The sequence below is a fragment of the Dioscorea cayenensis genome, chromosome 14 (assembly GCF_009730915.1).
Source record: "Dioscorea cayenensis subsp. rotundata cultivar TDr96_F1 chromosome 14, TDr96_F1_v2_PseudoChromosome.rev07_lg8_w22 25.fasta, whole genome shotgun sequence".
Classification (NCBI taxonomy): domain Eukaryota; kingdom Viridiplantae; phylum Streptophyta; class Magnoliopsida; order Dioscoreales; family Dioscoreaceae; genus Dioscorea; species Dioscorea cayenensis.
Genome location: NC_052484.1, coordinates 11,277,939 through 11,350,027, shown reverse-complemented (window position 1 = coordinate 11,350,027; position 72,089 = coordinate 11,277,939). Strand labels below are relative to the sequence as shown.

Here is a 72,089-nt window from a genome sequence, read left to right as displayed (position 1 = left end):
TTGGAGGGGGAACAGGAGAAGGAAATTTATCCCGAGGGCTTCAGAAGTAGGAATGTCAATATCCAAATGAGATACATTCTCAACTTTTAGCTGAGATACATCCGAGTGTGAAGAAAATTCATCCCGGGGGGCTTCAAAAGCAAGATGTCAACTTATGGTTTAGGTGGGATAGCTAGTGTGGGTGGAACATCAACATCTGAGCCAGATATATCTCCTTCAGTTGCAAGGATTTCATCATTTCCAGTTGTCTACTTATTGTGCTGGCCAAAACGGCCTTTCCAAGGTCACACTGTCCATTTAAACTTTATACGTGAAGTAGGAGAATGACCTGAAGAAGGAGTACGAGAGAGACCCGTTGGAACCCCAGGGGTGTTAGATTCTGGAGTCTATGACACTGAGTTATCCATCTGTCGCCTTGCATCCTTTGCGTCATGCTCGTCTATACGAGCTCGCTGTTCACAAAACTCAACTAGCACTTATTGCAATAACTGGCACATATCATCGTCACCTGTTGGACATCATCTAATCTCTCAACCGACAACTAATAGCGGCTGATTTTCTCAGGGTTGATTGTGGGGGAATGATCTTGACATCACTTTCTCGTCGGCTCAGTGCTTGTTTTTTTCCTAGAGTCGGTAGAAACATTATTTTGTTTCACTGGCCTGTCGAGTCAACCTGGTTATCGGGCCTTTCTTTGTGTCACCCACTTCGGATGATCTCCAAGAGGTTTGCTTCGGATGTTATTGCCTGATACTACCAAGTAATGCATTCGTTTCATCATTATTGGGCACAAGTTCGAAGAATTGCAAAGCAAGCACGCAAAAATTATAAAATCGTTAGCATATCGTACATAGATTCTAAAACATATACATAAAATGGGACCATACACAAGAATTAAGTGTTATACACATGAAACTATTCTAATACACAAAAACAATTTAGCTTACACATAAACGCAATGTGATATTGATAACTGCTTGTGCAATAAGAATACAAAGTGTTCTTTCCTTGTGTTGAGCATTACTTTTCTCAGGTTTTAAAGCTAATATGTGTGTATTTATGTTACTTTAATACAGGTAGGGTTGTCAGACCGAATATGAGAGAAAGAAGCCAATGTGGGTCGTAATACACTAATTTAGAGGAAATCTTGCTAAGTTTCAAATGCGAAGACATAGGTCGGGTTCGAGATGCGGGAATGTGTGTTAACCTCCTCGTATTCGAGTTAGCACAACTATTTGGAGGGGCATAAGGGCAGTCACATTCAAGCATTCCGACTTGTGCATATAGAACAAGATCTCCACCAACATGTTCGTTATTGAAGAAGCAAAGCGATCCACGACGTAAACGTGTGCCCGTTTACGTTACCTCGATGAAAGCATGGATTCGAGAATATTTTGAACTGGTTCTGTAGTAGGGTACTGCAGCAAAAACTGTAGCAAGAATACTGTACCAGCACTGTTTACAGCGACCCGAGAAAACATGAAAACAGAGAATCCACACGGGCGTGTGGAAATTTCACACTCCCGTGTGAAAAATCCACAGGGGCGCTCACACCGGCATGTGGATTCCCGATTCTAGCCCTTTAAAAGCCGATTTCAGCCCCGATTTCAGAATTCTTTTCTCCATCTTTTCCACAACTTGAGAGAGGGCGGCGGCTAGGGTTTTGAGAGGTATTGGCTAGGGCTTTACAGAGGTTCTATGGCTCTGACATCACGAGCCGTTTGGAAGAAGGTTAGTGGGAGAGCTTTCATCAACACTGATCCAGCGAGGTGTATCATAGGCCGGACAAATGGACCCTTGCGACGAGTAAAGGACTCTCCATAAGACTATCGCCACAACTAATGACGGGGTTTTCTATGGATGCTTTGTTTTTACATTCGATTTCATTGATTGTATCTAGCTCCATGGAGAGTTAAACCCCTAGTGGGTACTTGGGTATTTGTGAACCTTATGATGTATTCGTTTCATTGAACCTCTTTATTATGCTTTCAATTAATTGATGTTTATTGTGAATTCCAATCTTGGAGACTTGATTGTATGAATGCTCTCTTAGAGTGACACTAGCGTTGAGAGTTCTTCTTTGCAACTCTTGTGAGTGAGTGCCACACCATGAGAGTTAGACAAAGCTAGATTGGAGAGGGTTGAGAGGGTGAGTCGAGAGATAGCGGAGCGTCCCTTTTCCTCTCCGGTGTGATCTATCCTACCTCCACGTTCCAAGAGTTCTTTGCGGCCATAGTAGAGTGAATAGGCTAAGGGATGACCTTCCGCTGGGCTTAGTTGCGAGTGTAACGAAGTGAAGCGTTGAAGTGATTTTAGCATTTAGGGCTTAATTGTAGCTAGGGATCTCTCACCTGGACCAAAGGGTTAGGTCTATACATAGGAATAGGGTTTATCACTTGGAATTCCTAGAGCTCATTGCAATTCTATACGAGTGCGAGGTTGAGAGATTATTCAATCTTTCCTCCAGGACATGTATAGAGTTAGGCATGGTTGACCTTAGATTTGGGATCATGTAATTAAGGATTTCCACGACTCATTGTTGCATCAATTAGGAAGTATAATAGAGGTTCTTGCACTTGAAATGATTTTTCCTAGGCGGATCAATATCCGGGTACCACATCTTTATCGATTGCCTTACCTTCTCCTTTACTTGTGCCTTCTATCTTGTTGTTTTTATTTTCATTATTTCATATTTTGTCACACTTATCAGAATTCATCTTCCACATTAGTTAAGAAACAACTCAAGTGTCTTTATTCCCTACTCTCTGTGGATACGATACCCACTCATCTGGGATTATTACTTCGACACCCGTGCACTTGCAGTTTACACGCATATTTGGCGCCGTTGCCGGGGAGTAGGCGTTTAGAGATACTTTGCACTTTGTTTTCTTAGCTATTCATTTATTCATTCTATTTCATATTTTGTTATTCTATCATCATTCTGATTTCTTTTTCTTTCTTTTTGGGTGCAGCTCCAGGTTATGACCCCGAGGGAACCCCTCCATACTGATTGAAGGATATCCCGAGCTTGTACGTACACTGAGAAGAAAAGGGAAAGAACCTGTGCAAGAACAGTCTAATCTAGCTGATTTGGAAGTAGAAGAATCTAAAAACATGGTAGAACAGAATGAGCAGCAGCGGACATTATCCGATTATGCCAAACCTTCAGTATTGGGGACATAATCGAGCATTGTGCGTCCCCCGATCACAGCTCAAAACTTTGAGCTGAAGCCGGCATTCATCCACATGTTGCAGCAATCCGCACAGTTCAATAGTTTGGCCGATGAGGATCCAAACAGTCAAATAGAGAACTTTCTGGAGGTGTGTGATATGCTGAAGATAAATGGGGTAACAGATGATGCCATCAAGTTGAGAGCCTTCCCATTTTTCTTGAAAGGGAGAGCGAAGTAGTGGCTACACTCATTACCTAGAGCATCAATTACCACATGGGAGGAGATGGTAGAAGCTTTTCTTGGCCGTTATTTCCCTCCCAAAAAATCTGCAAAGCTTAGGAATAAGATCTCATCCTTTGTACAATTGGAATTGGAGTCTTTATTTGAGACGTGGGAAAGGTTCAAGGAGCTCCTGAGAAAGTGCCCGCAACATGGATTCCCAGAGTGGATGATTGTTCAGACATTTTACAACATTCTGAATATGAGTACAAAGCAACTCTTGGATGTGGCAGCAGGAGGTACCTTAGGTAGCAAGACCCCCGGTGAGGCTCATCAATTAATTGAAGAAATAGATTTAAACAGCTACCAGTGGAATGCTAGGGAGAATAAAAGGTGGCCGGTCTCCATGAGATAGATGCAGTGACTTCGTTGGCGGCTCAAGTGGAATCATTGAGTAAGAAGTTAGATCCTCTAACTTCGAACAGAGTAGCGGCCGTGACTACTTGCACAGGGTGTGGTGGAGGACATGCTCCCTCCAATTGCCCAATATCTATTGGTGATGCATCTTCGGTTGAGAACGTCGATTTTGTGGGTAATGGCATGAGCTATCAAGGAAATCCATACGGCAATACCTACAATCCGGGTTGGAAGAGTCATCTCAATTTCTCTTGGAGCAACCAAGGTCCACAAAAGGATATAGGGCCACCAGGTTTCCAACAATAACAGCAAGCCCCAAACATGGAATACAAAGTTTCAGGTTTGGAGACCCGAATGAACGATTTGGAGAAGGCCTTAACTAGGTTTGTGCAATCGTCAGATACAAGGTTCCAATCAGTTGAGGCTACACTTCGCAACCACACCGCCTCTTTGCATAATGTTGAAAATCAAGTAGGGCAGATTGCGAAGTCCTTATCGGAAAGGCCACAAGGAAGCTTGCCGAGTAACACCGAGACCATCCCTAGAGAGCATGTGAAGGCGATCACTTTGAGAAGTGGTCATGAGGTTGAGGATAAGTTTCCAAGTGAGAAGCCAAATGAACACGCACCCGAGGTTATAGAGGTTGAGAAGGGAGCAATCAAAGAGAAAGAGGTGGCACCCCTACCTTTGAAGCCAAGAATCCCTTATCCCTCTAGATTGAAGAATGACCAAGGGGATAAATAGTACAAGAAGTTCCTGAGTTTGTTCAAACAACTCCACATTAATATTCTTTTTGTTGAGGCATTGGCTCAAATGCCTAAGTATGCAAAATTCTTGAAAGACTTGTTGACAACCAAAAGAAAGTTAGAGGAGAGTGCTTCAGTGATTTTAGATGCATCTTGCTCGGCGGTTTTGCAAAAGAACATACCGAACTAGAAGAAAGACCCAGGAAGCTTCATCATTCCGTGTAATATTGGCAATATAGGTGAAGAAATGGCATTGGCGGACTCAGGGGCCAGTATCAATGTCATTCCATACACCTTCTTTCAAAAGCTAGGCTTGGGCGAGCCTAGGCCTACTCGGATGACTTTGCAATTGCCAAATCGAACGGTGAGACATCCGAGGGGTATCATCGAAGATGTGCTTGTTAAGGTGGACAAGTATATATTTCCTGTAGACTTCGTAGTGCTAGACGTCGATGAGGATACGGATGTACCCTTGATACTTGGGAAGCCGTTTTTGCGGACTTCAAAGGCGTTAATTGACATGGACGGCGGAAAGCTAACTTTGAGAGTTGGAGATGACAAGCTCACATACCGCCTTGCTGAAGCCATGTGGTATTCTCTTGATTTCGATGATACTTTGTATTTTCTAGACGCTACTGATGAGATTGTTGATGAATACATGCAGGAAATGTTCAATCCGGATCCATACGAAGGCTTGTTCGACCAAGAGGAGGACAATGAAGAAGTAATGATGCTTGGGTCGACGGAAGAAGTACCATCTACCTCAGGGATCTTGAATAAGGTGCTCCAGAAATTGAAGAGGGCTAGGAGACGCCACCGGAAACGCTCCAAGGCTGTTGGAGACGTGCATGTACCGAACAAACTGGGTGAATCATTGCTAGCCGGTCCCAAGCCCGATAATTCACCCTCTACCCTCAAGAGATTTTGCTCATCATGTTTCCAAACCATGGGTAAGAGTGCAACTTTCATCTATGAGCCCCCGTGAGGCAAGACAAGGTACGTGAAGCTAAGTGACGTTTTGTATTGCTTGAATAAATTGTTGCTTGAATAAATTGTTGAGTGTTGCTTGAATAAATTGTTGAGTGTTGCTTGAATAAATTGTTGCGTGTTGGTGTCTTGATGTTTTGTATTTCTGCTATGATTTTATCGTGGGTTTTCAAGTTCATCGTGTGTTTTCATGTGAATTTGGCGAAGTTTTGGTCGTTTGAGCTATTTCTCATGTTTTTCACTGACATAAATTGCATATTGGGGTAGGCTCTAAGTGTGTAAACATGTTCAGACATTTTCTGCAGAGCCTGCAGAATTTTATAAGGCATCCAGAGAAAACACACGGGCATGTGGAATTAACATACGCCCGTGGTTTTGTATTGCGAGCTTATCCAGAAAAGGCACAGGGGCGTGGACTCGCCCCTGTGAATGACCATGTAATTCTCGCACGCCCGTGGGTAATTTCTGCATGGGCGTGTGAATTCCTGCAGAGATTGGCAGATTTTCTTGAAAGCACACAGGGCGTGGACTCGCCCCTGTGGGTGACCTTCTGAAACTCGCACGGGCGTGGTTAATTTCAGCACGCCCGTGTGAATCTCTGCAGAGGAGCTCTCTCCATCCTGAGAAGACACAGGGGCGTGCGGCAACTCTTGTGATTTGGGCTTGTGAATGCCCACTCCCGTGCGGAATTTCCACACGAGCGTGTGAAACACTTAGCAATTTTTCTCGGATGTCCAGAGCAACCACAGGGGCGTGCAGCTGCCCCTGCGGATCGGGCGTACGGGCGTGGGTATTTCTCACACGGCCATGTATTTGCATTTAGAGGCAGTGAGTGTTTTCCTGAGAGCACGCAGGGGCGTGCATATGCCACTATGAAGCTTTCCTGTGGAGGCGCACGGGCGTGGGTAATTTCCGCACGCCAGTGTGGATGCGCAGAATTCCAAGAGACGCGAGTTTTTCTTTAAAATCTTTGTGGATCCTCTTCTTCTTCATCTCCAATCACTCGAAAACTACTCCTGATCAACTTCACGGCCCTTCACCGTTGTTTTGGAGGATTTTTCTTCACATTTTGTCGCTATTTTCAAAGTATTATCATCGATTCCATCGGTAACCATTTTTATCCTCTTTTCTTCCCAAATCCTGGGTTTTTATTGGATTAAAGATCTTGAGTTGTGCCAATTTTCATAATATAATGTCTTGTGCATGTTTAGGAAGCCCTTAGGGCGGTTTTAAGTTGAATTTTTGGAGAATTGGTGCACAACCATGAGGTTTTCACACCCCGCAGATCCACACGGGCGTGGGTAATTTCCACAGGCCAGTGTGGAATTCTGCAGTATGTTGTTTCTTAGTTTATTTGATCATTTCTTCCTCATTAATAGCAGGAATGGCACCTCACTCGAGGAGGCAAGAAGGGAAGCACCCTAGAGAACCTTCACCGCAGTTGGCACATATTGAGTTCTCGAATCCCGAGCATCGGGCTCATTTCGAACAGTTATCGGGACTTAGGTTTGGTCAATTCTGGTTCATGGACTTGAGCATGCTGTTTGGGGTCCAGCGGGGTGATGAGTTAGTCAGAGAACTTGACACGCTGACGGCCGTAGGAAGCCGGCGAAGATTATTGTCTATACGGGAGCCAGTTTTCCGGCCACTGACACTGGAGATGCTGGCATCTTTTGAGTTTGCACAGTAGTATGGGAGTTTTGACATCACTGATGGCATACAGTTTAGAGGGTTTAGACGTCAATTTGCCATGAGTGTCACGGAATTTTGGGTTCGCATGGGCTTGTACGACGAGACATACACAAAAACCAAGGAGTATAGTCACTTGCCAACAGATTACCTTGGCACCTTGAACCCACAACAGGCTTAAATTTTAGTCCCTCTCCGCTTGGACTTGATACTCTCAAGATGATGGGAGTGGTGCACAAATTTGGGCCTAGAGCTTACATTTTAGCCACTTCCATAACTGAGAGCGCCGGGGGCGGCAGGGATGCAGCGGAGGGTTCCGCACCGACAGCGACCGAGACCTCAGGATGCCCAGGTACCCTTTCAGGAGCCTATGATCATATAGATAGGCTTAAGAGCACTGTGAGTGTATTGTGGTCTGAGATCATCGAGATGCGATCGATACAGTCAGCACAGTATGTCGATATGATGGCTCATTTCGACTTCTTACGACAGCTATTGAGAAGCAGACCCCCAGCCCCTCCAGCATCTCCTTCACCACCTCCACCAGCACCCCGTGATCTAGCACCAGCACCAGCAGAAGATCCAGAGCGTGGCATCGACACTTGATTTTATTTTCCTCGTCTTTTGTTTTTGCATTTTATTTTGGACTTGTTTACTCAGAAAGGACTTTCCTTCTAAGTTTATTTTGTATCTCGAGTGGTATTCATTGTCTTATCTTTTATATACTCGAGTTGTATTTGTTTTTATTGAGCTTCACTGAACCCCCTCATGTATGCGTGCAGATGGTCTTGTAATCATGGGAATTGAGACTTTGTCATGGGCACAGCCAAGGTGTTTCGGCACTTGGCCGTGTGAGCTTCACAACCCGTTGGAACAACACTCCCAAGGACTTAACTCCATCAAATGCAACACTAGGAGTCAGGGGAGTATTGTTTTGATTGCTTCTCCCACATCTGAATTTAATTGATTTACATTATGAATGAGCTTGCATGTGTACATTGGGGACATAGTGTTGGGGGGCGGGGGGGAGTTTCATAGTGCACGCATCTCTTTTATACTAGTTTCGATTAATATACATGCTCACATAGGAAATGGCGGTTCACCTTAGTTGCATTGATTATATTCTTGAGTTTAGGAGAATTTTTAATATTGAAAGTTTTCATGCTCTAGTTTTTGCTTGAATTTATAGGAATTTTTGCCCGATTGACACTTGTTGCACTACTCACTCTTTGAACTCTTTTGGAAACTCATGTTTGATGTATAAGGGACTATTTATAGTTGTTTCTTGTGTTAATTCTGAAAAAAAAAATGGAAAAATGAAAAGAAAGAACAAAATAGTTTTGTTGTTTAGTTGTGCTTTTTGGGTGGAAAGAGCTACCACCTATGATGTATGAAGCTACTCTCATAAGTCAGATACTAGTTATGCCCTAATGATAGAAAGAGCTATCTCATGGGATGTGTGAAAGCTACCACCCCGGTAGAAAGAGCGACCATCTTGAAAGTGTGAAAGCCACCTTAGCGGCCGCTTTGGAAAGGGCTACCTTAGAGGATGTGTGAAGCTACTACCCTTTTTGAATTTGTCACCTTTTGTAGATAAATAAGTCCCTTGTACGTAGAACTTTGAGGAGTATACTTTGGGTTGACTTGAGTGAGTTCACACACTTACACGATTTCGGGTTGTCGCCCTTTTTTATTCAAGTTTTTAGCTAGAGCATTGATTTTTTCGTATTTAGTGTTAAAATTTCCCTTACTTGTAGAATGCTCTCTTTGTATGCTTTGGTGAACCTAAGGCCAAGCACTTCCAATATTTCCTTCATCTATGCTTTAATGTTTTAATTTTTGCTTGAGGACAAGAAAAAGCTTAAGTGTAGGGGAGTTTGATAAGTGCTTGTGCGATAAGAATAAGAAGTGTTCTTTCCTTGTGTTGAGCATTACTTTTCTCGGATTTTAACGCTAATATGTGTGTATTTATGTTACTTTCATGCAGGTAGTGTGGTCAGACCGAATATGAGAAAAAGAAGCCAATGTGGGTCGTAATGCACTAATTTGGAGAAAATCTTGCTAAGGTTCAAACGCGAAGACATAGGTCGGGCTCGAGATGTGGGAATGTGTGCCAACCTCCTCGTATTCGAGTTAGCACAACTATTTGGAGGCGCATAAGGGCAGTCACATTCAAGCATTTTGACTTGTGCATATAGAACAAGATCTCCACCAACATGTCCGTTATTGAAGAAGCAAAGCGATCCACGACGTAAACATGTGCCCGTTTGTGTTACCTCGATGAAAGAATGGATTTGGGAGTATTTCGGGCTGGTACTTGACAAGATCCCCTTGCGTATATCCCGCAAGTGCACAGGTTTGTCGAAGTAATAATACAAGGTGAACTGGTATCGAATCCACAGGAAGTAGGGAATAAAAATACTTAATTCGGTTCTTAGCTATGTAAAAGATCAATGATGATGAGTGTGATAATGATTCAATTCTCAACAATAAAAGCAACAAGTAAGAGAGCAAAAGTAAAGAAGGGGATAAGGCAATCGATAAAGATGGGGTACCCGGATAATGCTCCGCCTAGGATAATTGTTTCAAGTGCAAGAACCCTCTATTATGATTCCTAATCAATGCAATGGTGAGTCATGGAAATTCTTAATTACATAGTCCCAAATCTAAGGTCAACTATGCCTAACTCTATACATGTCCCGGAGGAGAAATCGAACAATTTCAACACCTCGCACTCACATAGAGTTGCAATGAGCTCCAGGGATTCTAAGTGATAAATCTCTTCCTTAATATAGGCCGAACCCTTTGGTCCAGGTGGAAGGTCCCTAACCACAATTGAGCCTTAGATACTAAGATCACCTCAACGCTTCACTCCGTTGCACGCGCAACTAAGCCCCAGCGGAAGTTCATCCCTTAGACCATTCACTCTATTATGGCCGCAAAGAACTCGAGGAACAGAGGTAGAATTTATCACGCTGGAGGGGAAAGGGGACGCTCCTGTACCTCTCGACTCATCCTCTCAACCCTCTCCAACCTAGCTTTGTCTAACGCTCGTGGTGTGTCACTCACTCACAAGGTTACCAACAAGAACTCTCAATCCTAGTGTCACTCTAGGGGAAATGTTCATACAATCAAGCATTCAAGGTTGGAACTCACAATAAACATCAATTTATTGAAAGCATAATAAAGAGGTTCAAAGAAACAAATACATCCTAGGGTTCACAATACCCGAGTACCCACTAGTGGTTTAGCTCTTCATGGAGCTAAGTACAATCAAAGAAATAGAATGTAAAAGCAATGAATCCATAAAGAAACCCCCTCGATGGTCGTGTCGATGGTCTGGTGGAAAGTCCTCTACTCGTCATCCAAGGATTCCTTCGTCCGGTATAGGATACGCCTCGACGGAAGCTCCCCTACCAACCTTCTTCCTAAGGAATGACGATGTCGGAGCCATAGAACCTCTCCAAAACCTTGGCCAATACCCCTCGAAACCCTAGCCAAAGCCCTCTCTCAAGTTGGGGAAAAGATGGAGAAAAGAATGCTGAAATCGGGGCTGAATCGGCTTTAAATAAGGCTGGAATCGGGCGACTACACGGGCCTGTAGATTTTTCACACACCCATGTGGAATTTCCACACGCCCGTGTGGATTCTCTACTTCTCTGGTTTCTCGGCCGGCTGTGAACAGTGATGCTACAGTATATGCTGCAATGTTGCTGCAGTACTCTCCTACAGTATTCGACCTGAATAGCTTCCCAATTCCATACTTTCATCGGGGTAATGCAAACAGGCACACATTCACGTCGTGGATCACTTGCTTCTTCAATGGTGTACATGTTGGTGGAGCTCTTGTTCTATGTGCATAAGTCGGAATGCTCAAGTGTGACTGCTTTTGTGCCCCTCCAAATGGATGTGCCCACTCGAATACGAGGAGGTTGGCACACACTCTAGCATCTCACACCTGACCTATGTCTTCGCGTTTGAACCTTAGCAAGATTTCCTCCAAAATTGGTGCATTATGATCCACATTAACCTATTTCCTTCACACTCGGCCTCACAACCATACCTGCATAAAAATAACATAAAAACACACATATTAGTGTAAAAACCCAAGAAAAGTAATGCTCAACAAAAGGAAAGAATGCTTCGCATTCTTATCACACAAGCACTTATCAATATCACACAAGCACTTATCAGTACTGTAGTAGGTACTGTAGTAGAAACTGTAGCAAGAATACTGTACCAGCATTATTCATGGACGGTCGAGAAAATAGGAAAACAGAGAATCCATATGGGCATGTGGAAATTCCACACACCCGTGTGAAAAATCCACAGGGGCGCTCACACTGGCGTGTGGATTGCCGATTCCAGCCCTTTAAAAGCCGATTTCAGCCATGATTTCAGGATTCTTTTCTCCATCTTTTCCCAAACTTGAGAGAGGGCGGCGGTTAGGGTTTTGAGAGGTATTGGCTAGGGCTTTGGAGGGGTTCTATGGCTCCGACATCGTGCGCCGTTTGGAAGAAGGTTAGTGGGAGAGCTTTCGTCGGCACCGATCCGGTGAGGTGTATCCTAGGCCGGACAAAGGGACCCTTGCGACGAGTAGAGGACTCTCCACAAGACCATCGCCATGACTAACGAGGGGGTTTTCTATGGATGCTTTGTTTTTACATTCAATTTCATTGATTGTATCAAGCTCCATGGATAGCTAAACCCCTAGTGGGTACTTGGGGATTTGTGAACCTATGATGTATTCGTTTCATTGAACATCTTTATTATGCTTTCAATTAATTGATGTTTATTGTGAGTTCCAATCTTGGAGACTTGATTGTATGAATGCTCTCCTAGAGTGACACTAGGGTTGAGAGTTCTTCTTGGCAACTCTTGTGAGTGAGTGACACACCATAAGAGTTAGAAAAAGCTAGATTGGAGAGGGTTGAGAGGTCAGTCGAGAGATAGCGGAGCGTCCCTTTTCCCCTCCGGTGTGATCTATCCTACCTCCACGTTCCAAGAGTTCTTTGCGGCCATAGTAGAGTGAATATGCTAAGGGATGACCTTCCGCTGGGCTTAGTTGCGAGTGTAACGAAGTGAAGCGTTGAAGTGATTTTAGCATTTAGGGCTTAATTGTAGCTAGGGATCTTTCACCTGGACCAAAGGGTTAGGTCTATACATAGGAATAGGGTTTATCACTTGGAATCCCTAGAGCTCATTGCAATTCTATGCGAGTGCGAGGTTAAGAGATTATTCAATCTTTCCTCCGGGACATGTATAGAGTTAGGCATGGTTGATCTTAGATTTGGGATCATGTAATTAAGGATTTCCACGACTCATTGTTGCATCAATTAGGAAGTATAATAGAGGGTTCTTGCACTTGAAACGATTGTCCTAGGCGGATCAATATCCGGGTACCCCATCTTTATCGATTGCCTTACCTTCTCCTTTACTTGTGCCTTCTATCTTGTTGTTTTTATTTTCATTATTTCATATTTTGTCACACTTATCACTATTTATTTTCCACATTAGTTAAGAAACAACTCAAGTGTTTTTATTCCTTACTCTCTGTGGATACGATACCCACTCATCTGGGATTATTACTTCGAAACCCGTGCACTTGTGGTTTACACGCATATACGAACGTGTCAGATACACATAAAATGATAATAATACATAAGAAGCACTCATTACACAAAATTAGCAAGCATTTCACACAAAAGTATAACAAAGTTACTTATTTCCTTTTGAGTCATTTCAATAGCGAGCTGATGGATGCCCCCTTTATGAAACTCTTCTCTCTGTAACACAATATGCGCGGTGTCCATCCTAGGTGCAATTTTTTCACACTTCCAGTTACCTCGTAGGACCAGATGATTAGGGTAATGGAGCACCCTTTTAAATAGCCTGTTGTGGTGTACTTTCCTTTATATTGAAGCTACACAAGACCGACCGTCAAAGGGACATTGCCATCAACCACATGTGAGTAGCATGCTCCTAGGCATAACAACCGAGCGAGACCAAATTGTCAGCTTACCTTACCATGAATATTGACGCATTCAGAGATGTATTTGGGAAAAAGATGGTTTTCATGAAGTACACCACGAGGAGGTTTACAAATGTCTCTTCCTCACTATTTTTACTGCGTACGAGCCTCAATAAGTTGTCCTTAATTGCATCAAAGTGCTAGGTATGCATTTAATAGAGAAAAGCCTATTCAAATATGGATTGGGTCATCTCATGCTTGAAGGATATGATATCTTCATCACAGCGGAGGCCTACAATGACTGTGATATCTTCTGCCCTGAATGGCAGCATGCTTTCTCCTATCTTAGATCGCTAGTTGCAGTCATCATAAACCTCCAGCAACACGTCAAGAACTCCTCTCTCTTGTATCATGGGTGCCACATCAATAAAATGGGCAAAAGGTGTCCCGCGAAGGATCTCCCAGTGTCGCCTGTTCATTTTCTTCTTAAACTCCGAGATTGTTTCCAAAAAGGGGCTAGATAACACCTTGCATTTACTAGAGTGGTTGCCATCTTCTACACAGGAAGATATACAGCAAGCAACTAATTATATACAGAAAATGAACTAAATGAAAAAAAAAGTGCCAACTATACAACGCAGAATGTTGAATTCTACACAAGAACTAACAAATTCTACACAGAAAAAACACAACCTGATTGCAAAAATTAAATCTCTCACCTACACAACATCAAATGATCTCTTAATGCCTGAACAGCAGCCCAGGCTCGTATTCTCACCTTTCATCTTGGTTTTTCAAACTAAAGCCCTTGAATGAGAAACAAAATCTCTAGAGCACTCGAAGCAGGTGTTTCGTGAGGAAGATGAGTAATGGAAAGGGGATCTCCATAGGCTTCAACGAAATAAAAGGAAGATAAAATGGTGTTGCGTCGGTGAGGGTTTTCGGCTCGCATCAGAATGTTTCGGGCCAAGAAACTGTCCAACCGCTCGTAACCGATTCCCAATGGGTTTTGTAGGGTATTATTGTCATTTCTCTCGATTGGAATTGTGTTTAAAGGATTAGGGGTAGTCTGGTAAATTCCCCCGCCAGATAACTATGTTAAAGCCTTTGTTTGAAGCATCTAGACTGAAAAGTCAAGAAACATAAAAGGAGGGACCTTTTAGGGAAACTAAAACTTTAAGGGATTTATTGGGATTATGCAAACTGTAGAGTGATTATTAGTTACTTTCCAGTCGATTGATTTAACTTGAGTATTGCTTTGAATTCTATATATTTTAATTGGTTATTCTCATAAATTGATTATTTTTATAAATATTAAATTCAGTGTCTTTTAATTAATTTTCTTGAATTCTGTGTATTTAAATTCCTCCATTCACTTGACTAATTTATTGTTGTATTTAATTTCTATTTGTGTAATTAATTTTCTTGTAAATATCTTCAATTATTTGGTGTATTTACCCATCAAATTTCAAAATGTGTGATTAATTTTCTTGTAAATCTCTTTATTCACTTGACACATTAGTTGCCCTTCACCCTCGATTAACACAGTACTACACCATGCCGAACACACAATTGTATACTTTCAATAGGTTTACAAAATTTGACAATAAGTTTAACTTTATGAGGTGGAAAAGTCAAATAAAATTCTGGCTCTTTATTTTAGGACTGCACACAGCCCTTGCTCTAAACCTAGACTCTAATTCTTCTGATCCTTGTCCAGATGGACCACTTTAATTATCCATATTAACTATAGATCAATCCTCTAATTCTTGAACCTCTAGCAAACATTCTCAAGAGATTGATTTTCATTTTTTTGATAGAATCCTTAGTATTCAATCTAATCATCTCTATGATAAATACTTCAATTTTAAAATTGCTAAGGATATTTAGCTTCCCTTAAAGGATTATGGTCCTCATAATGCTACTAGAATTAGCCATCTTAGTGTAGAGTTTAAGAACTATAAGATGGTAGATCGCGTGAACATAGGAGAGCAAATTCACACCTTACATGATTCCCTTAGTGCAAAAGAGAAGTATGACACATTAATTTACAATGAGAACCACATTATATCTATTCTCTTGAACAAGCTCCCATCATTGTGGTCAAGTTTTGCTAATGGTCTTCGAAACAAGATTGATTCTTTGAATCTTAGGGGAGTATACACACCATTAGGAATGAAGAATTAAACCGAATTTTCACTAAGAGTGTTGATCCTCGTAAGGGTCAAATTTACTTAGTTTAAAATGGCAATAACTCTGAGAGTTCACACTCTTCTCCCATAGGTTGTCCGTTTTCCTCTAAAAGAAAATATTTTAAGGCTAAAAGTAAACCTTTCCACTCATGTTTTCAAAACCATCAATACTCTGAATCATCTAACTCTAAGCATTGTTTTGTTGTGGTAGGATCAACCATGTTGCTCGACATTGTTTCTTCAGAAGACTGAACCTACCAAGAAAAATTTTGGTTCACCCAAACCACAAGTAAATGTGATTAAGATAAGTGAAACCTTTTCTGACACTCACATTAGGTCAATTTCCTTTGTTCCTTTAGTTAATTAGACTTATCAAAACTTAGAGTGGTTTTTTATTCTAGTGCTAATGTCCACATTTGTGTTGACCATTTCTAGTTCTCCACTTACCATGTCTCAAGTGGAGGATATGTGACTCTAGGAAATGGATCAATAGCACAAGTGCTAGGGGAAGGACGAATTGATTTGAAGATGACTTATGGAAAGTCCTCACCTTGTTAGACATTTAGTATGTACCCGACAATAGGAAAAATCTAATTAGTAGTTCTCTTCTTATTTAGTCTAGTTATAGAGTTGTATTAGTGTCAAATTATCTTGTAATCTCCAAGGGATATTTTCTTGTAGTTAAAGTTTTTGTATATGGTGGTTTATTTAGACTTAATGTTAGTAAACCTTCTGATTTATCTCTCAATGAAATTTCCAATTATTTCATTTCATCATTTGTTGTCTTGAATGCCAAATTTTGTGATATTTGGCATGTAAGATTGGGTCATGTGAATTTTGGAAATATTAGAAGGTTAATGAACCTTGACTTGATTCCTAAATCCAAAATTGATCGAAGTTTTGAACGTCAAATTTGTGTTCAAGCTAAACTACCCAAGAAACCTTTACAACACATCAATCAAATTTCTTATCTACTTGATCTGATTCATAGTCATATTTATGATTCTTGTATATATCCTACTAGAGCCAAGAACCGATACTTCATTACTTTCAATGATGATCATTCCAGATTTTGTTAAACCTACTTATCAAATGTAAAGATGAAGCTTTTAACAAGCTTATGATTTTTAAAGACAAAGTTAAAAACCCAGTAGGAAAAACTATTAATACTCTTACATCCAATATAAGTGGAGAGTACACTGCAAATGTCATGTCTTTGTTTTGTGAACAAAATGGCATTGCTCATGAGTTTACGGCTCCTTATATACCTGAGTCAAATGAGGTTGATGAAAGGAACAACAATGGCACCTGAATGGACTTGGTAAATTCCATAGATAGGTTCCAAAACACTTGGCACTTTGTTTGTAGAGTATGCTTTAGATAGAAATATTGGGAGATTTTTAGTTATTAACTCAAAGGTGAATGAGATAGCTGGGAACACCATCATTAAAGTTAGAGATGCATTTTACCTTAAGAACATCTTCCTTTGAAGTCAGTTGGTTCTTCCAACCCTTTTGAACCTCGAACCTCTAACTCTTATTCTAGATTAGTTCCTATTCTTGTAGACGAACCTAGAAGAAGCAAGAGGAAAAGAGTTGAAAATAGCATGATGACTTTTTTACCTTTATGGTTGAGGATATTTATACCACTTAGTTGGGAAATATTGTTTCTGTAGACTTTGTTTTCAAAAAAGAAGCCATAGATGATGAGTATAACTACCTGAATCCCTACTCCCCTCCCTCCTGGGAATAAACTATTAGGCTATTAAGGGGTCTTCAAGAAGAAACTGAGACCTAATGGATCTATTGAGAAATTCAAGGCCAAGTTAGTTGCAAAAGCATTTAAACGAAAGAAGGGTTTAGACAACTTTGACACCTCTCACCTATTGCTCGCACCGCTATCCCTAGGATATTCATAGTTATTACCTCTGCCTTTAGTCTTGAAATCTATCAGATGATTGTACATATTGCTTTCCTAAATGGTGATTTAGAGAAATAAATTTACATGGAGTAAACTGAAGCCATTGTTGTCCTTGGAGAAGAGCATAAGGTTTGTAAACTTGTAAAGCCTCTTTATGGAGTTAAGTAACCTCCTAAGTAGTGGCATGCTAACTTTGACTCTACAATCATCTCTCATGGTTTCATCATAAACAACTATGACTAGTGTGTTTACAATAAAATGGTAGGTGGTAAACTTGTAAAATCTTTTTATGGAGTTAAGTAAGCTCCTAAGCAGTGGTATGTTAAGTATGCTCCTTCAATCATCTCTTATGGTTTTGTTATGAATAACTATGGCAAGTGTGTTTACACTAAAGTAGCAGGTAGTAAGTGTATTATTGTATTTTTTTATATTGATGTCTTTTTTTATTTTTGTCCAAACCTGGATCTTATGAATGGTGTCAAGAACTTTCTAAGTAGTAAGTTTGATATGAAAAACTTGGGAGAAGCTGAAGTGATCCTAGGGATCAAGCTTACTAGATCAATATCTAGCATCACCAAATCATACGGATATCTAGATTGCAAACTTGTTGTCACATCTTTTGATCACAATGCGCACCTTAAGAAAAATAAAGGTAAACTTGTTGATCAGGACCTTTATGCTTAGATCATAGGATCCATCATGTACTTATCAAACAAAACCAAATCTGACATTGTGTAATCCATATCTAGATTAAGCAAATATACTAATAACATATGTCAAGAACACTAGAATACTCTTGAAAGGGTTCTCAAATATCTAAAGGACACTATGTCCTTAAGATTGAGATATGCTAGATTCCCTTGTGTGGTAGGGGGATACACATATGTTAACTAGATATCTTACTCAGTTGATCTTAAAACAACCTCAGACCAAGTATTCTTAATTGAAGGAGGAGCTATCTAATGGAAATCTATTAAGCAAAAGCTTAATTCTAAAAGCACAATTGAAACTGAATTGATTGTACGCTTGACTCTTCATATACTGAAGCTGAGTTTATTAGGAACTTGTTTTTTGGAATTCCTATTATGCCTTCTCCTATGCCACCAGTTGTCATAAATTGTAATTTAATCGCACATATCTTTGAAAATGTAATACAATTCATCAAAACAAGCATTATTTTTGGCCTAATTAAAACCCAATCCATACTTATGATCATTCTAACTTCACCTCATAGACAATTCATTAAGCATCACCAAAATATAAGAGCAAGGCCAAGAACAATTCAAGAATAATATCCAAGTCTTCCACATAGACATGAAAATGCTATCGCACTTACATTCCTCTCAAACTTAATATCGCCTTTACAATCTCACACAATTTGTTAAAAATATATTCACTAGAGACCTCCAATAATGCACAAGTCATTACCAACCGTAATTGCTAAAGTACGAGTTCAACTAACCCATAAGCAAATGATTGCCAATTATACAAATAACATATACTAAAGCCACATTGAGAATGCAAATATATTTATGTTACTAAATGCGCATATACGTTCCAAGACATCAACCAAATCTTGCATTCAAGATTTTCACTATATCTACAAGACTTACACTCCATCAAGTAATCACTTACACAAGCCTATAGTTATTCAGATTTTGCATATACTTAAGTCAAACCCAAATTTCTCAACAAAGTGTCATTACTGCCAAATCACCAACATTAACTTCACCAATACTTAGGGGCATTATGCCGAACAATTCATAGCCATTTACAATGACCTTCAAGTTTGTATCCAAAATTCATTCCAACACCTAGCTTATACAACACATATTGTCCATCATTATTCTTCCAAATAAATTATAGCTTTTACAAATAAATCAATCATACCTTCTAATTTAACTCTTAAATTAATTCCACATGTAGAATGAAATAAAATTACGAATTTTTTATGCTTCAAGCTTGCATCATCAATAATATCTTCTCATTTTATCTCTCAAGTCTCTCAAATATAGCTACAATGTATCCAAGCTTCTAGACATTAAACTAAATAATAAATCTTTAGTTCTTACAAATATTGAAATACCCCAACACCAACATGTTAAAGATTCAATCATAACTATTCCAAAACACTAGCTATATCTACCACATTTCTATTTTCACGCACTCAGGCAATTAAGAAAAACTAACATATCCAACAAGACAAATACTTCAACAACTCGAATTCAATCCTCTTTAATCAAAGTCACCACAAGATTCCAAGGAATTTAAGATCACATGCCCAAAGCCATTCTAATCCAATAATACACATATATTCATAATCATTTCCTTCAACTGTTTAGAATTTCTCATATAAACCAATTGTATAGATAGCCTTTCAAATAAATCAAAACATCAATCTAATACGATAAAGCCATGAAATAGTTTCATCAAACAATTAAGATATATTTAGATATACTACTAGAATCATGTATTCAACTTAACCCACTTACAAATTTAGGAGAGAAAAGACCCCGAGAAAGCTACTCCTCTGCTGGCTCCTTACCTTGAATCGACCTTTCACCACCTAAGCAAACACAACCACACACTCTCCCAAAACCAAACAAGAAAGTAAGCAAAAGCATGAAACAAGCAAACCTAGGGCTAAATGCAATGCAACCCTAATTAAGGCCTAGGGTTGGCTCAAATCTGGGTCTTGGCTTAAATCCAAACCAAGATGACAAGGGAAAGAAGGAAATTTACCGGTGCTACAATAGTACTATAGTAACAACGGTTTCCAACTCGAGAGATTCATGGATCCAAAGGGAAATGGAGTACAAGCACTCATCTCAAGCCAGCACTAAACAAGCAAGAAAGGAGAGCAAGAAACACAACCAAACCCTAGCTAAATCTATCATCCACATCCACATACCAAGGAGAATAAGGAGAGAAACAAAAAGAAAGAGAGTGCAGAAAGAAGAATGAGGCTTCAATCTTCCAAGAAGAAAGGAATCAATCAAGACAAGCTCTCCTCATCCAAAGAAAACCCAAGATAAATGAAAGGGAAAGAGAGAAAAGAGGTAAAAGGGGTTAGAGTTCATAAAAGACCCCAAAATTCCCTCAAATAGTGGCTGGAAAAGCCAAACCACGAGCGTGCTTCCCAAAAACATGGTTGTGTTTCACCCCGTATAATTGCTACAATAACAATCTACAACGCTATTGCTACAATGCCGATACTACAATAAAAAAAAGCATGGTCATCACTCTTAGAACACAACCGTGCAGACCGAAGCACGGCTATGCTTAGGGCATGCTCTAGGCCATACACTTCATAGGTTGGCTGTTTTTTTTTCTGTGAAATATTGTTCACAGTAATGAAGCAAACTACTGTTCTTTGTTATTGTTAACATATATGTCAATGCCAACTTGGCTCTTGCACACTCTAAACCACTCAATAAGCCCTACCAAGGCAAATGCAAGAAAACTCGACCATGTTTCTAGTTAACATACAAGAAAAAGACTGAAATACCACACTAAGATCAGTTGGTGAGAGGAGCTCAACTAAGATCAAGATAAAGGGTTAAGTCGTAGGTTCAATCCTCATAAAAGGATGAATTTGGCGACTAACCAAACAATACCTAGATTGTGTTGAGGGGGCAAAGCCCAACTGCCGCTCTTAGGAGAACAGTCTCTCACACTAATGATAAAATGAACAAGCATTTATGGATCATTCACAAGTCAGTGTGGAGACATCTAAAGCACAACGTTGTAAACATTGGCTATGTAAAGTAAAGCTAAATCTTGAGGATTAGCTTACTAAAAGGCTATCAACACAAATGATAGGTGAAGCGTTGAGGGGAATGGGGCTTAGCCCATAAAGGTCAATAACAATTATAATTATATTTCTTTGAATGGAGATCCCATGATATAAGTTCAAAGGGAAGCTCCTAATTAGTTGACTGGGAAAGCACCCTACATAAAGTTAAGATATATATAAACCCCATTCCTAGGACGTATGCTCTCATGTAGTGGTTTAAGGTTGAACATACTTAATGAGATGAAAGGCTAATTTAAGCAAGATATTACACTACAGATATCTTTGGAAATCTCAAATATGTGGAGATAGTTGTTAGGCCACAGCTATGAGAGTATTTAGACAAACTCTCTGCTAATCTCCATGAAATGATATCGAGTGCATGGTCAAATGATGCGCCAACCTTGTTTGGTTCAAGTATCACATAATATTCTTATTAAAGTTGAATTTTGATTCAAAGTGTTGTAGTTCAAGGCCAAATTCATTACTATCCCTATCAATTGGGACCTTTAATGAAAAGTTAAGGTTCAACTATTTAAAAAGACTATAGCTTGATCTTGTGAAAAACCATGGTTTAGGTTATTCACTCCTATATTTTCTTGTATGTTCATAGCTATATTTCATTCTTGCACTTGATTGTTTAAATTGGTATTTTCCTCTCTTTCCCTAAAATTCTTTGTCTTAAAGCCTCTAAAACTTTATTGCTATTTTTTCAGTTTTTTCATTGTTCATGTCTAGGTTGTGATTGCAATGGAGGATTGTCAGATATGGGCCAGGCTAAAAGCCCAAACCAAATACACCTAAACCTAGGACATGTGAGTGGTGTGGGAAAAGTTTAGTCCCACATCACGTATTGGCAAAAGCTTTCACCATCACATATAGAATCTTTTTCATATTCACCTTGCAAAGTGTTTTAAGAGAAACTAGCCTTATTTTTCCTAGACACACGTGTGCCTGGCTAGTTGGTTGCTCATTGCGCTATTTTTTTGCTCTCAACTATTAAAATTTTTTCCCTAAACCCTCTCCACAAAATCTTTTCTTCTTTTGCAACTTCTTCTTTTCCCTCATGTGATTCCCGATCACTTCTTCACGTTCTTTCCCTCTTCATCTTCACTCGTGTTTCCCCTGTATCTTAAAAACTTGAACCTGGTGATGGCACTTGCAAGCATCTCATCACCGAACATCCTAAGCAAAGAGTTTTTTTTCTGGGAATGGATTTGCGTATCTTAGCATTGGAGTGAGGCTATTCTCCTTGCATGACAGGGGTCAATTCATTGTAAGCAGTGTTTTGCACACCTAATCCCAGTCTAGAGCATTCTAACTTAGTTTTTCAATTTTTAATTAATTGCATGATAATCGAATATTATTTTTCTACAATTCTAAATTTATGTCAAGTTGCAAAAATATCCAAAACTTAGCGCAACTTAAATGAATTCCAAATTAAATATTTCTCATATGCCTCTATTTATATAGAAGATAACAAATTATGAAAATTCCTTTAGTCAAATAAATATGTATTGTATAGCTCATATACAGAAGTAAACAAGCAGATGTGGAACGGAGTGGAGTGGAGTGGAGTGGAGTGGAGCGACAACATTTGTCTTATTGGGGGACCATCGGTTTTATAGATTGAGGGTGTGAGGGAAATGCCCCGTGGTAAGATACAAGGGTAATTTGTATCTGGATACGATTAAATTGTAATCCTATAAATTATATCTGGATATACTTAGGTTTTTACCTATAAATTCATTTAACCCTGGTCTTTTGTTGAGAGAGAAAAATAAGTGAAAAGGAGAAATACAACCACTCCATTCTCGATGACGTAAATCTTGAGTCTTTGCATAATCTTCTTGCTTTCTTGATTTCTCCTTCAGATTATCTATTTTTCTAACAAAATATATATTATACGGTAATAATTTAAGTATGAATCAATGTATCCCAAAAAATTGAGATTGTATTAAACCCAACTTTGCCCTCTAATAAAAGCAATACAAGAGTGCAAAACGGTTCAATTGATACAACAGTAAAAAGGTGTTCTTGAATAAGCGCCTATGCTCAATAAAGTTGCAGTCCATCGATTGTGAACCTGGTGTGCTTTATGCCAAGAATCCAAATATTAAAGTTATGTATCTAAGCATTAAAATAGACCTGAAAAGTGGAATACTCTTGGTTGGCTTACTTTAAGTTATTTTATGCTATGTTTGGATTAAGGGTCTAGGAGGGAAAGTAAAAGAAATGGAGGGTTTCCGAGGGTCAAAGTTAGCCTTTCCTTTATTTGGATAAATTTTTTTAATTTAATATAGGGAAATTAAAGGTTAATTTTGACCCTCCGAAACCCTCCGAACCCCCACTTTTTCTGGCCCCCGATTTGGGGTGCCGAGAAAGGAAGAATCTCCTAAAAATTTTATACTTTTTAATAAAACTTTAATGATCTCTATTTTTAATTAATTACATTGCACTTTATAAAGTGTTTCTTTCATTTTATTTTTTAATATAGTTTTATTTTAATCAAGGGTTAACCAGCATCAATCATCTTGTCTAAATAGTAAGATTCTTGTAATTTGTTTTAGAATCTTTATTTGATCATTGTTGTTAATTCTACATCTTGCATCGATTTGATCCTGTGTTTATGGTTAACATCACATCGTTCTCATATGTTAGAGTTTTTGTTTTGCCTGTTAATGCACAAAATTTCTTATAGAAAATATACGAAATTGAAAATTTAATGAGTTTACACCACACCATCACAGATCCTCACTAACTTGTATTTTTTTTATTTGTTTATTTGCTTGTTTGTATTTTTCTATGCCAATCAAACAAAATAATATTACTCAATTAATGGCCCAACTGATCATCGCATCTATATTATAAATATGCAGTTACACTAAAGTAATAGAAACTAAACCTCACACAATTCTAAATACAAAAACTTTAATGATTTGAATTTCTTTTGTGTTGAAGTGGTAAAAATATATAATCTGAATTATTCATGAATTTCAATGATAACAATTGCTACAATAATCAATCATACAATACCCACAATCCTAGAGTAATAATTTCAATATTTATATAAAAAACTACTTAAAGTGTGAATTTGTTTGAGATATTGATGATACATAAGAATGGCAATGGGCCGGGGCAGGACTCTACCACCACTGCCCCACCTGAACCATCCCCACGCCCTGCCCCGGCCCACTCAAAAGATGATATTCTAATTACTACAACTGCTATCGCGGTTTTTTCTTCATACCCCGCTCTGCCCAGCCCCGGCTCGTCATTTTTTTTTTTTGTTTACATTGTATAATTGTGAATGTAAAGGTACAACAAACCAACTAAAATTGGGAAGAAATTGAGAAAAAAAAAAAATTTTAATCCCCCATAATATATAATATTTATCAATAAGTTAAAATTACAACAAATGATTGTTTTTTAATTTTGAATTTTTTTGTTAAACCATTAAAATGCAGACGTATAATCAAAACACATAATTATAATTGAAATTATAATTGAGTGGATATTTTGATTTATAAATTAAAAAAATAAAATAAAATTATATCTATATACAAAGAAGATTATATAAATAAACACTTATCGAGACGGGGTAAGACAAACTAAAACTAAAACCGGTCCACTACACCCCGCGTGCACAATCCCCGCCCCACCCCATGCCCCTCTAATGAAAAAAAGAGCTTCATGCGGATCGGCTCAGGATTACCTTTCCTAATAATACATGTTTAAATAAAAATAAATAAATTTTTATATAATAATAATGATATAATTGATAAATCATATTTTTCTATATTCTCTTCTTTCCTTTCTCCTCCCTTTCTCCTCCTTAACAAATCAAGGTTTATCAAACAATCAACATTTTCATTTTCTCCATAAAATTTGACTATCCAAACAAAAATTCAATCTTTTTCTTTTTTTTCCATTTTTTCCTCTTTGCTTTCCTTTACTTTCCCTTCTACTTTTGGATATAGCCTTCCTTTACTTTCCCTTCTATTTTTGGATCCAAACACCATGTTTTCAACAAGTCTCTTGTTGTGCTAGTACTTGCTTAGATGCCATTACAAATTTGCCAAAATAAACCCGCTTGGAATTCATTGCTGATTCCAAGTTCACTGTGCCTCTAAATATGCTTACAAGAAAAGATGAGCAACAAACCCAAACCAGAAAGCCTCCAAAGCAAAATAGAATACAAATAAGCAAACAAAGCAAACAAAGCAAGCAAAGCAAGAAAACCAAAACAAAACCTGTTTACAATTGCAGTACAATAAAGAGCTGCAATGGCCATACATCAGCAATTTAACTTGCAGACTACTTTTGTTCTGTTTCATTGTCCTGTTTTTTGTCTCCTGATGGAATTACAAGGTATAAAACAAACACCAAAGTAAATACACCTACAAAATGAATGTCTAAAATTCATTCACAGATAAAGACAAGGGAGAACCTGAAAATGAAATTTTTAAATACTGTTGCCAAGCCAAGTTTACAGTTAATATAGAATAAGTATCTGACCACCCTACAAGGGAGGTAACACAAAACACTTAGCATGGCACAAAAGCATGGCCAACCTTTACCCCAAGCACAGCAAGTTGCCTGTAGTTAGAAGTTGGAATAAAACGCAAAATCAGTAGCACTGGCAACCAAGGTCATCATCCACCATACCAAAATGAGATCACCCCAAACCTGACCTGACACCCTGTACACAGCTCAAGACAGATTTTCAGATTCAAACTCTACTATTGCTCTCGCGAAGTAGGTCTTTCAACATCTCAACAAATTCCTGCAACACAAGCATAACAGAAATTAAAGCACAACAGAAATTTTAAAAAAGAGATGAATTTGTGATAGGCGGTTTCAATAGAGCAAAAATAAATGTTCCAGTTTAAACTCAGGTCATAGACAAAGCATAAGAACACCCCTATCACATAAATGAACAGTTGACAGCTGAATCTTGGTACATTTAGAGTCGCACAAAAAAGCTTATTTGCTAATTATATTATGTTTGTATCCACAGACTCGGTATTTCAGCAAGTGTATATATAATGGCAATAAAGGCCAGATAAGAATATATTATCCACAATTTCCTGAAGAGGGTTTATTCAGACAAGGCTATTTAGTGAAAATTACTTCATAGACCAAATATTAAAGCAATTCAGAGGCCCAAGTGATAACAAATTAGAACCCAGCAGTCGCAACACAATTTAGTGATCAATCCATTGAGTGATAGGCCAAAAGAAACTATCACCACTTGACTGTTCCTTATAGACTGTTAGGTATATGATACGGAAGGCATGAAATAATAATATGGACTCCGTACACAATGTGAAGTTCACTGTATTTTAATTCTTCAACAAAATTATTTTAACCCTTAACACTTTCAATTATGAACATGGGGCCATCCATTATTCACTAAGCACTTGAAATGTTCAAGGAGAGAATTTACTGAAGCAGATATATAAGTTGTAGGCATTCTTTTTAGGTTTATTACACAAAATCCACTTTATACCCCCATAATTTGGGTGAATGTCAACTCCCTACCACAGTCTCCAACTTTGTGAATTAGTCCTCATACCATTTCATTAGGGCAGCATGTTTAACGGCCAGTTAAATGATGGGTCAATATATCAACACATAATAAATTTATTAATCTAGAGAAAGTGTCATATTAACAAAATCCAAACAGTTACCAAAACTGAGATTTTCACATTAGTTCAAAAATTGATTTGGAAATGAGATGATCAATTAAGCAAGTTTCTTTTTCTTCTCAATAATTATTAACCATGTACAGTTTATGGACTATTAAAAATATGATTCAACTCAATTTGGGGGTATGCCCATACATTAAAGTTTGAAGAACTGAATAGACTATGAACCTAAGCATAAGGTTATGCCTTGAATGAGGCAAATAAAGGCTAATAGAATACGAAGAGAAAATGAAAATCACAGAAAGAAAAGGAATTTTTTGTACTTTTTTCCTTACCTTCCCTACTGATGTCAAACTAGATTGCAGTGCACTTAGACTTTTAATAAAACATTTGCACCACGTTTGGTTGCGGGATAGCACCTGCTCCCCCCGGCAACCAATGTGGGATAATTATTATATAAAAATTTTATAAATATTTAATTATTCAAATAAATATATTAGATGATTAATTTTCAAAAATTATTAAATTAGTAAAAAATTATTACTATTTAGTCCTGAAATATTGAATTTTAGTAGTATTAATTTAGTCAAACTTTGATCAGCTCAAACAAAAAAATTTTCCTTCAACCCAACAATGACAAAAACCCCTTCAAACATCCTTTGCTAAGTCAATTGTCAAATGCATATAGGAATTCTAGACAACAGTTCTAAAGACATGCAAACAGATTTTAGGCACCAGCACTTGCCTTAAACCTAATCAAGCAAAGAAGAACTTTTGGAAACTATGGCTATCAAATGAAGAGACGACAATTAGTCATGCCTCCTGTACACATCGATTTAAACCTAAAAAATTTATGAGGTTGATAAAAAACTAGATCAAGAAGGAATGTGCAATTAATCAGAGAAAAGCACAAGGTACTTACAAAAATAGAAAGATTTTGGACAACTATATGCCAAGAAAACCCAGTTCAACCTTGAACTACAAAATTAAAGGCAGTAGCATGAAGAATTTTGTATGTTTTAATTAGCTATATCACATATTTTTTAATAAGGGAGCTTTAATCATGGACTTCTCTCCAAGATCATACACAACATTTAAACAATATTTGAAATTTATAAAACAACTAAAAAATCCAAAAAATCCGTTAGGAGTAAGAACTTTCAATTTTCTAGCCTCTAAATTTTGTTTAGTAGCAAATATTAAAGCGAAGATAACATACATTAGCAAGCTCCACATCATTGCCAAGCTCTTCAACAAGATCATGGTCCTCCAGCCCATTCAGTCTAGCAGCACTCTCAAGCACAGAACGGAAAATATCTGCAGGGGAGTCAGATTGCTCTATTGTTTCAACAACTTGATGCAGATCAGCCTAGTACAAACCATAAAAGCAACCAACAGGTCAGTGGCAAGAACAATGATAGGAAAGCATATTAAATTTATTAAAATTTCAAGTTTTCTCTGTTAATCAATAATGTTGGATGCAAATGGATAACATGGCAGATAAGTTGTAAGAAATTAAAAAGAAAAAAATTAATGCAAGGTTGAGTTCACCACCCAAACATCCTCTGAAAGACAGAAATATAGCAGCATAAATATAACTCAAAAAATCTAATAAAATAACTTCCGCCCATGGTAGAGTATTCACCATCTCTATTCTAAATGATGGATATAAATGAGGAACAATTATCCTCCAGCCCACCTCTAGTACCATAGGTTATGAGTAGTTATTGGTGGTTTTCTTATAACAAGATTTCAAGATGATACTTCTTAAGTAATAAAGTTGTCAAAGCTCATTGACCTTAGCTCCTAGTGAAAAAGCAATTCACATTTATATCATTTGAGTCCTTCAATATAGTAGGATGCTCCCATAATATCCAAGGGTCTAATTTTAGATAACTAAACTGTATGATAGCTAAATACGCAATTAAGTAAAACAGGTCATGCAGTTAAACAAGGGATATAAAGGCCTCAGAATGTGCATATATCCCTATCCCTACATAGGCATACAATGAATCAACATATACATACTTATAAACATGAACATATTAGCAAAATTCTTCTATGCTACTGGGGTTAACAACTATGATTCTAATGCAATCTTCTATTCTACTTTTCAAATTCATGGCAGGTTTACTTGCAACAAAAATTCTTATGAGTACTAACATGAATATCCTGTGACATTGTTCACTCTTTATATATACACGAAAGAAAACCAAATGGTTGCGGTACAAAGAGAAAACAGAATAATGAGAACTCCCACGACATCAAATTTCTCTATATGGTTCAATTTAAAAGGATCACTTGATAAATACAAAGTGGAGAAGCTCTAACCTCCAGAGCATTATATGGGACACAATTACCTAGTGAAGAACCAAGAGATCAATATCCACAAAATATTTTTATGTTAAAATTTATATTTAAAGAATATTAACTCAAAAAGGAGCTACTCATTAAAGGAAACATACAAAAAGCAACAAATACCTGAAAATTTGTATCTGCCAAATCATCTCCAGATGTACCATCAGCTTGTTCAGTTGCTGTTTCAGATTCAATCCCACTGGAGACAGGGGAGCGAGTCAATCCTCTGCCCAGAGCTTGTGATACAACTGGCATCATTTGTTGCATCATACTTGCAAGATTGATCCCACCTTGGTTTCTTCTTAAACCAGAAAGCAAACCTCCAGCATCTGAACTCTGTCCATCTACTTGCTCTATGATTTGGTTTAGTGCATTCCTTACAGCTGGGGTTTGGGTGCACTGCTCTAGCATGTTTCTCAAATCAGCAGTGGAACCAACCCCAGTCTGTTCAGCAACCCCCGTCAAAAGACGGTTAAAAGCAGGGCTCTGAAGGATGGAGGACATCATACTGCCCATATCAACTTGACCATTAGCACCTTGCTCACCCAAAGGTAAGTTATTCATAATCTGACTGATATATGGGGCCATTGGAAACAAGGAACCAGCTGCATTCTCCCTACTTGTACTCGAACCCTCAGACACAAGAGACTGCATACCCTGCTGGCCAGTTGCTATTGATCCCTGATTCTGATTGGCCGATGCCATGTCACGAGATGCATCTTCCATCACTCTAGGCTTTGCAGGTTTGGAACGCCTCTGACAACAATCAAAGAACATTCAGACACACTTCAATAAACTACCATAATATAAAAAAATAAAAATAAAAATAAAACCCAAAGTGTTCATCTACCACACTACACAAGGTAAAACTATTGGGTTCCAAAAGCTTAGCACATAAATATAGCTAACAACTGACTAGATCACCTTTGGTTGAAGCCCTCCAAGTCCTAAACCAAGGGGAAGAGGTCTGCCACCCTCAGACATGTCATTGTTGTGGCTTGAACATGATGGATGTGGAACTCCAACAGAATCTGGATTCTTATCTGTAGATTTAACAACAGATTGGCTTGATGAAGAACTGCTTGGTAATGCTCCAACCAATGAGCAGCTAGACAATGAATCCAATCCCAAATTCCTTGGATCTGTTCCGTCATGAACCTGGAAGAGTTCTGACTGAACCAGGAAAAGATAGGAAAATAAATTCTCTAAGTCATGTTGAACAGGAAAGATACTGTGCCCACCAAATAGGAATTACCTGCTCACTACCCAGCATATCATCAACCTGCAAGGTAGCATGATCACACCCGCTTTCAGAAGCTTCATTATTGTCCCTACTTTGAGCTTGAGAAATCAAAGTTTCAACACCCAGACCAGATGACATAGAACCTGCAAGAAAAAGGGATTAAAAAGAAACAGAAAAACTAACAGTCAATAAACTATAGATAACAAGGGTGAAATTTAGTAATCTTCAAAAGCATCAACCTAAAGGGGCTTGTCCAAATGCTCTAAATCCAGATGCATCAGAACCCGACTGATCCGAAGATGAACTATGGTTATGATCATGACCGGAGGAGGGTGCAGTAGTCAAATGTACAATTTGTGGTTGAGGACCAGTATTGGGATCACGAGAATCAGCAGACTGCATGCTAGAGTTGGATGAGACATGGGCTTGTGCACTGTTTGATAGCGCAGCAGCAATATTTGCATTGATTTGGGCTACAATTGAGGGAACCACATCAGACATTGAAGATGGCTGCACAACAGGGTTAGGCATGCTAGGTTCTGTTCCATTATTCACATTTGAATGTGAAGTCTCAGTAGAACCCGGATGACCTGGAACTGAGAGTTGTTGAGACCTTACTTGGACAGGGTAAATTATACTGAGAACATGACCAGAAGCTTCTGCAGCAGGACGTGCTGGAATAGCGGCAACAATTGTTCTAGCAGGAAGTCCTCTTGGAGTTGAATCACGAAGACCATTTGCATTCGTGCTTGTTTGTTGCAGACTAGGGCTTTCCCCATGAACAGGTTCACCTGAACTTGCCCTAGCCCCAGAAGATGAAATACCAGGAGCAACAGAAGTCCCTGATTATGAAAGGCAGTTAGTGCTGCAAATAGATATATACACACACAGACAAGTGAAAACAGCTTTCTTACCAGCATGTATATGGATGTTGATGTTTCTGGAAGGATCAACAGAACCTAAAGGACTGGAAACTCCATTACCATTAGGAGGAATACCAAAGAAGGAACTGGACTGATTAGGGAAAGGCTGCAACAAGGAAAACATTATTGGATTCATGAACAAAATTTATTCAATTACTTGGGATGCAACATCATGCACAAAAAAAGAACAATACCTGAACCATTATTGGATTTGGGCCTGTCGGAGAAATAAAAACAGCTGGTCCAGCATTCACAAAAGACTCAGCCTACAGTTAACCAACACTTGTGAAATGATAAAATAGTAAAAAATGTTAAGTAGGAAATCATAGAAGCTAAAAAATAGACATACAGGTGATTGCCCCATACGAAGCATCATCATAGCGCGACCAAGCTCCAAAAGCATGGCACCTACATGCTGCACTGCAACACCTAAATGCCCTGCTTCATTTTGAATCTGACTTCGGACACCAAGGTCAGAAGATGACCATTCCCGTTCTAACCGCTCAGCTAAACGCTACATAGCAGAAGCATGTTCCAAACAATCGACATTAATAACACAAACTTAACTATTTCAGAACATAAAAGACAGGAGAAACCCTAAACACTCCAGATAAGTATTTATCAACATTAATAATTAAGTCATATTCTTGGACAGAAAAAATATGGCATATATATTGTAAATGATAATGGAGAAAATTTTCATAAAACACCACAAAAAGAAAAAAAAAATTAAAATCTAGATAAAAAGAAATCTCATTGACATTACATGCACAATATTCATGGTTATATATGAATATCCTGAACATAAATACTTATAATATGTCTCTCATGCTATCATGGCTAAAGTTGTTCCGCCCAGCATATCTGCTTAAATATCGCAGATGGATTGTTGGGCCTGAAGTAAATGAACTGCAGTTTGAGCGCACTCAACAGTAAACTTAGAGACATACTGCGAGTGTCATTGCCAAATTGGTGCTTAGAAGTTGTCGCACTCGTTGAATGACTGAACCTAACATGTCAGGTGTTGGCAGTCCTCTGGAATTTAAAGATGGAATATCAGGTCTTGAACTACCTTGAGTGGGTGAGGGAGATGGCTGAGAACCTTCAAAATTCATAATTCAAGGTACCAACTTAGTTAGAAAAAATTCTGGTCACTGTTTTGATATCAAAATAGGCAAAGAATCTTTAACACTACCATCGTAAGGTAATGCTTGTTCCATGCGTCTAAGAAATTCACTGAGGGTTGTCAAAGAATCAGGAATAGCCTGGAACAGAACAATAATAAAAAGAAAATTCAGAAATTAGCTTGCTAAACAATAAATAATCACTTAAAAATTGATCCTACCATGTGACGGCTGAATGGAACAGATGATGGGAAAGATGAAAGTTGAGCAAAAGGCTGAACTGGGTGATTTGAATTCACCATCCCTTGTGGTCCTAAATTGCCCATTTGTGTTCTATTACCAACTATCGGCTCACCATTTGTTCCAACAATTGGCGGTGCACTTGGAGGTGCACTTGGAGGGGTCTGCATGAAATGTTTAAGATTCATCATAATAACTAAATTAATAAAGCACCAAATTAAATAAATGCATCAGGAAAAAAAATCCAAACTCACTACCAGAGTAGTTGAGATGTTGCTGCCTCCAATTCCAAAGGAACTCAGAACTGTCCCAACAAGCTTCAAAACAAAGCAGGAAAGAAATTATTCACCAAGATATGAGTAATAACCTAGAATAAGATCAAATGGCAAATGTCATCAGTCAGCATATACCCGACCAATGTCAGCTACTAGGTCCTCATTTTGTTCTGCTGCATTAACAGTCCCAAGAACGACACCATGAGACACTTGTCCAATTCTAGCGCGAGGCACACCACCAATTGAATTGTTTTCTAAAAAGAAAATTCACCACATGATGAAAATCTGCCTTGATTGCAGAAAACATCACATTTGAAAAGAAATCATGCAAAGGCAAGCAAGCGGTAACCCAGTCAATGTCTCAACTGCACATACAATTAGGAATACAGGAATGGGCTAAACTTGTAACTAGATATCTGATGATTAAGTATCTCTAGTCCCTTAAAAACAAGGCTCATAAACCCCAAAAGACAGTTTTGTTCAACAAACTAACAAAATCATTAAAAAGAGTGAATTCTGTAATTGCCCATCAATGACAACAACAACAAAAATACTAATGATTACATATGATTTTACCACACATGATTTGAACGCAGGAGAGATCACGCAAAGCATAAGGGCCATTCAATACAATAAAGTAAGCAGAAGTGTTGCCTCAGATGTACCTCTCATGAAAACTAAATCAGTTTAATATTGAGTCATGACAGAAGGAAAAAGAAATCTATATGCACATCAAACAATCTTTTCAAAGCAGTTGAAGCTTTTAAAAAAAGCAAAATTGATACGGGCATTCTTGTTAACAGGTTGACAGCAAGGTATAACAGTGGATTGAGCCCTACTAAGTATAAATTTTTTTATGAATGCATGCCAAGAACATCAAGCAAAGTAGTTTGAGAAGATAGAGCTCTACCCAGTCCAAACTTACAAAAGAAATATGGCTTTGACATAACTAAGAATAATGTAGCTAAGTGAGAATCAAACTAATACCATCCTCCAGATCTTTGTCTTCGGTTTTGGAATTTCTTTTTATTTAACAAGGTTTTCTACAAATAAAAATAAAATATAAACAAAAACACCATTATCATTGTCTCACTATTTATTATCAACGATATAAGAAAATCTTTTAGGTTCAGTAAAACCATTCAATAATAAATTTTGGCAACAGGGAGATAACAAAGCCTAGGGCTGAACCAAGGGCAAAATAGCAAAATAAACTATACCAAAAAAAAGTAAAACATAGAAATATACAAAAGCAAACACCAATCTGCTTGCTAAAACACAGAACATGCTTTCAGCCTACTAAAATGATCAAATTTAGCTAATAAACTTCTAAAAGAATGTAGACCTAAAAGCTTCTGAGTAGGCCCTATTCCAGAAGTCATGCATAACTTTCCCACATTATTTAACACAAATACATAGCAAGCCATCACAATCAACCAGAATAAAAAATTATTCAAGACAAATAAGAAGAAAAAAAAACATAGCTTGCATCAATTATATGCATAAATGAGAACTTCCAATATTAGAAAATACTAAAAATGTCAAATTTTTGATACCATATAAATACAAAACATACACACCCAGCCCAAGGCTAACAACGGTGTCAAAATAGCTCCTGGCATAGGCACACACAAGGAGTCTAAAACGCATCATACCATAAAAAAGACAATGCTAGCCTGCTTATGTCATCCACCAAGAATCTGCTATCAACATTTCATAAGGATAAAAACAAGCATTATACATTATTCATCTCATCTGGTTCTCAAAAGGGATATGAATTTCACAACCCTGAAACATGCATTATACATTCTTCATCTCAATGGTCAAGACCCAAGAAAGGTCAAAACACCTATCTCAAGGGAAGTCTATCAACATTTCATAAGCATAAAAACATACATTATACATTATTCATCTCATCTGGTTCTCAAAAGGGATATGAATTTCACAACCCTGAAACATGCATTATACATTCTTCATTTCAATGGTCAAGAAAGGTCAAAACACCAATCTGCAGGGAAGTCTTTCAATTTGTGAGAAAATAAACGAATGATAAAACAAAAAGTAACCCTAAAACCCACAGAACAATATTGATTACGAGTCAAGAATTTACACAAAGTTCACCAGCATCTCAAATTTGAAGAATGAAACCTAACAGGCAGAAGAGATCATGGAATACTATATCACTGTTTCTGATTTGTCCCAGGTTATTATTATGAATCAACAAAGACAACTGCAATAATTTTGAAGATATGATGATAAAGTTTTGAAGAGGATCCCAATGAATCCATAGATGACCACATTTGCTATGCTGCCTCAACTATGTTGCAGGCACCTAGGCACCAGCTGATTAATGCCCACCGAGTAAAACTTGAACTCATAAAATCATAAAGAAATAGAACCTAGAGATTAACCCTTTCTGGAATAATAACATTAGAATATTTTCAATTTTTTATACTTATAAACTTGAAGCCATGGCCAAAACCTTCATGCATAAATTAATCTCTTAACCATGCATGAGTGGGCTTTATTTAGATGTTTTTATTGATAAATTGGGCAACATCATACAAAACTTCAAAATTAGTATTTTTATTTTCATTGTTTATTGCCAAATTCGTTGCCACCTTTGGCTCTATACTTGTGCTTGCATGCCTAAATGGTAGGGCTCGATTGCCTATTCATTGCCTCAACATCTTGCCATTATGAATTATTGGACTATTTAAATAAAATGTGTTCCTATCAGCTTTACCTTAATATTTGCAACAGTAGTTCCATAACTGGTGCAAACTATTCCAAGCAATTTACCAATAATTCTTTCTTTTTCTGTAACCATTATGAAGGAAAAACACATCCACCATTCATTTCTTTCCTCAGCTTACTATTGGAAAAACAAAACAGTAATGTGATAAACCACCACATAATGTGTGTCAAATACAAGACTCTTGATAAACCACCAAATAATGTGCCAAATACAAGACTTCTCAAGTGCGTAAAGCCATAATAGAAATGTTATCAGATCTAAAGAATGCCAAATCACAAGACCAAAGGAAATAATAAAATTTGAAAAGCAGAGCTACCCTTCAGTTTTTAAGACCATTAATAAAAGATAAAATTTTCCCTCTACTTTTCAAGTGCTTTCTTGCATTTCTAATTGGTCCGTAATTTCTAACCAAATCTATCTAGATGTACATCATACTTTCTATAATAGCCTTGTTTCTTTTCTTTAAAAATAATTTAAAAATCCCAAACAATGCCATATCTATCTACATAAAAGAAAACCCTAAACAGCTCTCAAGAATTTCACATGATTGAGTGTTACTTATCAAGAATTAATTAATAAACAGGTTTACAAGAACAAGATATGAAATAAAGATCTTTGATTACCATTGCTTCCCCTAGCCTCCATCGAATTCGTCCCAGGTGCAGGATGTGCAACAGTAGGCTGCTTTACCACTAAATGTAGCGTGTGACCATCTTCCACATCTATTAATGGTTAACGAAATACACCGCAAAAAGCAAAAAGCAAAAAGATCAAGCACAGAGGAACCCAGAAAAGATCCTTACATGAAATATCTACCACTGACACTAAGGATGATCAATAATATTGGAAAAAGCTAACTGCTGATAACTACTCTAATCATAAATGGTGATAGCAATCGTTCAAAGGAATCACATTTCTTTAGGCAACAAAACAAGCAGCAACACTACAACATTAAGAAAAATGCAGTAAGCAACAAATAATACACATATTTAAGACAACAAAACAAAACCCAATGTAACACAATGATGAAACAACTAAATGAACAGAAATTTAATTTCGGAGAACACTTGTTTTCTTCTTCGGATGAGAAAATTAAGAAACACTGCATAAATTAAAAGAAAATACCAAACCCAAATTTCTCATAACAACAGGAGTTCTAAGTAGCTGAGAAGGAGGTTTTCCCAAGCGACAGTGGCCATTTTACCCCTTAATATCAAGACACAAATTCAAATGTAAGTCAAATACTGAATTATTGGATACGATATTCAGAAAGGACATGTTCATCCTTGAGGACCCTTCCCCTGAAAATCAGCCGTTGTTGCCCAGCCGGAACACCAGTTGTTTCTGCTATCCTCTCCTTCAAATTTTGAACAAGCATCTACATAATTTCCCCAAGTGTCAATTAAGTCATAAAGTTGCTCAAACACAGATGGAATTTAACTCCATGTCATCAATCATGTATATATTTAAACATGTCTGACAAACTCTTGATGAGGGCTACCAAAATTAAAAGTCATTCTACTGAAGCTGTTATTGCAAGAAAATTTCTCATCAGATACAAGTGCCACCTATTACCCTATGTTTAATGGAACAATTATTGTCTGAAAAATTTTCAACCTTCCCCTAGAATCACCAAATACTTCATCATGCAAAGTTCACATAGCATGGTGAACCAGTGCCATCGCAAGTTGACCCATTAGAGAGATAAAAACCTAAAAGAAAAATCCACTGCCATTATTGCATTTAGTGTAGTAAATGTATATATGTGATTTTTTGGTCAATATAACCATCAAAAATGCAATTCTGACAAGCATTGCCAAGATGGTCTACACTTAAGGTTTCTTGATGTCAACTATCAAAGATCAAAAAGATCAGGTAGTATGTGCATCTAGAATCTGGGCAACACAAACTCCTTATGCTTCTAGCCCACATGCCCATATTGACAGGCACAGCACATTTGAGTTAGATATAACCAAGGTAGTCAAATCGAGATTCGAATCGTGAATCGAAATTCTAAATTTGTGAATCGAGTATCGTGAATAGAATCGAATCGTAAGATTCGGTTCAACATTTCAAAGTCATATATATATATATATATATAACATGATTATATAAAAAATAAAAAAATAAAAATTCTAAGCCATGAATTAAATATAAACTAGTTTGGAAGACATTTTCTTAGTTTGAGATCCTGTTTTGAGCTTAGAAGACATTTTCAAGTATTAAGCAAACCTATATATATTTAAAAAAAACATTAGTTATTTCAACAATAGTTCAAATTTAAAAATCAATATAATAATCACAAAAAAATTAAATTATGTTAAAGATTAGTTTTAAAATTAAAAAGATTTCTTTTCATAACAAGAGTTTTAAGATAACAAATTAATTTGATATTAAAATTTTAAAAAAAAGCATTATCTTTTAATTAATCTTTGAATTTGTTTTTGGATAACAAATTTAAAGATTAATTAAATAATCACTAATTTAAAAAACTTTTTTAATAATTAAAATAGTGGATCGCATGCATTATAATAAAGAATTTAAAAGAAAAGGAGAAGAACGTCGAGAAAGATGAAGAGATGGTATAAAATGCCTATGTTGAGGATGTTGGAATAAAACAACAAAATTTCTCCTTCCTCCTATGTTTCTTACTCTTTTTATTCTTCCTTTTCTTTTGATTTTCTTTTTTTTTAATTCAAAACTTGTATTAACTAGGAATCGTTGATCTTCTCGATTCATATCGATTCGACCAATTCGAGACAGATTCAAACGATTCATTCACGATTCTAGATCAATTTCGATTCTTTTATAAGATTCGAACCGTTACGGATGAAAAACGATATGAATCGTAAGATTCGTATCGAGAACCGTACGATTCTAACTACACTGGATATAACCATGAAATTGTAATCTACGCGGATGATGGAATTTGGCATTCAGGAATTTAAATGAGAGAAGGAATACATTAAGCCTTACAATTAGACATAAGCCTCAATAAACATTCTAAAAAATTTGTGAATAAGGTATTCCACACAGAAAGACATACCTCACAGCCTGCTACCCAAAGAGCAAAAAAAAAAAACAAATAAAGAGAAATTGCAGGCGGTCCATAAAAATGAAGTATCATAGTCAGATTTCATATATCAATTAACAATAGCTCCTTTAGCACTAGTGTTACTTTGTTTAGATGACTTAAATAGACAGTTCTCAACACATATATTGCCTCCTACTTAAGCAAAGACTATGCACTCCAGCCCTTGCTCACAGTGTAACATTTGCTCTTAAATAGCAGCAAGTATTAGCATAAACAATAAAAATAACAAGACTTTAGTATCAAACTGCAAAACAATAAATGCATGAGTCAACCAAAAGGAGGAAATTAGATGATAAGCACAAAGATGTCATCTGACTATACGGATTCATGACATCAAAACATGCAATATTAAAGATCTTTACATCTTCTAGCCTACTCCATAAATCAATACCCAGCATGCACAAGATCATAAGCATTATGAGACTGATCATGCATTTTAGTGAAGCACAACATTCATGATTCCATGAAAACAGATAGATTAAAAAAAACGTAAAACAAGGTCCAAAAAGTTAATTGCATTAACCAAAAAAAAAAATCTTAACTTGCAATTTTTAACCATCCAAACTAGGGTTTTCCAACATTCAAAGCAAGCCTACCCAACTTATTGTTTACATATAACAAGAACAGCCCGTCAGTGATATCCTGCCTGTGTCAATCTGTTGCATATTTAATGACAAGTAATCAAGAAAAAGAAATTTGAACTACCTACATTTTTGCCAACCCGGAAAGTATGAATCTGGGAATCCAGAGTTTTGATGTTAATTTGGATTGTTGATTCAAGATTATCACCAGCAACTTGGCTCGAAGTGGCTTCAAGAGAATCATCACTTGCCATCCTACGATAGTAGAAGAAAAATATTTTTACAGATGCTAGAAGAAAGTTACCAATAAGTGTTGCAGTAAACACAAGCCAAATGCTCTAAATATTTCCACATTAAGTTCCAATAATGTATACGAATTCCATACAAAATGTAGTGAGCCCACATTAGCAGGCCAAGACAAATAAAGTATGCAACCTCACAATAGAGAAGTCTTTGCCCATACAAGTTACAGGAAAAAGGATTAAGTACCTAGGAAGCATGACAAATGAATTCTAAAAGGAAGTGGGTATGGATAAAATTGTTCAACCTCCTACAGTCTTCATTGTATGTTTCACAGATAATACTGCTTTGATTAATAAATTGAAAGTAAGCATAAATGCGACATTGAAATGCCCAAAACACATGTGAAATCTCAAGTTTCTAGGTGAAGTAGAACTAAAAGGAAGCAATACTATGAGCTTAAGGGTTTAGATTAAGAAAATTAAGAGCAGTAAATATAAAAACTCAAGTGAGGATCTGAACAAAACATTAATACAGACTAACGCATGATACTAAAAATGGTTTGCCTAAAATATCTTGCTTAAAAATTTCACGAGGCAACTGAGTTTTCACAAGTATGGTAGACAAAATTGGAAGTAAATGGATAACATGGTAAAATCAAACCTCCTTTGAAGTTAAAGGCAAGACCTTATTAGGTTGGTCTTAGACAAATGGATAACATAATAAAATCAAACCTCCTTTGAAGCTAAATGCAAGACCTTATTAGGATGGTTTTAGACATGCAATGCTTTATAGTTTATACTTAAAAACATGTACCACTCAAAAACATCTTGCTCATGAACCTAACCTCAATGAAGAAAAGAATATGCTAAGCATTCAAACAAAGGCTATCATATACAAAGACATTCAAGCAAAATTAAGAATGTTTAAGATAAACTATTCAAGAATAAAAATAACTTGACAATGAAGGCTCCAAACCACCTAATGCACCAATGAAGGGACATATTATAATTCAAGAAACAAAAGGAAGGCTGAAGAACAATCCATGGGAGTGTCATGAAATCAATTAACAGAAAAATGTTAAGAAAATGACATCAACTAGAAATGTCCAATGAAAGATAATTTGAATCACTGAAACTAAATAGTTTTTAAAAGGATCCATCAGCTCAGCATCATATTCTCGACAATAAAACATAGCATTTCTCATTGTCCTTACAAATAAGGACTTAGAGAAATTTGGTTCTACAAAGAATAGATTTTCTAGATACTGATAATTATTAGGATAAGAAAGACTCATAATATCCAACATCAAGTTAAAATGTTTTCAATCCCAGAATTGGACATGACCTTAAATAAGTAACTATACCTGACTAACCCAAATCATAATGTCTCCTGTAATTTGTATAAATCTTGTAATCAAAGCACTAGTCATCTCCATAATCCCATTTATTTCACTCAGGATCATAAGATGCCCCACATACACAAAATGGCATGACAACACTTTCATGGCAACCACTCTAATTCACAACAATAGTGTCTCTCAGGAATTCCCTCCAACCACTCCACCCCTTTATGCTCAAAGAAGAGAAACTATGTTTCCGAACACCATATTGAACATCCCCAAATCCATTTTTCAAACATAAATTAAAAAATTAAAAAAAAAAAAAAACTTGCACGCCTCTTCATCTCAAGATTCCACAGCAAGTTCAATCCAAATAAGAGACTTTAACCCTAATAACAATTCTATTACAAATTTCACCCAAAAAAATAAAAAAATAAAAAAGAGGAGAAGCAGCAGCACATTGTTGGGAAACTATGTTTGGAATCACCATACTGAACATCTCCAAACCCATTGTTCGACCAAAAATAAAAATTATGGTGCACGCCCTCTTCATCTCAAGATTCCACAACAAGTTCAATCCAAATAAAGAGACTTTAACCCTAATTCCAATTCTAACATAAATTTCACCCACAAATTAGGAGAAGAAGCAGAAAATGGCCAACAATTCCAGATTAAACTCAGTAGAAGAGAAATTCATCTATAATCCATTAAAACTAAATTTAAAAACACAATCTGAAACAATGATTGAAGGGAGAGCAGATCAATGGGTACCTTCCTCGCAAAATGAATCAGAAATGAGAAATCGAAACAAAGGGCAAAAAGGCGTGACAGAATCGCGTTGGAATGGAAGGGCGAACGAAGCGAAATGCTTTCCTTTTTTTGGAAACCCTATAGCTCTGTGCTCTTTTTTCCAGCGGATCAAAAGGGCCTCTCTGGAGGTTTCTAGATGTGTATCCGAATGGTTTTACTTGTTTCTCAAGAATGCGAGGATGGTACTACAACCTTTGTTACTCTGGAGTCTGGAGTCTGGTCAGCCAATAACGTTAGAAATTGTGCCCGCGGTGAAATTTAAGATATCGTGAATTCGTTTTGTTAACGAATGAGAGTGTGTTATGGGAATATGATAATTTAATTTTAGAGGAAAAAAAACAAACCCTAGGAACGTGATAGAGGGGGGAGCACCAGTGAGCTAAGCAATTAATGCTGATTTGAGTTTTTTTTTATTTTTATTTTATTTTATTTATTTTATTTATCCGACGTAATTATGTTTAATTCCCTAAGTAAACTATCTACTTTTTCAAATTTGGTCCTATTTTAGTAGTATTTTAATTTAGGTATATTAGTCCCTCTAAACTATAAATCCTTAAAAAAAAAAAAAAATAATATGGCTCACATTAAAACCATTTGTTATTAAATTAATTTTTTAAGTTTTTATTAGAGCTCCAAATGAACAAAGTTGCTCACGAGGTATACTCTAAACTTGGCTCAAAGAAAACTCTTACATTAAGTAAATGAGCCGAGCTTGAGCTTAACTTTTATGTCCGAATTATAAACGAGGTGAGCTCGAGCCACATATTACTCGGCTCGTTAAGACTCTCGAGTCTGCTCTAAATTAAGTAAAATTAATAAATGTAAATCTTAATTAATAACTTTAGGTAATATCAATATAGCATATATAACTCAAATCTAAATGATTATATCGTTTGTCTTCAAAAAAATTTTATATAAATTTTAATTTATATGTCTCATAATATCAATATAGGATGTATATAATTATTAATAATTATGCTAGTAAATAATATAAGATACTTGTTACAATTATTGTTACAATTATGTATACAGTGATCAATCATGCACTTATAGATGGATGTATGTATAGATGAATCATGCATTTAAAATATGCATAAGTAATTATATAATTAAGATCTAAAACTTATTACATTTAAGCTTTATTTACTAATTTAAGTAAGATTTATAAATTAAAATTCATAAATTAAGACATAATTAACAATAAATAATAATCTATTAACTGAATTAGAACTTTTTAATATAATAAATCTTCATCAAATAAAAAATAAAAAATAAAAAATATATATAATGATCGAAATAAATAAAGAAATATGGAAAATTTGGATTATTATTTATATATAACTATATATTAATCTTAGTGGATAGTTCCTCATAGGCTCTCTAGCTATATTTGGACTATCAAGTTGGTTTAACAAACCATATGAAAGTACTCAATAGCCCTCAAACCCTCATTTGACCATCTCCAAATGAAATTTGGAACATTGAAACACAATTAATTTCAGAGAAACACAATTTGATCAGCTGACATTTGGACTTTCAAGATTAGTTTAACAAAACCATATGAAAGTACTCAATAGCCCTTAAACCCTCATTTGACCCTCTCCAAATGAAATTTGGAACATTGAAACACAACTAATTTCACAGAAACATAATTAATAGAAACACAATTTGAAACCTTTCTTATTACTCGACCAATCGTCACATAGGTATTGGTTCTTTCTCATTTTTTGGGATCAAAACCAAGTTTTGCCATTTATTATTCTCCAACTGACAAATCTGTTTAGTCTGAAAGACAAATCCTAATCACAATCCCAATCCAATCAAAACTCCCTTCCCCCCTCCCCCACCCCACCCTAACCCAAATCAAAACTATAGATCCAAGAATCCCAAGATTCCAAGAAGAAGAAGAAGGAGGAGGAGGAGGAGGAGGAGGAAAAAGGGAAGAGAAAACAAAGAGGTAATGTGTGACCCCTTAAAAGAGTCGTAAGAATGGAAGAAACCTCCACTGAATGAATAACAATGAACAAAGTGCGCAACTTTCACAATAACAATGAATAAGACAATCATTGCAAGGACTCGAGGAAAGTGAATACTGTGATCTCATCTTTTTTCTATAAAAAACATGAGTAAAAACACTGGCACCCAATCGTAAACATCAGCAGCAGGTAAATTACTCCACTCAGTCTGCATGCTACATGTGATTGATAACACTCTTATCATATATATTTTCATTCCACCATGTAATATATATATATATATAAACATACAAGTGTAACGGTGGTCGATAATTTCTACAATCTGGGCGAAGGTGATGCAGGGGCAACAGCAAGTTATGTAGCATGAAAGACAAATATATAAACTAAAATTCATGGGAAAAATGTTTGGGAAAATTAAGTAAGGATTTAAGTATAAAAGAGTTGGGACTTACAATTGCCAACATCATCACAACAACCACAAAAAGACCAGTAGGCCAAGATACCTTTTGTTGAGACTGGACATGGAGTGAAGACATGCCAGTCATCTGAATAGTTATTTCGGTGGTGATCGGAGGTTCCTGTGGTGGAGGAGGATAGTATATGTTGCTGTCTTTTGGTTCATACATATTGATGTAGATTGAGTTGGGTATTCAGTTAATGGATAGTTAGAAGAAGAAGAAGAAGAAGGTGGTTGATGGAGTCTTGATGAAGGAGAATGAGAGGAGGAGGAGGATGGTGGAGGAGAAGATAAGGGATAGGGAGGGTGGTTATAGGATGAAACTTTACTATCACAGTAATGTTTTAAAAAGACTGCAAGCTTTATAGCATGCATATGCATAAACTTGAATGTTAAAGCTTTATATACCTCATTGATCATGTATTTATAAAACAAGAACAATTATCAGCTTGAAAAGAAAAGATTTCCTTTTCTTTCACAAATGTATGCTTGGCTTTAGCTTTATATTAAAATTAACTCTAATGGTTTTATGTGTTGATGTTGATAGGCTTACAACTTGGCAAACAAACTCAAGAGTGAAAGCATCCTTTTTAATGGAAGGAGTGGGAAGGATCGACTAGAACATTTTGATGAGCAATTGGAATGGTTTGAAGGTGTCGTTAGCCGATTGGAATATGTGATCAATGCATTTCTTGATGGGATAAAAAGCAACGACTGTAACAATTGTATTTATGCGAACCAAAACATTCATGAAGTGGTTGATTCAGGATTGTCAAGAGCGTTAGCACTGCTAGAGGTGGGAAAATCTAGACAAAGACTAAGAAAAAGGAAGACAATGAGAGCTAAAGTATGGAGGGCTGAGATGCATAAACGATTTTGCAGCAAAACTTAATTTGGATTTTGGACGTATTTTCTTTAGCTGTTATTATGCAAAAATGTGTGCGAAATGGTTTTTGTATTAATTAATCTAATTATTTTGGCTTACTAAATATAACTTTTTTTTATAATTTTTAAATTATTTCCATCCTTGTAGAATATAACATTGTTAAAAACATTTAAAATGGATGTTGGAATTGACAATAAATTCTCTAATATTATTTATCATTATTTTATTAATTATTTGAGCACTTCTGTTTCAAAAGGAGACACATGATGGATGCAAACATTGTATAAAAACTCTTTATTTTTAAATATATAAATCATACATCCTCAAGATCCATGTTTATATAATATATATATATATACATATTTTAAATACATCTAATATATTTGAATTATAAATAATAAACAAGTTTTTTCCCACAGGTGAAGAGGTTCAATTTTTAAAATATATTAACCTGATCTCCATGGAAAGATGCAGTCAATTTAATTTAAGACTTTTCATTGAATTCATTTTTTTTTTTTATCAAACATAAATATAAAATTATAAAGAAAATCTCAAGCCAAGTGTTCTTTTCAAACTCACAAATAAGTCCAAGAACTCTACACCAATAAAGTATAATTTAAAATAAACTGAGGGGCCTTTGTGCAATTCAACGCAATAAATAAATTACAAAAACACTCGAAATCAAAAGGACAAAACTAGATAAAAATCACTAATTTTCATACTTTTTGTTTCAATTCCCGTATTTATTCTTTCATATCATCCCATTAAGTTCTTTCACACATAGAATGTTTTTGTATAGATGATATCAAAGTTTGCATAACTACAGATACACAAAGTTCATTTTAAAGTGTGTATAATTAATAGAGCAGTTCCTAGAAATACATGCATCTCATAAAAGGAAAACTAAATAAGAATGCAATACATGCATGTTCCAAAGCATCAGATACACAAGAAGGAGTAAAGAGCAAGAAGAATCTTTGACAACAAAGTGAAGCATCAAACAAAGCCAGTTCATTAGAAACTAAGCTGGTCACCAAAAAAGCTCAAATAATCTCAGCTGAGTCATCTACATGATCTGCGTATTCTCTTTGACAAAAAAGATATGGTGATACATATCAAATCATGTACCAACTTGGTTTGGACTTGGTTCAGTAAAATGGAATCCAAGAACATGCGATAGACAAAGAGATCCGGACGAAAATTTTAAATATAAAGATAGGAGAAACAATTACATTTTGTTTGTTATGAATTTACTGGAGAAAAACAACTCATGAGAATATGAGATAGACAAAGAGATCTGTACGAAAATTTCAAACATAAAAATAGCCAAAATAGTGTCTTTTGTCTGTCATGACCTTAGGTTTTCCAATAATGACATTGTCTTCTCCTTTTCCACTTCCTTTGCTCTCTCCATCTTAAGTTCTCTTCATTGCTCGCTTTCTCTTAGGAATGAGCTCAATGCCAGCGGATGAATGGGAAACTTTAGGATGCTTGCGAGGAGGTGTGTGTCGACAATAGAGAGGTTTCTCCAGTGTTCCTAAAAGGTTGTAAGTTTAGATCTTGACCTGAGACGGAGACAAGCGCTAAGGAAAGCAGAAGCCAAAGGTCGACGAGGTTGACCAGAGGCCAAGAAGCAGAAGCCGTGACAAGAAGGAAAAAGAGGAGATTAAACTCAGTTGCCATAGGAGACCGTCAGTCTAATGGTCTATGAGGCCTCACTATCCCACATTTTCTAACTGAGAAAATTAAGTCTTATTTTATTTTCAAAATATTATTATATATGTGAATATATGATTTTACAGAAACATCATCTATGTCTATCCATAGTAAATTTTTAATCTAGGGAAATCCTGTTTTGATGCAGATACGGTAACTGATGTGCGGAGTTGATAATTTGATGTCGTTGGGTCAATTTTTTCATCAGTGTCCACCTCCTTCACCCTCCTCCTCGGCCTCCCCAATCATTTAATTGCTAAATTCTCTTGTATCAAAACAAAGATGCCAAAACTGCCACCTTTACCCAGAAAAAAAAAATCAAAGTTTTCTTTTTTCAAAAAATGCCATTATCTCTATCACAGTATGATAAAATTTAAAAAAAAAACTATTTTTCAGACAAGACACATTATCAAATTAATCTATTTTCAAATAAACTCTATTATTTGATAAACTATTTTAAATCAATGTGTCACATAGGTTTTTTCTTAAATAACATTGTTACTGGTGAATATTTCATTATTTGTGCCATAACAAGTCTAAATTTGTGGCCAGTTCATGCAAACTAACATTAGAGATGAAGAGATGTAAACCTAACTTTATCTCTAAATTGTTATTCATTGTAATTGAATATTCTTTCCCAGTATCCATATAATTGCATGTTTTGGTTTGGCTATATATTATGAGTATCTCTTGTGTTTTGATGAACAAATTTACCACTCAAGGTTCCGGTCCTTCTTTTGGATTGGTCATTGTATTATTTGAGGTTTTTTCCTTTTACTTATATTTAGTTTCATTTGAAAACATTAATTCATAGTTAAGCTCATAAACTAACACTTACAATTCTTATGCAGCAAAAGGAAGTTAGCAAAGTTTTTAAAAATTAACTACAGCTTGCATCAACACAATGAAATAAAGATCGACAATTTAGGTACATATCACTGAATGGTCATTTAATGTTGTACTTACATTATTATAATAATATAATATAATATAAGCATGATATACTTTGTTATGGTATACTTTGTGCTCTGTAATAGTGTATTCAAAATATATGCATAGTATGCATATTTACAATTATATAAGATATAAGGTCATTTAATGTTGTACTTACATTATTATAATAATATAATATAATATAATATAAGCATGATATACTTTGTTATGGTATACTTTGTCCTCTGTAATAGTGTATTCAAAATATATGCATAGTATGCATATTTACAATTATATAAGATATATAGACAATAACAAGCAAGATAGAAGGCAGTTACAATTTCTTTTCCCCATATATATATATATATATAGGTATATATTTTGGTAGTTGTTTGTTATTTATTGTGTTTTTTTTCCTTTTAAAGATTATATATACAGATATTGTTTAAAAAAATTAAAATAAAAAGACAGTGGAAAAGCAAGAGAACAAAGGGTGTAACGGTTTGGTTTATCCATATATATTGGTATGTTTTAAACTTTTTTTTAAAATAAAGATTATATAGATATTGTTTTTTTTCTTAATATATATTACCATATATAATAATAAATAATACATATTGTACAAGAAACACACATAAAAAATTTGAAAAGCTCCAAAAATCCGTATAATATATATTACAATACATAGTATTATATATTTTATATAATAGTCATTTCTGTATTTAACATTTATATATATATAATTAAACATTTAGTTTTTGCAAAAACATACCAATATATATATATATATATATATTTATATTGTTATAGTGTACTCAAAACATATACATACTATACAGATTTACAATTATATAAGATATACAGACAGTCACAAGTAAGATAGAAGGCAATTATGATTGCTTTTCCCCATATATATATATATATATTTGGGTATTTATTTGTTATTTACTTTAATATATTTTTTTTCCTTTTAAAGGTAATATATATATATATATATAGATATTGTTTAGAAAAATATAGAAAGAGAGAGAGTGTAAAAGCAAGAGAACAAAGGGTGTTAAGGTTGCTTTTGTCCATATATATATATATATATATATATATATATATTTGTATTAAATAATAACACATGTATTTGAAACAACACAATATATATACATGTATACACAATATATATATATAACGAAGGGTGTTAATATATACATGAATTTGAGACAACACAATATATCAAACAATAATTAATAATTTTTAAAACTGTAAAATTCCGTATAGTATATATTACAATATATAGTATTATATATATTACACATTATAAATGATTATCATTTTTGTATTGTATATATATAATTTAAAACATTTAATCTGTCCCCAATATATATATATATAGAAAACCTCCAACCTAACACCCATATCTTTTGAATTGTTAACTTTGATTTTATAATAATTTCTAACAAAATTCAATGATTTGTAAGATAAAAATTTGTTTTAGGTGTATTATGTTTAATTTGCTATCATTAAAATTAAACTGTAGAGATGTAATATTTTTATGCAATTTTGTTTGGTTTTTTTATAGTATATATATGTTTTTCCCCCTTAATTTGAAAAATGAATATGGAAACCTTTAATAAATGTCAATCTAATGTCAATCCAATAATCAAACCTTACCAAGTTAATTCCAATGTGAAACTTTTAAGGACAACAGTCATATATGAAGATAGTAATTATATCCATCAATGTACCCATGTAAGCTTAATCTTATTTTAATTAATGATGATAATCTATTTTAAAAATATTAAATGATTTGGTTTGTTAAACATTATTTGTTTCATTTGAAATTGTTTATTTTAATAACTAATAATCTACTTTAAAAATTTGAATTGATTTGGTTTGTAAAACATTATTTATTGCATTGGAAATTGTTTAGTTTTTGCCTAAGTCTATACTAAACTCGATTCCTAACCTTTTATGAATAGATCCATCTTTTATTATTATCATATAAATTAAATAAAAAAATTACAAATAATAATAATAATAAAACATTTATAGATTAGAACAATTAAAATAAAATTAAAATAAAACAAATAGATCTAATAAAAAAATTAAAATAAAACCAAATTTAAAAATCAACAAGAATAAAAATAAACAAAATAAAACTATATATATATAAACAAACACCAAATATATATATAGACAATTAAACAATAAATTTACATATTGTAGTATTTGAAAACATTTTTTTTTAAAGTTACTATTATTTGTATTGAGAGAGAAAGAGTTGGTGTGGAACCCATTGATTCCCCATAACGACGAATAGGCTAACTCAATCTCTCAATTGCCTATCCTGTGCTCTCGAGAAGGTCCCCCAGTTCCTCGGCTGCACCTTGAGGTGCATTTAGTTGTCTAATTTTATACTCAGGATATTCCACTCCAGTTTATATCTATATAAGGACGAAAAATAATAAAAAATAATAAATTATAAATTATAATAAAAATAAAAATATTATTATAAGTCATCATATAATATAATATAGTATAATATATTTCGATATTAATATATAATATTAACATCATATATTTATTGACAAGAAAAAGGTGTGTGGACTATAATACATTTAACTAAAAATAAAATAATAAAATAAAATACAGGTTAATCAAAATCAAACCAATGGTAGCATAAGAGGTATTTAGGTAATATATGTTTATCTATATATATATATATATTATATTATAATGTTTTAAAACAATAATTGTTATGTATACAAATAAAGGTTAAGCCGTTGTATATAATTTCTGAATTTTGCAGGTTCTCAAATTCTCTATATTAAACGTTCGATCCATCATAAATTGGTATGTGAGAATTTTAATAATTGTCATTGTTTGCCTATTTTATTTTTATATATGTTCACCTACTATGCATTGAATTCAAATATATCAATTATTCAATATGTTCTTTTTAAATGCAAAACTATTAGATTGTGTCTGTGTGATTTTGTTGGATTACATATGTGCATTTTTAATTTGTTAATTGTATGTGATTTATATTATTTTGATTCATGATCCATGCTTACTAAATTAAAATAAAATTATTTTCTCTTTGCTATATTAATTCTTAATTTTGTTTGCATAATTAGATTCAAATTATAATCTTATTATATGTTTACATTTTATGTTGATAATTTTGTTATTCTAATTTTATTATGAAGGATCCTTTTATCACACTTTACAATGACTAAGTCCCATCAAGTCAAGAAGCCTACTTTATTACCTATAGTCAATAAGTTAGAGGCCACAAGTAACAAAAAAAACTGATGGAGATTATGCGGTCAAAAAAATTATGAAATCAAAAACAAAGATGTGAAAAAACTACAGCTAGACATACTAATGAGGAATGTTTGATCATATTTGTTCAAAATTAGTTGTTCAAAGCAACGGACAAATTACAATTGTAATAACAAACCAATTAGTTTATGGTGAGCTTGATCGTTTTAAGATCCATTTGAATGATGGCCAATCTTCCAATTTCAATGAAGAGTGTTCTGACCCTGGTGCTTCAACAAGTAAATCAGCATACGTCTTTGGACATTCAAGATCTGAAATAATAAGGAATATTACTCATAATGATTTACACAATTGTAATATGAGTTTTCCTTCCAAACAATTGCACCTAAATGAATGGGTCGCTATTACAAACAATCAACATAAAAGTAAGGCTTCTCATAACTATTTAAAATATTATTCTCATCTATATAATGCTTACTTTTTTATAATTTACATGCTTCTGATAGGAACATGCTTTCAGGCTTCATATTTTGGTGGCCAGGAATTTAAATGCTCTTTTTGCAGCACATCTATGTTGTATGATGAATCGATTGACATTTTTAAATCGATTTCTATTCCTAGATTTAATATGTGCTGCAAACAAGGGCTTATTCATCTTCCACCTAATAAACCAATGCCATCCTTTTTAAGAGAGTTATTTGATGGTCATTATTGATCAAGATGTTCACAATTGAAAGAACGAATTCTGATATACAATTCAAATTTCCAATTTACTTCATTGGGTGCCATAGTTGATAATAGCATTAATCACACGAATGGCCTTATGTATTCAAGCTTTTAGGACAAAATCATCATAGAATGGGATCTTTGCTTCCCACAATGGACAATCAAAGACCTAAATTTGCATAGCTTTATATGATCGAATCCGATGTTGAATTAAATTATCGAAACGCATGCTTCTAAAGCAATAATGATATTGAAGAAGTTGATAGAGATATTGTATGTGGATTAAAAAACATGTTAGATGAGCATGATAAAATTGTCAAAATTTTCCGCACTGCATGAGAGATGCAAAAACAATTAAAAGAATTACCAATAGAAATAAAATTTCTTGCACATCAAAATCTTAAAGAGCACAATTATTCTGTACCAACAAGTCCTGAAATTGTTGCTCTAATTGTTGGTGCTCAAACAAGAAATGCTAAGAATATACTTGGTGATCAAACAAGAAATGCTAAGAATATACTTTGAATCATTGTATCTTATGTTATATTTACTTGATCCCGCCAATGAGATGCATGGTCGTGCATGCATCTCTTGGGCTTAATCTTATTTATGTTCTTTTTTCACTTTGATTTTACTTGAGAGTTCAAGGAAAGCAACTCCTTTCAATATTCTAATTTATTATTAAAATTAGTCAATGTCAAGAAATATAAATGGAGCTGTTTAACATCTTAAATTTACCTTATTTATGAAAAAAACTATAGTTGTGAATTGGCGACATAAGACAAAAAGTTATGTACACAAATCTCTATTAAAATAAAACATACCAGCAACGACTAGAAGCAAACAGGGTAAACTTGTCATACCAAATACTTTTATTAAAATCCAGACAAGACGTACATGTTCACCATGTAGGTGGCACTTTAAGGACAATACTTGCGACAAGACTAGCACACCATGCAGGTGGCACTTATCTATTAAGGACAATACTCGCGACAAGACTTGCAAACCATGCATCCAGGTCAGGTGGCACTTATTTATTAAGGACAATACTTTATGTGGTTGCCACCAATTTAACATAAAATTATTGCATTGAAGTTATCTAGTAAACTTCAACACGCCACTGATCATTTTCTCTCAGCCGTGCTAGCATATCTGCCCAAACCACAAATCTTTCCGTGGCAATTTGTTCACATGTTGCATAAATTTCAGGCATCATCATCATTGATCCAGCGAAATATATATATGCACCTCCATCCAAAAGTGTGAAAATTTCATCACCACTTCTATAGATGCTATCCGCTACAGAATTATTCAAGGCCCTCTGATATCTGAATTTCAATGGTCATATAGTAATTAATTGTAGGTGATTAATTAGTAAACATTGACAACATAAGAAAGGACTAGTTTGTTTATCTCAAGTACCTAAATTGGCCAGGGTAGTCCTTCAAGATGACCAAGAATTCCTCATTGTAAAGCAAGCTGTTGTAGTTTTCGGCCCCGGCAATCAACCAGGCCAGTCCCGTGAATTTAGCATTTGATTTCGAAATTGGAAACAATCCCTCAAGGTTGCTGCGGCAAGGAGCAATACCAGTTGTCGTTGTAACCATGATATGTTTGGCATTTGGATCATTTGGAAATACCATTTGTCCCCCATAAGGGCCTGTAATAAAAACTTGTAAGTAAAAGAATTGTGAAATTTATAGTGAGAAAGATTTGAGAGAAAGACATAAATATATTATACACTGATAAAAAAAACTAATTTTAATAGACTTCCTACACTCAATGTTGATTTCGGTGATCACACAACCACTTGCATTATAGTTTTTGCATGTGGAGTTGACAGAGTTGTTATACATAGGCCACATGGCTTGAATTCAACTAAAACTCAAATTGATTTTATACCAAATAATTAAACTCTATCAATATATATATATATATGATTTTTTAAACTCATAATAATTTTCAATATTTAGATTATCCCAAACAAAATCTTGCAATCAAACATAAGATTTTGAAGAATTTATTTCCAAACCTGTAATGGAAATTGTATCTCCTGCTTTACTCCTACAGAGGTAGTCACTGATGCTGTCCGGTGTTGTTTGTGAACGACGAACGCATAAACTGATTGTCTTGTCATGATCAGATGATGCAACTGAGAAATAGTTCATTTTTTTGGTCTGCAGGATAATAATTAGTAAAGGAAACACTTCAAATTAAATCACAAACTTGAAAATGTGCTTAAACAAGCTCACCGATGGTAAAATTACTCCAAGATATTGGCCTTCCACGAAAGTAAAACTACCTCCGTGATCAAGCACAATATGGCAGGTCTCTCCGAGGCCGCCTTTGGGGCCAACAAGAGTGTCATTTGAGACAACTGTTGTTGTGTAAGTCGGGCCAGGGTCTGAACGCAGAGGTCTAGTGTCCTCAGCTTCTAAAGGTATAGCTGCAGCACTCAGTCTTGTAGCTCCTCGTGCAGACATACAGAGAACCATGCGATTATAATTGGAATGCTGCTTCTGATTTTTCAAAGATAAACACGGCAAAGATGTACTTGCATTGTTTCGGAGGCTCAAATTATTGAAAATCTGCATAAGAAGAATGAATGAGCTGCAGCTACACTTTTAATATTTATGGCTTCCAAGTTCGTGGATGCACACACACACACACACAAAATACAACCAAATACAACAAAATCTAACAAACATAGAGAAGTATAAAGTGCTCAAGATGTTACCCGTGAGCCTGGGTGAACGAACCCCAAACCCTTTCCGGGGCGCATCTTAGCATCCATGACACTGCAAAGATCAGCCCTGCAATCAATCAAGACCAGAACATTAGCTACGCATGCACAACCACAAACATGTATATAAAAAAAATTAAAAAGGGATGTCAGTGAAATGGATACTTGAGAGCCATTTGGGAGTTTTAACAAGACAAAAGAAGACCCCAGAGAACACTGAAAAGGGACTCCAAACTCTAAACCTATATATAGAAGGCAAATGAAGGGTGCACGGTCAAATAAATCATCAATTACGTGGTGCAAAATTCTGATATATATGGTCCCACCCGTTCACATTATACGCAGGAAACAATTAATCCGAAGACAATGCATAGCTCATGCATGGTGTCTCCAACATGCCTCCCCATTATGCAGGCCCACATAAAATAATCTTCCTTATGATACTACACCAATTCCAGAAGTGGTTGCTCTTGAGAAAAATGGCTTTGCATTGTCCCATACCAAAGTATTATTAGTAGTGTGTCTTGTTTTTTTTTTAAAAAAATTATCTTGGTATTTATCAAATTATAGATTTTATTTTATAACTATTTTCCTTAAAAATTTAATTTCTTTATATTATATATATATATATATATATATATATAAATTTATAAAATGCTCGGGGAGACATGACGCCTCCTTTCTCTCACCCCTTGTTCTTAGGCATGACTGAAATAGGACCATCCAACATATATATTTTCTTATTTGAAATGTTTGAATATATGGCCCCGCAGAAATTTTAATTAATATACAAATATCAAATACATCATCCCAAAGTATAACTTTAAACAACAAATAGGCAGTGGTGACTCTGAAGGGATCTTGTTTGTTTCTTTGGGTGGGGGTATCTCCTTGGGTGGGATATCTTTGGGTGAGGGTATGTAATAATTTATTAATACTGGCTTTGTTTTTTTGGTGGGGTATCTTTCGGTGAGGATATGTAATAATTTATTAATATTGGCTTATTAAGTAAATAAGACAAAGTTCTTTAATTTTAATTTATGGATTACGTGGTTCAAAATTCTCATATATGTGTATATATAAATGGCCCACCCGTTCACACTAAACGGACAAAACAATTTAATCGAAAACAATACAAAACACATGCATGGTATCTCCTACTTGCCTCTCCATTATGAAGCCCCACGTCACATGGTCATCCCTATCGTGCTACACCAATTACAGAAGGGGTTTCTCTTTGGAAGGATGACTTTGCACTGGCTCATATCAAAGTATTAGTAGTGTTTTTTTTTCAAAATATTATCTTGGTCATTATCAAATTATAGATTTTTATATCTATTTCCGTACAAATTTAATTTCTTGATATTATATATATATATATATATATTAATTTATAAAATGCCAGGGGAGCCATGGCTTCTCTTTTCTCCCACCCTGGTTCTTAGATATGACTGAAACAGAACCCTTGACAGCTTATATTTTCAACATGTATATTTTCTTATTTAAAATGTGATGTGGCCTAATTTAACTTCATACCACGTAATACCCTATTATCTCACATCACATGTACGATCTCCCTCTACACCCACGATCTCGAATACGTGAAGTTTTACATAACGGTTAACCATATATCTATAAATAGCCTCCCTCATTTAAACAAGGGGAGGATTTTTTCAGGAAAAAGATCCAAGAAAGAACAAAGTTTATTCTCTACTAACTTAGCCATCGGAGTGATTCTGAGGAATACTTCCCACACTGTTACAGGCCTAAGCATTCAAAGAAGGAAGAGACTCCAACTCCTTTTGTTCGACCTCCACGTTCGAAGTTCTACAAGTTCAAGGTCCTCAACAAATTTACTGTTGTATTCGGGCAACAACAGTTGGCGCTGTCTGTGGGAACACGATCAAAAGGCCATCACACAAGGTTACTTTCGTGTAGTCTCTTCAATCTATACTAATGCCACTAAAGAAGTCCTAGACGTCACGCTCTCAGATGGCTACTACTCAAGATGAAATGATTCCTCAAAGTGAAAACCTTCAAGAACAATTAGAGATTCCACCTAAGCCCTCAAGAGATACGATGCCAACGATTTCTTTAAGCGAATATGAAGCGCTTAAAAAGAAGTTGGATGAAAACAACAGAAAGTTAGATGATTGACAACGCCCCTTGCGTATGTACCACAAGTGCACGGGTTTGTCGAAGTAATAAAATCCCAGGTGAGTGGGAATCGTATCCACACGGAGTAGGGAGTAAAAATACTTTAATTGTTTCTTAACTAAGCGAAATATGAATAATGATTTGTGTGACAAGATGTAATGCAAACAAAAGTAAAAGAGACAAGAGAGAGAGAGTACAAGTAAAGGAGAGGTAAGGCAATCGATATAAATGGGGTATTCGGATATTGATCCGCCTTAGAAAATCGTTTCAAGTGCAAAAACCCTCTATTATGCTTCCTAACTAATGCATTAATGAGTCGTGGAAATCCTTTAATACATGGTCCCAAATCTAAGGTCAACCATACCTAACCCTATACATGTCCCGGAGGAGAAATTGAACAATCTCTCAACCTTGCACTCGTATAGAATTGTAATGAGTTCTAGGGATTCCAAGTGATAAATCCTCTTCCTATATGTAAACCTAACCATTTGTCCATCCGGAAGGTCCGTAGCCACAATTAAGCCCTAGATGCTAAAATCACTTCAACGCTTCACTCCATTGCACTCGCAACTAAGCTCAGCGGAAGGTCATCCCTTAGCCCATTCACTCTACTATGACCGCAAAGAACTCGAGGAATTGGTGGTAGAATAAATCACACCGGAGGGGAAAGGGGAAAATCCTCTACCTCTCAACTCACCCTCTCAACCCTCTCCAATCTAGTTTTGTCTAACTCTCGTGGTGTGTCACTCACTCACAAGGGTTACCAACAAGAACTCTCAACCCTAGTGTCACTATAAGGGAGTATTCATACAATTAATGCATTCAAGATTGGAACTCAATATAAACATCAATTAATAAAAGTATAATAACAAGGTTCAATGAAAAGAATACATTCTAGGGTTCACAATCCAAGTACCCACTATGGAGTTTAACTCTCCATGGAGCTAATTACAATCAATGAAATCGAATGTAAAAGCAATAAATCCATAGAAAACCCCCTCGATAGTCATGACGATGGTCTTGTGGAGAGTCCTCTACTCGTCCGAAGGTCCCTTTGTCTAGCCTAGGATACACCTCGCTGGATCAGTGCAGACGAAAGCTCTCCCGCTAACCTTCTTCCAAACGAAGCTTGATGTCAGAGCCGTAGAACCTCTCCAATTCCTTAGCCAATACCTCTTAAAACCCTAGCCGCAGCCCTCTCTCAAGTTCGGGAAAAGATGGAGAAAAGAATATTGAAATCGGGTCTGAAATCGACCTTAAATAGGGCTGGAATCGGGAATCCACACGGCCATGTGGGTGCCAGTGTAGATTTTTCACACGGGCGTGTGGAATTTCCATACGCCCGTGTGGATTCTCTGTTTTCATCCTTCTTCGGCCGGATATGAATAGTATCTACTACAATGTTTTGTTACAGTGTTTGCTATAGTGCTTTGCCACAGTTCTCTGTTTTCATCAATGCTTTCATCGAGGTAACGTAAACGGGCACACGTTTACGTCGTAGGTCGCTTTGCTTCTTCAATAACGGATATATTGGTGGAGATCTTGCTATACATGCACAAGCTGAAAATGCTTGAATGTGACTGCCTTTGTGCCCCTTCAAATCGTTGTGCTAACTTGAATACCAGGAGGTTGGCACACATTCCCGCATTTCGAACCTGACTTATGTCTTCACATTTGAACGTTCTCAAGATTTCCTCCAAATGGTGCATTTATGATCCACATTGGCTTCTTTCTCTAATACTCGGCCTCACAACCCTATATGCATGAAAGTAATATAAATACACACATATTAGTGTTAAAACCCGATAAAAGTAATGCTCATCATAAGGAAAGAACACTTCGTATTCTTATCGCACAAGCATTTATCAATGATTTAATGCTCTTTGTCCAGCAAGCCCTACCTCAAGAAACGCTCCTCTCCAACCTACATCTTAAGGGAAAGCAAGTTATGGAACAACAAGAGCAAGGTGATCCACATCCTCATAACCAAGAGAGGGTTGAACCTCCAGAAAAAAAATCCAAGAGGTGGTATAAAGCACCTACAAAGGAGAATTAAGAGCATTTGAGAAAGATGCGGAGGAATCTACCTTTACCATAAAGGAGGCAGCTGATCTAAAAAAGATAATTGAACATGTTTTGGAACAGAAGAAGCTGGTTCCTACCAAGGAAACACCACAAAGAAGCAAGGTTCCTTTCATCAAGGAAATCATGGTAAAACCTTTACTAAAAAAATTCACGATGCCACAACTAACAACTTATTCTGGAAAGGATGACCCTTACGACCATATGCAAAACTATGAGGCGGTGATGCTACTTCGTAGATGGGAGGACGCAATCATGTGCAGAGCATTTCCGCTTACCTTAACTAAGCATGCACGTATATGGTTTAATAATCTGAAGGAAGGATCAATTTCAAACTTCAATCAGTTGAGGAAGGAATTTATAGATGCATTCCTCATTAATGCTAGAAGAAAGAAGGACACTTCATACCTTCTAACAATTAAACAAGATGAGAAAGAGAGCCTGAAAGACTATGTTGAAAGATTCCGTGCCGCTACCTTAGAAGTACAAGATCTTCAAGCCACAGTAGTAGTATCAGGAATGCTTCAAGGGACAAGATCAAGAGATTTTCAAAAATCTCTTTCCCTAGATCAACCTCTTACTCTTGGAGATCTATTCAATCGGGCTAATAAGTTTATCCTTTCAGAGGATGTCATGAGGCACAACAATACTGGAAACAGAGATAAAAAAAGAAAAGATAGAGATGAAACAAATTTTGGAGGAAGAAAGACTGGAAGAGGAAATGGACACAGACAAATTCCAAAGCTCAAATTTGAGAACTTCACACCATTGAGCTAACCACGTTCTACCATCCTGGGAGGAATAGAAGGATCTGGGCTCCTTACCTTTCCTCCTAAGGCAAACAAGATAATGGGCAAGTTTACAAACGCATACTGTAGGTTTCACAAAACCCATGAACATTCAACTGATAGATGCAGAGAATTGATGAATGAGATTGAATCGCTAGTGAGCCAAGGAAAGCTTAACAGATTTGTCTATTGAGAAGCATGGAGAAACGAGAAACCGTCTTACTCAAAAAAGGAAAGATATGAAGATAACAAAGGTATGAATGATAAAAAAGATTCCTAGACGACTGAGAAAACCCCCATTTTAGACAACAAGCCATCTCACCCAGCAATACATGTTATTATTGGGGGTGAAACCTTAGCAGGTGAGACTTATTCATTAAGGAAGGCTTATGCAAGGCAAGCTTATGAATTTAACAACATCATGAAAACTCAATAGAATGAAGAACCTATTACTTTTACTGTCGAAGATCAAGGAGATATAGTCATGTCCATGATGATGCAATGGTTATTTCCACAACTATTATGAAGTTCCCAGTAGAGAAAATTCTCATTGATAATGGGAGCTCTGTAAACTTTATCTATTGGAACTGCTTTGAGAAGATGAATCTATCGTATGATAGATTGAAGAAGGTGTCATCCCCACTATTTAGCTTCTTAGGAGAATCAGTTCCTATCATGGGATCAATCCAGTTGGAGATCACGCTAGGTGAGGAACCACATCACATTACAAGAATGGCTAATTTTATGGTAATCAAATCCGTGTTACCAGCTTAAAATGCAATCCTAGGAAGGCCTTTGCTCAATGACATGAGAGCTGTGCTCTCTTCCAATTATTTGTTAATGAAGTTTCTGACCTCAGGAGGAATAGGGCAAGAAGAGGAGATCAAAAGAAAGCTCATAGCTGTTATGTATCTTCCATCAAAGGGAAACAATTATTAAGAGATGAAACCTTGGCAATCTCAGAAGACTCAGTTGATAAGCGAAAGGCTATGAAAAAAGTAGAACCTGTGAGGTTAAAATATGACGATCCAGATAAGGTCACTTACTTAGAAAGTGGAATGACCGGAGAAATAAAAAGAGAAGTGGTCTCTTACCTAAAAAAGAACGTGGATGTCTTCGCATGGACACCAGCTGATATGCCAGACATTAGTTTGGAGATGATTTCTCATCACTTAAATGTGGACCCAAGTATAAAGCCAATAAAGCAGAAAAGAAGGAATATGGCACCTGAAAAGCAACATGCTCTAGAAGAAGAGATAGATAAACTAATTCGAGCTGATTTCATTGAAGAGGTCCAATACCCAGAATGGCTTGCCAATGTTATAATGGTGAAGAAATAAAATGGGAAATGGAGAGTATGCGTAGACTTCACTAATCTTAACAAAGCTTGCCCAAAAGATTCATATCCTTTATCAAGAATCAACATGTTAGTGGATGAGACCTCAGGCTATGAGTTGCTAAGCTTCATGGATGCTTTCTCAGGATATCATCAGATAAAGATGAATCCCTCAGATAATGAAAAGACTGCTTTCATTACTGAGAAAAGGGCGTATTGTTACAAAGTAATGCCTTTTGGACTAAAAAATGCAGGAGCAACTTATCAAAGAATGGTGAACAAGGTGTTCAAGCACCTTTTAGGTGACACTATGGAAGCTTACGTCGATGATATGATCATCAAAAGCAAGGTAGGTAAGTCTCATACAGAAATACTCAACCAAGTATTTGATGTATTAAGGAAATATAACATGAGACTTAACTTCAACAAATGTACGTTTGGGGTTCAATCTGGAAAATTCCTTGGTTACATGATAACTAAAAGAGGGATAGAAGCTAACCCAGAAAAGGTGTAAGCCATACTAGAGATGAGATCTCCATCATCTATGAAAGAGATGCAACGCTTAATTCGAAGAATTACAGCCCTAAATAGGTTCCTTTCCAAGTCAGCTGAAAGGAGCCTTCCCTTCTTTAAAACTTTAAGAGGTGGCAAGAATTTTGAATAGACTTCAGAATGTGATAAGGCTTTTGAAGAGCTAAAAGAATACTTGAAGCAGATACCTCTTTTGACTAGACCTGAGCCTAAAGAGCCATTATTTGTATATTTGGAAGTTAGCAAGATGGCTTTAAGTGCAGTCTTATTGAGGAGGGAAGGAAAAATGGATAAACCAGTGTACTACGTCAGCAAAGTACTTCAAGGTGCAGAGTCTCGATACCCTTTTGCTGAAAGGATAGCATTAGCACTTGTGATGGCTTTCAGAAAATTAAGACCCTACTTTCAAGCTTATCCATAGTGGTCTTAACAGATCAACCTTTGCGTTGGATATTACAAAGACCAGAATATTCTGGAAGACTTACAAAGTGGGCGATTGAACTAGGAGAGTATGATATTTGCTTTAAACCTAGACAAGCAATCAAAGGTCAAGCTTTAGCTGATTTCATAGTAGAATGCACTGGAGAAGAGGAGCTAAACAAAACACATAAACACATATGGAAGATGTTTGTGGATGGAGCATCAAGTTCATCGGGGAGCAGAGCTAGGGTAGTTTTGATCTCTCCTTAAGGAGATTTACTAGAGTATTCATTGCGCTTTGCCTTTTTAAGCTCAAACAATATTGCAGAATATGAAGCACTCATAGCAGGAATGAGCTTAGCCAAGCAACTACAGGTGAAAAGATTGATGGCACATAGTGATTCACAATTAGTGGTTCAACAGTTTCATGGAGAGTATGAAGCAAAAGAACCAATCATACGCCAATACCTTCACAAGGTTAAAACCTTGTCTCAGGAGTTTAAAGAATTCCAATTATTACAAGTTAATAGGAATTCAAATAGTCATGCAGATGCTTTGTCCAAATTGGCCTCATCAATGGAAACAAATGGAAGGATTGTACATATCGAAGAACTTCAAAGGCCAAGTATCAAAGAGAAGAACATAGCAAACAATGAAGATGGGAATGATTGGAGAATACCCTTTATGAAATTCTTAAAAGATGGGGAGTTGCCTTCAAACACACTGGAAGCCAAAAAATTAAAGATGAGAGCAGCTCGTTTCACGCTGATAAATGATGTGCTCTACAAGAAAGGGTTTTCCATGCCACTTTTAAGGTGCCTCCATAAACAAGATGCAGAATATGCATTAGCTGAAGTCCATGAAGGGATATGTGGACAACATATGGGAGCGAGAGCCTTATCAGCCAAAGTCTTGCTTGCAGGATTTTCTTAGCCTACCTTGAGAGATGATGCTTCAAAGAAGGTAAAAAAGTGTGATAAATGCCAAAGGTTCACACCTATCCAAAAAGCTCCTACTTTAATGTTCAGATGTGATATTGAACCAACCCCATTTGATAAATGGGGATTAGATCTCTTGGGACCTTTCCCCCAAGCAACTGGAGGAAGAAAATTCTTAATGGTGGCAACTGATTTTTTCACCAAATGGGTAGAAGCAGAACCATTGGCAACAATAACCAGCAAAAAAATAGAAAGTATGGTTGGACTTCCCTGAATATTAATCGCAGATTGAGGAAAGCAGTTTGATTGTGACTCATTTAAGGACTTTTGTGAAAGGCTCCATATCCAGCTTAGCTTTGCTTCTGTGGCATACCCCCAAGCTAATGGGCAAGCAGAAAGAAGCAATCAAACTATCTTGGAAGATCTAAAAATGTGTTTAGACAAGGTGAAAGAAGCATGGAAAGAAGAGCTTCCGTCAATCCTTTGGCGCATAGGACAACGAGTAAGGTCTTAACAGGAGAAACACTTTTCAACCTTACCTATGGAACGGAGGCTTTAATCCCTGTAGAAATTGGGGAAGCTTCTCCAAGAATGGTTGAATTTAATGAAGAAGGCAACTCGGAAGCACTTAGAAATAATTTAGACCTCCTAGATGAAAATAGAGATCAAAGCTGTATACGTTTAGCAGCTTATCAACAAAGGGTGTCTAGTTACTACAGCTCAAAGGTGAAAGAACGACCTATTGTTGAAGGTGATCTCGTGTTGAGAAAAACATCCATCACAAATACCCTTGTAGAAGAAGGGAAGCTCTGGCCAAATTGGGAATGACCCTATCGGGTGAGAAGAATGATTGGTCCGGCAACATGCAAGCTAGAATCCTTGGCAGGAAAAAAGATTCAAAAGGCTTGGAACACCAATCATTTGAAGCTCTATTTTTAGAGCATGTACATTTTGTAAATTCTAAGTTATATATCAATAAAAATAAATGGCACCGTAGTTACGGTCTCGTGTTTTTTTCCCCTTTATTGGGGGTTTCCATGTAATTATCGTGTGTTTTAATTTTTCATGCCAACGGGTTTTCAAGAACAAGAATGACATGGTCTCACTTTAAATCCCTAGCAATGAAAGTACACCCCTTAAGAACCTAATCTTCTATAAACGAAGAGATGAACGGTTCGCACCTTAGATTTTTATTCTACGGGGGAATGAAAGTACAAATCTTACAAACCTGATTTTCCATAAAGGAAGAGATGAGTGGTTCACACATTCAACTTTCATTCTACGGGTGAATGAAAGTACGTATCTCAAGAACCTGATCTTCTATAAAGGAAGAGATGAGCGGTTCGCACCATAAACTTTCATTATATGAGGGAATGAAAGTACACATCTTAAGAACCTGATCTTCTATAAATGATCTTCCTTATGATACTACACCAATTGCAGAAGTGGTTGCTCTTGAGAAAAATGGCTTTGCATTGGCCCATACCAAAGTATTATTAGTAGTGTGTCTTTTTTTATTAAAAAAAATTATCTTGGTATTTATCAAATTATAGATTTTATTTTATAACTATTTTCCTTAAAAATTTAATTTCTTTATATTATATATATATATATATACATATATATATAAATTTATAAAATGCTCGGGGAGCCATGACGCCTCCTTTCTCCCACCCCTAGTTCTTAGACATGACTGAAACAGGACCATCCAACATATATATTTTCTTATTTGAAATGTTTACATATATGACCCCGCAGAAATTTTAATTAATATACGAATATCAAATTCATCATTACAAAGTATAACTTTAAACAACAAGTAGGCAGTGGTGACTCTGAAGGGATCTTGTTTGTTTCTTTGGGTGAGGGTATCTTTGGGTGAGGGTATGTAATAATTTATTAATATTGGCTTATTAAGTAAATAAGACAAATTTCTTTAATTTTAATTTATGAATTACGTGGTTCAAAATTCTCATATATGTGTATATATAAATGGCCCACCCGTTCACACTAAAGTTACTAAACGCACAAAACAATTTAACCAAAAACAATACAAAACACATGCATGGTATCTCCTACTTGCTTCTCCATTATGAAGCCCCACGTCACATGGTCATCCCTATCGTGCTACACCAATTACAGAAGGGGTTTCTCTTTAGAAGGATGACTTTGCACTGGCGCATATCAAAGTATTAGTAGTTTTTTTTTTTAAATATCATCTTGGTCATTATCAAATTATAGATTTTTATAACTATTTTCTTAAAAGTTTAATTTCTTTATATTATATATATATATATATATTAATTTATAAAATGCTAGAGGAGCCATGGCTTCTCCTTTCTCTCACCCCTGGTTCTTGGATATGACTGAAACAAAACCTTTGACAGCTTATATTTCCAACATATATATTTTCTTATTTGAAATGTTTACATATATGACCCTGTAGAAATTTTAACTAATATACACCTATCAAATTTATCATCACAAAGTATAACTTTAAACAACAAGTAGGCAGTGGTGACTCTGAAGAGATCTTGTTTGTTTCTTTGGGTGAGGGTATGTAATAATTTATTAATATTGGCTATTAAGTAAATAAGACAAATTTTTTTAATTTTAATTTATTGATTACCTGGTGTAAAATTCTCATATATATGGCCCACCTGTACACATTAAACGCATAAAACAATTAATCCGAAAACAATGCATAGCACATGCATGGTATCTCCTACCTGCCTCTCCATTATGCAGCTCCACGTAATATGGTTTTCCCTATCATGCTACACCAATTCCAGAAGGTGTTGCTTTTGAGAAAGATGACTTTGCATTGGCGTATATCAAAGTATTAGTAGTGTTTTTTTTAAAACAAATATTATCTTGGTATTTATCAAATTATAGATTTTTATAACTATTTTCTTAAAAATTTAATTTCTTTATATTATATATCTATATATATATTAATTTATAAAATGCTTGGGAAGCCATGTCGCCTCCTTTCTCCAACCCTGGTTCTTGGGTATGACTGGAACGGAACCCTTCACAGTTTATATTTCCAACATATATATTTTCTTATTTGACATATTTGCATATATGACCATGTAGAAATTTATAATTAATATACAACTATCAAATTCATCATCACAAAGTATAACTTTAAACAAGAAGTAGGCAGTGGGTGGTGCTCCTGAAGAGATCTTGGTTGTTTTTTTTGTGGGTACGTAATAATTTATCAATATTGTCATATTAAGAAAATAAGACAATTTTTTTAATTTTAATTCATTGCAATTAGTTCACAATTTAAATGCATGTATAAACATCAAATATTTTTCATGAATCATAACTCATGAATAGCTTTTAAATTTTAAATTTTTTTAAATTTTGTTTAGACTTTTAAATCATAACTCTTGACATTATATATGTAATGATGCACATGATAATAAGTGGAGCTTCAGTATTTTGAAAGAGTAAAGTTTCTATAATATTATATATTTTTTTTATATAATCATATAAAAATCTGCTTATATTTAACTTTTTTATTTTCATGTACACCCATTAAAAATTTTATGATTATGTCATCGTATATATATACATAATTGTCTGTGTCGGTGCCTATGCTGGTGCAAATCTTTTGTAGTTTTGAATGTTATTTTTCACTCAAAACTATTTGTACTTATATTAATTTTTATAGAATTTGCTTAAAACTCTTGTCCGACACGTAGGTTATTGTTGAATGATTCATATGGATTTTATAACATAAATTTGAATGATTCATATGGATTTTGTAACATAAATTATTTTTCCTATTTTGTTTTCTTTATTTTAACCAACGTTACCAATCTTCATTGATTTCATCCTGTAACTTTTATTCCTAACTTTTAGCCCTTCAATGTAAATTTGTTGTATATATATTGATGGCAAATGATCAATGAAATATAAGTCAAAAATTCAAAATCCTTCTCCTTTTTATTATGGTATCAGAGATTTCAGCCATAACTGGCGGAATTTCCAATTCTGAGCCTTCCTCACCGCTGCTTCATTCAGATCCGTATGTGATCCACCACTCCGACAATCCCACAGCTATCCTTGTCCAACCCCTTCTCACAGGAGATAACCATGCCTCCTGGAGTCGTGCGATGACCTTGGCGCTGCGAGCCAAGAGTAAATTCGGATTCGTCGATGGATCCCTCTCGAAACCGATTCTCAATTTCAAATCCCCTCATGAGATCCTTTTCAAAAAAATTCCATCTTATTCTTCCCTCCGCGTTTTTGGTTGTTTACGTTTTGCCAAAAACATGCACGTCCACCATAAGTTTGACGCCCACGCCAAACCTCACATTTTTGTGGGATATCCTTATGGTCAAAAATGATATCGCATCTATGATCCTTCCACTCAACAAACTCATGTCTCGCGTGATGTTGTATTTCACGAAAATATTTTTCCATATCGTGACAAACCCAAGTCCACTAGTCCGGTTGATCTCTCAATCATACCAATTGATGAAGAACCTATGATCGTTTCTTCTGACATCACCGCTCCCCAATCGGGTAACGCCTCTCTTTTTGGTGACACTGTATCATCACCTACTGACTCCGTCACTCAAATTTCACATGAACGCCCCCAACGTAATCGTCGCCCACCGTCTCATCTGAGCGACTATGTATGTGGTGTTGCTTCTTCTTCATCCTTTCCCTTACATGATTATTTATCCTTCCGCACACTCAGTCCTCATCATCGTATTTTCCTATCTAAAGTTCTTGATCATAGTGAGCCCCGGACATATTCTCAGGCAGCCAAAATTGTTGAGTGGCGTGATGCCATGGCTGCTGAACTACATGCTCTTTCTTCCAATAACACTTGGACATTGTGTCCTTTACCGCCCGGTAAAACAGCTATTGGTTGTAAATGGGTATATAAAATCAAATTTCTTCCAGATGGCTCCATTGAGCGTTACAAAGCACGCTTATGTGCGAAAGGATACACGCAACAGGATGGTATTGATTACCACGAAACATTTGCCCCTGTCGCAAAACTTGCCACCGTTCGTGTTCTCCTTTCCATCGCTTCTGTCCAAAATTGGTCAATTCATCAACTCGACGTCAATAATGCTTTTCTACAAGGTGATCTCACCGAAGAAATTTACATGCAATTACCACCTGGTCTTTCTCATTCCCATGATAGTCGGGTTTGTAAATTACAAAAATCACTTTATGGTCTTAAACAAGCCTCACGTGAATGGTTCCATAAACTATCCTCTACTCTCATTTCTCACGGTTTCCGTCAATCGGCCTCAGACCATAGTCTCTTCATCTATACCTCTGGCCATTCCTCTGTTTTCGTCCTCGTTTATGTTAACGATATCATCGTTACTGGAAACAACTACTCTCTAATTACCAAAACTAAATTTTTTCTTGCTCGTTCTTTCTCAATCAAAGACCTTGGTAGCCTTCATTATTTTCTCGGTATTGAGGTTTCTCGCTCCAAAACTGGCATATTCCTCTGTCAACGGAAATATATCCTCGACATCCTTACTGACTCTGGCATGTTAGGTTGTCGTCCTTCCTCTTTCCCAATGGATCAAAACCTAAACCTCCATAATAATAGTGGTACTCCCCTACCGAATCCCGCCATTTATCACCGCTTAATTGGTCGTCTCCTATATTTGACGGTCACTCGTCCAGATATCCAATTTGCAGTGATCACACTTAGTCAATTCATGCAAAATCCTCACTCATCACATCTGGACGCGGCTCACAAAGTCCTACATTATCTCAAAGGTTCAGTTTGTAAAGGTCTTCTCCTCCCTGCCACGAGTTCCTTACAACTCGTGGGTTTCTCCGATTCAGATTGAGCAGGATGTCCCATTACGCGACGTTCTACAACTGGTTACCTCACTATGCTTGGCTCTTGTCCCATCTCATGGAAAACAAAAAAGCAACCAACCGTCTCTCGATCCTCTGCAGAAGCTGAATATCGTTCGCTTGCCGCTCTTACATCTGAACTCCAGTGGCTCCATGCACTCCTACTTGATCTTGGTCTTCCACCCCGCACGTCAATACCAGTATATTGTGACAATCAGGCAGCTCTTCACATTGCCCATAATCCGGTTTTTCATGAACGTACCAAACATATTGAAATAGATTGCCACTTCGTTCGTGAAAAAATACTCTCCGGACTCATCTCTCCCTCTTACATACGCTCCTTTGATCAACTTGCGGACATCTTCACCAAACCACTCGGCGGTAATAACATCAGTCATTTTCTTCCCAAGTTGGGCGTGATCGACATTTCCGATCCCACTCCACCTTGAGGGGGGGTGTTGAATGATTCATATGGATTTTGTAACATAAATTATTTTTCCTATTTTGTTTCCTTTATTTTAGCCAACGTTACCAATCTTCCTTGATTTCATCCTGTAACTTTTATTCCTAACTTTTAGCCCTTCAATGTAAATTTGTTGTATATATATTGATGGCAAATGATCAATGAAATATAAGTCAAAAATTCAAAATCCTTCTCCTTTTTATTAGTTATTTATATTTTTTTTTTAAAAAATCATGCCGGTTTTTGAATAATAAAGAGTTTCCAATGTAAAATAATAAGAAGATTTACATAAATTTTACTTTCGAAGATTGCGGTGCCATATTGAATTGGTGATGAAACTAGGAATGCTATGAATATAGTCTGAATATTTGGATCTTATTTTATATTTACTTGATCCTGACAACGAGATACGTGGTCCTGCATGGCTATCTCTTGGGCTTGATCTTATATATGTTATTTTTCCTCTTTGATATTAATTAAGAGTGCAAGGAAAGCGACTCCTTTCTATATTCTAGTTTATTATTTAAATTAGTTAATGTAAAGAAATATAAATGGCGTTGTTTAACATTTTTTACCTAATATATTTAGAGAAAATCTGTTGTTGTGAATTGGCGACATAGGCCAAAATGATATGTACATATGTCCCTATTAAAATAAAACATGCCAACAACCATTAGAAGCAAACAAGGTAAACATCTCATAATATATATAGGCGCACCCAAGCACAGGATAAGAACAACTGTGCTTAAATCCTGCTCTTCCTAGGTTTGAGCATTTACTCGGAAGATGAACAGTCTCTTTAGCCTCGTGCTTCAGAAAAGAGCAAGAGTGTGTTTGTACCCATACTATGCCTGTGGTAATCTCGGCTTTCCTCAGTTGTTCTTCAGAAAGGACGCACCCCTTTCTCTAAGCATGGGCACACACTCAAAGATCCCTGTTCTCTCTCCTGATACTTGCAATTTGCATGGCCAGAACATGGTCGTGCTCCACTTGTCAACTCTCAGGAATTTCTCCAATTCTCTGTTTTGCTCTGTTTACCTGTACATGCACGTTACTTGTCCAAATGTAAAAGTATGACAATTAAGCTCTCAAAACACTATGACAGGACAAGAAAACATGATGAAAAGCATCATAATCACCAATTAAACATGAAAGCTCAAGATTACAAACAATGAAAATAAAATTACAAAAACTAAAACAAAAAACTTGTGTTGCCTACCAAGAAGCATTTGTTTAACGTCACCAGATTAACGTAGTACTTTGTTGCTCAATTACTGAGGCTCAAACAAATGGAGCCTCATACCTCTCACAGTGGAGGGAACACTTCCAATTAATTTTATACTTAGAAAAAAAACTAACTCATGCTCACCAAAGTCCATATTGGGAGTGTGGGATGAAACAATCCTTAGTGGAGGTGAACTTCTTCTCTTCTTTGGTGCCAACCTCTTCCACCATTTCTTCTTCTTTGGGGATGCTCCTTCCTCATCCTTATTCTTTGGTTGATTTTGATTGAGCTTGATGAGTATACAATTATGCATCATTTAATATCATTTTGTACACTCATTAGGTATGTATTAGAGTAATATTATGGAATTTGATGCTAAACATGGTGTATTTTGTATTCTCAGTCTTCAGTCAGTGTTTAAGGATGAGAGAAAAACAAAAGAAGTAATCTAGAGTTAAATAGAGGAAGATGGAACTCTCTCGGCATCAACCAATGAAAAACAAGCCAAGCAGACTCACTTAATGGCATCTAATGGTTGTGCTTACTGTCGTAAGTCTCTTCTAGAAAACCTTCCAGGCATGCTTATACCCGTAAGGATGAGCATAAAGATATTCAGAGGGACATACGGGCAGGACTTGCACCCATAAGTCAAAAAATAAGGATCATGTAGATGAGCTTACTAGCATAGCATACGCCTGTAAAAGTGATCACAAGGGGCATACAGAGAAGCTTACGGTCAAGTGCTTACTACCATAAGCTGGACCATAACACTATACTTATGGCTCTAACTGTTCCCGTAAGGCTGGCGACCCATCATTTCCAGCTCCTTACACCACGCCCTTACGCCCATAAGCATCCCGTAAGTGGCATAGTATAAATATTCATGACGAGGGTTTCGAGGGCATCTTATGTTCTATTCGAAAGTGAGGTTGGGGGGAAGAAAAGGGGAAAATCTCTAGGACTTTGGAGGCGATTCTAGAGGGATATTCAACCTATCTATCTTGGGAAAGAAGGATTGTCGCCATCAAGATTAGTTTGGCGGCATCCGCGGAAGGTCCTTGGGCATTCTTTAGAAATCATCTTCGAGCACGATTGACAAGTGGGTTTTCATGTCTTCTTTCATTCTCTTCGTATCTTGTTGTTTGGATGCTTATCCTCCACTAATGGAGTGCTAATTTTATAGATGTTCTGGCGTAGTTGAACTCTAGGGTTTTATTCTATTTGACATTAGTTGTGGATCTTGTTGATTTTATTGTTTCTTAATTACAATTCATATCATTTGAATCAAATTGCGTGTTTTGTATGATTTGATTGTTAACGAGGTAAAATCCCTAGTGATGAGTGCAATTTATATCACGTTTTTCTTACTCCCAATTCATACTTTTGCTTGTCTTTGAACACCTTTTGTATATATTTGATGCTGCTTTGGGTGTTTGTGTTCATGGTAGAGGAAATTAGGGCTCAGAGCACTTAGGAGTGAATTCGAGGACAAAACGAGCAAAGAATGAAGATTTTATCTAAGTGTTCAAGCCAAGCATGGGTTGAGCATGGTCCTTCTCTGTCCTTGTTATTATCGCTGTTAAAGTTGCTTAGGAAGCTGACCTAGCAGGGGGTGCTCCCAGGATGAGCACGGCCAAGACACGGTCATGTTTGTCCCCGTAATAATCTCAAAAATTAAAGCACCATCTGTTAATAGGGGAAGCACACCTAGGATGCTTCTTGCATAGTCTTTCTTAAGTGAAGCACGAGTGAAGCACGCCCGTGTTTCCTCGCTGTGATTTTCCTTGGATAACACTTAGCCGATTCACTCAGAGCTTCATAGAAAAGCACGGTA

General features: G+C 36.0%; 4 protein-coding genes and 1 non-coding gene across 7 annotated transcripts; 2 read left to right on the top strand and 3 right to left on the bottom strand.

Moving 5' to 3' along the window:
• Positions 1–3,504: 3,504 nt before the first annotated feature.
• On the bottom strand, positions 3,505–3,611 carry LOC120276594. The gene has a single exon (XR_005541309.1). It is a non-coding gene; the product is annotated as a small nucleolar RNA R71 (small nucleolar RNA).
• Positions 3,612–25,553: 21,942 nt separating this feature from the next.
• On the bottom strand, positions 25,554–41,939 carry LOC120275376 (ubiquitin-like domain-containing protein CIP73). 3 transcript variants are annotated; one of them, XM_039281923.1, is made up of 18 exons: positions 41,708–41,939; positions 39,483–39,609; positions 36,940–37,057; positions 36,303–36,401; positions 33,057–33,175; positions 32,901–32,963; positions 32,628–32,810; positions 32,478–32,547; positions 32,233–32,384; positions 31,632–31,796; positions 31,477–31,548; positions 31,274–31,388; positions 30,599–31,201; positions 30,372–30,502; positions 30,041–30,289; positions 29,240–29,872; positions 27,978–28,127; positions 25,554–25,893 (listed from the first exon to the last, which is right to left on the bottom strand). In XM_039281923.1, the coding sequence occupies exons 2-18, from the start codon at positions 39,606–39,608 to the stop codon at positions 25,840–25,842; spliced, it is 3,102 nt and encodes a 1,033-aa protein (XP_039137857.1). In that variant the 5' UTR covers position 39,609; positions 41,708–41,939; the 3' UTR covers positions 25,554–25,839. The 3 variants fall into 3 exon arrangements, with proteins under 3 accessions (XP_039137857.1, XP_039137859.1, XP_039137860.1); XM_039281925.1 differs by having other exon boundaries at positions 32,904–32,963; XM_039281926.1 differs by lacking the exon at positions 41,708–41,939 and having other exon boundaries at positions 39,479–39,608.
• Positions 41,940–52,602: 10,663 nt separating this feature from the next.
• On the bottom strand, positions 52,603–54,669 carry LOC120276300 (ferredoxin--NADP reductase, root isozyme, chloroplastic-like). Its single transcript, XM_039283020.1, has 6 exons — positions 54,625–54,669; positions 54,454–54,529; positions 53,969–54,304; positions 53,749–53,893; positions 53,139–53,376; positions 52,603–53,044 (listed from the first exon to the last, which is right to left on the bottom strand). Exons 1-6 carry the CDS (start codon positions 54,633–54,635, stop codon positions 52,816–52,818), a joined length of 1,035 nt encoding a protein of 344 aa, XP_039138954.1. The 5' UTR covers positions 54,636–54,669; the 3' UTR covers positions 52,603–52,815.
• A 4,185-nt stretch (positions 54,670–58,854) lies between these two features.
• On the top strand, positions 58,855–59,475 carry LOC120276123. The gene has a single exon (XM_039282852.1). It carries the CDS (start codon positions 58,855–58,857, stop codon positions 59,473–59,475), a length of 621 nt encoding a protein of 206 aa, XP_039138786.1.
• A 533-nt stretch (positions 59,476–60,008) lies between these two features.
• LOC120276122 lies at positions 60,009–60,826 on the top strand. The gene is made up of 2 exons (XM_039282851.1): positions 60,009–60,192; positions 60,333–60,826. Exons 1-2 carry the CDS (start codon positions 60,009–60,011, stop codon positions 60,824–60,826), a joined length of 678 nt encoding a protein of 225 aa, XP_039138785.1.
• The last annotated feature ends 11,263 nt before the right edge of the window (positions 60,827–72,089 follow it).

Coding starts and splice junctions, on each gene's coding strand:
- LOC120275376 (XM_039281923.1), bottom strand. CDS start 39,608: ATGGCAAGTGATGATTCTCTTGAAGCCACTTCGAGCCAAGTTGCTGGT. Junction 37,058..39,482: donor CTTTCCGGGTTGGCAAAAAT/GTAGGTAGTTCA, acceptor GAAATTATGTAG/ATGCTTGTTCAAAATTTGAA. Junction 28,128..29,239: donor TGGCAGATACAAATTTTCAG/GTATTTGTTGCT, acceptor GGTTTGTACTAG/GCTGATCTGCATCAAGTTGT.
- LOC120276123 (XM_039282852.1), top strand. CDS start 58,855: ATGCCACAACTAACAACTTATTCTGGAAAGGATGACCCTTACGACCAT.
- LOC120276300 (XM_039283020.1), bottom strand. Junction 53,894..53,968: donor TTGGAGTAATTTTACCATCG/GTGAGCTTGTTT, acceptor ATTATCCTGCAG/ACCAAAAAAATGAACTATTT. Junction 53,045..53,138: donor GACTACCCTGGCCAATTTAG/GTACTTGAGATA, acceptor ATTGAAATTCAG/ATATCAGAGGGCCTTGAATA.
- LOC120276122 (XM_039282851.1), top strand. CDS start 60,009: ATGAAGTTCCCAGTAGAGAAAATTCTCATTGATAATGGGAGCTCTGTA. Junction 60,193..60,332: donor CCAGTTGGAGATCACGCTAG/GTGAGGAACCAC, acceptor TTGTTAATGAAG/TTTCTGACCTCAGGAGGAAT.